Source organism: Onychomys torridus, chromosome 2 (genome assembly GCF_903995425.1).
Source record: "Onychomys torridus chromosome 2, mOncTor1.1, whole genome shotgun sequence".
Taxonomy (NCBI): Eukaryota; Metazoa; Chordata; class Mammalia; order Rodentia; family Cricetidae; genus Onychomys; species Onychomys torridus.
This window is the reverse complement of record NC_050444.1, coordinates 130306733-130376761: the sequence shown is the minus strand read 5'-3', so window position 1 is coordinate 130376761 and position 70029 is coordinate 130306733. Positions and strand designations below refer to the sequence as shown.

Sequence of the window (70029 nt, the reverse complement as noted above, 5' to 3'; positions counted from 1 at the left end):
ACTAGGACCTCTCCCCAGTACCTTAGCTGTCTGAACATAAAGGGAGGGATATAATGGGGATGGTTTTCTCTGAACTGAGGTCTTTTGTCAACCTGATGTCCCTTGCTTAACTATCTGAGGTTTGTGAAGGTAGAAATAGGGGCCTATTTAGAAGTCTCTATCAAAATATCGGAAGGTATCATAAAAGGATCAGTAATACGACTATACTTGTTCATTTCTCCAAATTCTTTGCTTTGGTTTGAGTTAAACTATTTCCCAAAGAAGTCACTGATGCACCCAGGTTCTGACACACACACACTATCCACCCCCCATGTGTGTTTAGGTCAGAGGAAACCTCAAATTCTTTAGAAGCTATACATACATACATACATACATACATACATACATACATACACACACACACACACACACACACACACACACACACTCACATACACACTTTTATTTTTAAGACTGTAGCTGTTGATTATAATTACCCAGGTAACCATCAACAAGCTTGGGGTGGTCATCAGTAGGTAGAGCTAAGAGCTCCTTGCGGGGTGGGGGTGGGGTGTTTCTGCCTGAAGCCTCTGTGTCAGCCTGTCCCAGACCATGATTCTAAGACTTCTGTGTTGAATAAAAGCAATTGCCTGGCCAGCAGCAACTGCTAGTCCTCCCGGCCCTGGCTCCTGCTCCAAGAGCCTCTGGGTAAGAGCCCAGGGACTTTGGTAAAGACATTAGCCACTGACCCTAGCCTTGTCCTCCACGTGTATTCCAGACTTTTTGCTCAGTCAAAGCCTTTTGTTGTTCCTTAACTGGGAACTCTTCCTTCTCTTCTTAGTCCCTAAAGTTTGGGCAAGGCCTCTCCTCTGGGACCCCAGATTAATGGTTACTCTCTCCTCAACTCTACCCCATCCTCGGAGAGCCTCCTACATCACTGTTACTCATTGCCTGCTGGGGCTTATTCATTACACTGCAAGTTCTCCGCTCTTGCCAAACCGATTCTGCCTCTCCAGGGCCCAGAGAGAACCATCATCCCTCTCCAGTTAATGGCCAGAACCTTTCCCACCCTTTGACATATGCAATCACACATACACACACACACACACACACACACACACACACACACACACACACACACCCCAACCTAGAAATGATGTTTGAGGAGGAATTTTGGAAAGCCTGGCTTCCTAGTCTGTGTGTGACTTCTGGGCTTTCTCATCTGATCTCCCAGTGTGTGACACCCACCACCCCCTAACTCACTACATGCACACTCAGGAGCCAAACATACCCACAATGCTGCTGCATACCCAGAACTGCAGACATAGGCTGACACGTTCCTATCTGGTGGAGATGAACTTCTGCCTAGCAGCTGTATCTCTAGATACATCCTGTGTCATCATGGTGGTGGAGGGTGAGTGAGGTGCCTGAGACCAGTGGCCTCAGGAGAGGTGATGGGGTAGGAAGCTCTACTTCATGTGTTCCTGCGATGCCCTCCTGTTTACAGTGGGTCTTCATGCCTCTAGCCAGCAAGCAGTCCCAGGGCTCCTCCACTGTCACACGCCTCCTACCTATGAGGCAGGAGTCCCATTTGGAAGGTCTCCACGGGCTTTGCAGGCTCTCATTCTAGCATATGGATGGCCCAAGGGACACAGGATTCTGCATCAGTCACAGCCCTGTGTCCATTAGACCAACCTTTGTCCTCATCCAGACACCAGAGCCTCTGCTGCCCGGGGCCTTTTGTTTGTCCTCGGTTCTTCCTGATGCTCTCATTCCTAGTCCTGAGCCAGCAGACATGTGTAGGCAGACAGTCTAGGCTCTGCCTTCCCAACAGTGACTGGGCTACCCGGACCAACAGGAGGGATGGTCGGTGGGGACTCTCCACTGATGGAGTGGAGCTGCCCTTCCTTCACCTCCAAAGGCATTGTGACTAGCTCCAGCCAGCCCACCCCCCTCTACTATCTTGTGGAGGGCCTGCAGCCCTCCTGGCCCTTGCTCCATTAGTTCCTTGACTTCTTATCCCCATTGCCCAGTTCCTTCACCCCATTTCAGCTACTCTGCACCCCCGTTGTGCCCTCCAGGACTTTATCATTCCTGGCATCACCCTGAATCAGCCCACCTTGGAGGAGCCTGACATCCTGCTCTCCACTATACCCCCACTTCCACCACTATACAAACTCTTTGACAGCACTTACTGGGTGCCCAACGATGTTCCAAGCTGTTATGGTTCCAGTATGGCTTGTCCCTCCCAAACTCATGCAGAAATCAGATTCTTAGTGGTGGGGGTTGGGATGTAGGGCCCATCGCTTTAAAAAGTGACTGGGAGTTGGGCAAGGTGGAACATTCCTTTAATCCCAGCCTGGTATATACAATGAGACCCTGTCTCAATGAGAAAAAAAAAGTGATTAGGGACTATAGGCCAGCACCAGTTTCCAGAACAGTGTAAAGTTACTGTAAGATACAGTCTTAGGCATTCTATGTAGCAATGGAAAGTGAACAGTGACATAAGCACTTTATATATATTAATTCACTTAATTCCATGACAATCCTAAGAAGTAAACATATTATCATCCCTTCTTGACAAATAAGGAAATACAGATTCAGGTTAAATTAATTATTTAAGGACATAAACCTGGTGGCAATACATGGTAGAGCCAGGTCTAAAGTCTAGGTTCTGTCTCCTAAGTCTGTACCTAAGCCAGTGCAGTTCCAGACTGCACACTGCCCTTGCTGTAACTGTAAGTCTGTACCTAAGCCAATGCAGTTCCGGACTGCACACTGCCCTCGCTGTAACTGTTCTTTGATCCCCAGAGCCCTACCTCTTTGTCATGATCCCTAAGCCTCTGACTCTTTGTGTCCACCTGTGACCCACACTTTACTTCAGTCACTCCTGTGATTTTGTCTCATCTCTTTGTCCTGCCAGTGCTGACCAGCAAAGCTCAACCCTGTCTCAGTCCGGCTTCCTACCTTCTCAAGTCTTCCCCCAACTCTGAAGCCTGAGAGATGAGAAGAAGGGCCACTGGGTCACACCAGCTCGCTGTATACCTGCCACTGCATCTTCACAACTCTCCTCTCTGGCCTGAGTTCACCTACCCACTCAGGGGACCTTACCTCCCCCTGGAACTGTCGCCTGTCCCATCTTCAATCCAACCCAATCATGGTCTTGAGGTAGCAATCTCTCCCCTTTTTGAATGCATGGTCTATACTCCACAACTCACTTCCTTCCCAAGTCACCCACTCCAGTCTGATTTCCGTCCCATCATGTTCCTGCCTGTCTCTTCACAATGTCATCAGTGACCCCTTGTCACTGAGCTTAATGAACATTGTTCAACTCTCGGTCTCTGCTTTTGAGGCCTTCTGAACCCTACTTCCTGGAAATATTGCCTTTGTGTGTAGGTTTCTCCAATGTTGCCTTTTCCCACAAAGGCCACAGCCTCAGGAGGAACATTCAGGCTTGGCCCTGGGCCCCCCTCCACCCTCAGGCTCCCACACACACATTTGCAACCCATCTTGGGGCTGTTAGAGCCTCCTGCCAAGAATCTTTCCAGTCCATCCTTCCTTCTCTTGGCCCACTACTTGATCTTGCCCATTCCCCATTCCTCCTCACTGTGAAAACCCTCCTCCACCCCCAATCGATGCTCTCCTAGCCCAGATTCCTCCAGGGTAGCCCTCTTGATTCTGCTTTGATGGGGGCTGAGCTCACCAGGTTTAGAGAACTGGTCTCCAAGTCAGCTTTGTCCTCAGCTAGCTTCCCGAGTTCTACCTTCCTGTGCAGACAGTGTGCCACTCAGTTCAGGCTCCCCTAGTCCTGGGGTCTCCTGTGTCCATGACTGGAGTCCCTGCCTCCTCTCAGTGCTCAGTGGATATAAGTGAAACAAATGGGAAGGGAGCATTGGTCGCAGAAGCCACGGAAGTCTCTCTTCTGGGCTTCACTTGTCTCAGATTTGGAGGTGCTATCTGCCAGCTTCTCTCAGCTTTCTTCTCACTTTGGGCATTGGAGAAAGTGAAGGGGGCCGAGGGTACATTCATCTGCTAAGAGCAGCAGGGACCAGGATAGGGCAGGGGAGCCAAGGCAGCCAGTCTGCGGCAGGTCTCTTGGTCTCTAACCTTTTCTCTTTTTCATTTTTGTTTTCTCAAGATCAGAGATCCCCAGTCCCTTGTCTGGTACCTTTAGCAGTCCCTCCAGAGTCCCCGCCCACTCACCAGCAACCCCCAAATTTCTGCAGCTGCACTTGCCTGAGAGGGTGCGTGGACACTCCCCTGCTGTGACCAGGGTGACGAAGGGAGTTCCGGTTGTTCGCCGGGTTGGTCAGGCTCAGGGCGCGGATTGGTGCCCCGCCTTGCAGAGCTGGATCAGCCGACGACGCAGGCAGGGGGTCCAGGAGGGTGGGTACGCCAGGACGAGATCAGTTCCTCTCTGCTGGGTCGCAGCAGCACCGGGCGGTGGGCTGGAGGCAGCGACGCGGGCTGGGACAGCAGAGCCCTGGTGTGGCTCACAGCAGCTTCTTGCTGGCCGGAGCCCCTTCCCAGCGTGGGCGGCCAGCCTTGCCCGGCTCCCACCGGCTGCCTCCAGCCTACAAGCCTGGCGCGTCCTTCTCGCCTTCGCTCCTTTGGGTTCGTGGTTTGCGAGCACCCCAGCAACTAATTCCCCGCCGCCCACACTGTCTAGGTTGCAGTTTTTCTCACCCTGCGTGGAAACGGTGCAGCTCCTTTCAGGACGCCCCTGCCTGCAGTCTTTAACACATGTGCAGCCCCGGAGGGCTTGGTGCTGGGGAGGGGGGCAGGGAGAGTCTTCCCAGAGGTGGGGTTTCTTTTCAGTACCCCTTCTCTAATTAGCGTCCTGCACGCTAGAAAAGGGTGTGGCTGCATGCCCCTATAGGCACGGGATGAAGGTCCAGGAGGATGCGCTGCGCAGAGGCAGCTTGAGGGTGGACTTCGTTGCAGAGAGGCCTGGATAGACATGGGAGTGTGGTTGGAGGACATCTCTGCCCACTGCCGCTTCATTCATCTATGAATTCATTCACAAATCCACCCAATCTGTCCACATACAGGCTTCCTTCCTTCTGAGCCTGGACCCATGAGGATCTGTTAGCGTCATCCTCTATTTGCAGATGAGTCAGGCCCGAGGTTCCCAGCTTCTTGCTCTGGCCTCTGGAGGCCTGAGCCAAGATGGGGGTCTCATTTCCACTCCCTTACCTGGAGCAGTTTCCCTCCAGATAGGCCCGGTAAGGATACAACTTCAAGGGACTGCCTAGATCATGCATCAGCCAGCTTTGCTTCACTGCTGTGTTCTCAGCACCTGACCCAACACTGAACTGCCTCAGCCATGGCCCAGGGCCTAGGTGTTGGGGCTTCTGGAAAGAACCAGTTTCCTTTGGGAGTAGATTTCTGGAAGAGCTGGGTCTCTGTCCACTCCCAAACCCACGCTGACCCAGTACTGCCTAGGAACTCCCTACCATATTACTGCTGCTGCTTGGCCCCACTTCTCTTCTCCAAGCACGGCCAGGAGACAAGGTGTGTCTCACGGGGCCACTGGGGATTGTGGGTACTATTGGAGAGCATTCACCTGCGCTGGACAATGACGGTTTCAGAAAGCCCACAGCAGGGAAAAGCAGCAAATGGAGGGGCCAGGTCCTCAGAGCTCCCACTCCCCTCAAGGCTCTGCCAGCTTCTCTAACGGATGTAGTTCTTGCTTTTTTTCATGTGATTATTTTTTGAATTTATTCCACAGTGGTCACAGGTGCTTCTCTGTGCCTGGCTCCTCAGGCATCAGGCTTATCATATTCTATTTTAGGGAGATCCTGCCTGGGAGGAGCCACCTTCTCCTCAGCCTAGCATTTATATCTCTCATTCCCATTCTCCACCTTTGGGCATCTCTTTGGAGCACAGAGGTAGGACTTCATGAGGGTGGATGGGAGGAAGGGGTTTCTCACCCATCAAGGGAGCTTGAGTGGTGATGATGCTGAGGAAAAGGAGGAGAGGAATGGCAAGGGGCAGGCAAAGGGGTTGTGGAGAGAGAGCTCACCTCTCTTTAGCTGGAGGAACCAGTCTCTAGAGCCGACCAGCATTTGTGCAATTCACCCCTTGTGGATGTTAGTCCACTGCTGGCAGGGAGCTGGGCTCTATGGCTATGCAAAGGAGAGGAGGCCTGGTTGCAGAGCGTGGCTCCCTGACTTTTTCTGGGGCACCCAGTGTGTCCTTTATCCTGGGATGTTTCTCAGCTGCCCAAGATGGGCTCTCCCATGTGGCTTGTTTTCCAACATCCACTGTGAGTCTCCTGTGTGGCTGATGCCTTGCTCTCATGCTCAATGTGGAGACACAGACCAATGCCATTCAAGTGATCAGCTATTGGGACAATGCCAGCGAAGGCTTCTGAGAGGTGACATTTGCATGAGTCCTGCAAGAAGAAGACTGTTCCCAGCTTGTCTTCTCCTCAAAACAGCAGGTGTCTACTCCTCAAAGCAGGACAAGGAGCAGGTGTCTGTGGAGATCAAACAATATTGCTGCCCCTGGAGGCGCAGGTGTGGAGGGTGGAGTAGTCTTCTGCCTGTGCATGTGCACCTGGGCCTCTCTGTCTCGCACCTTACTGTGGATGTGCCATACTGTAGCTCTCCAGGAAAGCCTAGTGGGTAGAGTTGTTTTGTTTTTTTTTTTTTCCTTCACTTTAAGCCCCTAGCATTTGCTGAGGCTCTACTGCCTGGTGCTAGGGACTAGGGAAAGAAAGCATCATTCATCATATTCATCAAGGTAGGCTTGAGAATTGTTTTTGTGAAGTCTAGGGATATAGCTGAGTGATAGAGTGTTTGCCTAGCATGTACAAGACCCTGGGTTCAGGACTTAGAATAGAAGATTAGAATTGCTGACTTTAGCTAGGCCTGACTGAGCCTAGACTATGAGAGCCTGTCAACAAACAAACAAACAAACAAACAAACACAATTGTTTTTGTGGAAAGGAATTCAAGCCTTCCTGGAGGTTCCAAGAGAGGAGATGCAGTCTTCTAGAATAGGACAAGGGGACGTGTAACTATGGGATTCTGAGCTGGCCTTTTAGAGGCAGCAAGGAGTCCTCTCCTTGCAAAGAGAAGTGGGGAGAATAGGGGATGCTGGGGGCCTGTCTGGAGCCGGGTGCTTCAAAGCCCCAAGTGGAGAAGTATAATAGCAATGGTGTCAGCATTGGGCTTAGCTGGAAAGCTACCTCGCCAGTGGCCACCTGTGCTCCTGACATAGCCAGGCCAGTCTCAGCTAGGAGCCCCATCAGTGGTTCCTGTGGTCAGCATGTCTATGGCCAGGATAAAACCATCTCTGACTGTAGTCAGGACCCTGGACCAAATTCCAACAAGAGATCAACAATGGGAGAAAGTTGAGCTGTTGTCCAGAGCGATGAGCCCTGGGGAGGGACTGAAGCCAGTGGGGTCCTGTGGGTCTTGCAACGATGCCAGCAGTGAGGGGATCTGCTATGAGGAGCCCCATTGGAAGAGAAGGTAGGTCGAGTTTCCCCTCAGATCAATTCTGGATCTTCTAGCTTGAAGGAGGGCTCTGAGAGAGGAGTATCAGGAGAGGGGAGGGTGGGACAGGAGGTAGCTCCTTAGCTCTCCTCAGTTCCCCGGCCTCCAGGCTTCAGCTTCTCCAGGGTTCTGGTCACAGTGGACAGGCTGCTACGGGCTCCTGGAAGAGACAGCAGGATGGAGATGTCTGAGTACAGATACCCCCACCCCCCGCCCCGCAACTGAGTTGTTAGGTCATAGAGCCCAAAGAGAGTGAGGGGTCAGAATGCTCCAGGACCTGGGGCAGAGCTGGGACAGATGGGGAGGTGGGGAGTCCTAGGGACCAAGTGTAAGGGGGGCAGGACTCTGGAGCTGATGCATAGCTTCAGTGCTGGTCCCACTGCTTCCTAGCTGTGATCTTGGGTGTGTCATGTAACCTCTCTGTGCCTCAGTTGCCCCATAAAAGACAAACAAATAGCGAAGTTTACTGTCGCACCTCCCTGCATGTGGTTGTGAGAATCAACCTGTTAATACATGTAAAGTGGTTGTTGGGGCAGCATCTGGAATGGGTCCTTCTGCTGAGTAAGCACTGGGGCAGGACGCATCAAAGTATGGGGCTGGTTGCCTTTGGGACATTCCTCCCTGGAGTTTCCCAGTGTGAAGAACAGGGTCAGGAAGGGAGAAGATGCCCAGTTTCAGGTATCATTGCCAAGAACCAGATTCCAGTACCAGGAGCAGTGTAGACAGTAACCAGGGCATGAGGCCCAAGGGGTAGAAGAAGGGAAAATAGGGGGCCCTGTGTCTTAGTGTCCATGCTGGGCAGGACAGGGAAACCCTGAAGAAATCTGAGAAGGGCTTAAACAATGACCCAACATCACTGCTTCCCTGGGCTGAAGACCCTTCCCTGCCTATGACCCGCAAGGCTCCTCCTGGGACCTACAGGCTGCCCAGTCGGAGAGCAGACGTGAAGGCTGACTCCAGAACTTCAGGTGCTTACCTTCCTTATTGCTGCTGTTGCTAGACCTTCCCTCCCCGTGATCTGGTCCTGAGTTAGGATGGATTCGCAGGTTTCCTGCAGGATGAGAGTACCCCCAACTCTCATTTACTGGGTCATTCCCAAATCAAGCCCAGTTTGAGCAAGGGAGTTCTTCCTGCTCTCTAGCCTCCAACAGTGCCTGTCTCTGCTCTGCTGTCTTCCATATATTCTGGGTGGTTTGGGGAGGGGCAGAAGAAATGAGTCCTTGAAGGAGGCGGTAGTGGTTTTCATTGATTGATTGATTGATTGATTGATTGATTGAGACAGGGTTTCTCTGTGTAGCCCTGGCTGTCCTGGAACTTAATGTAGACCAGACTGACCTTGAACTCAGGGATCTGCCTACCTCTGCCTCCTGAGGATTGGGATTAAAGGCGTGTACCACCATTGACCAGCCAGGGGTGATAGGTTTTTAAGGAGGGAACTAGGGATATGTGAAGCTACACAGGACTGAGGGTGTTGGGAGTCTGGAGGTAGGTTGTGGAAGTAAATGGGAACTATTAAGAGGTCATGGGACCCAAGGGGAGGCAGAGGGTCTTTATGGGGCTTGGAGATGAGAATATCATCTGGAGATCTTGGAGACTTTGGGGAGTGAAAAGACTCTTAAGGGAGACATATTCCTGAGGTTTAGCTATGTCTGCTCAGGCAGCTGGCTGGATTCTGTTACTCTGTAACCATGGTGACACTGGTATGTGTGCGCGTGCGTGCATGCACACACACACACACACACACACACACACAGCCAGGAGCAGTCTCACATGTGGGCATGTTCAGTGACACTCACAGGTTTGCACACAAAAGGTACTGCGCTGTACTTGTCAGATGGTCTGTTGGGGAGGAAAACGCTCACCTAGTGCTGGTAGGATGTGGTCCAGGTTGAACCGAGCCTTTAGAAAGGGGTAGGCGAACATGAGGAGCCCTGAGGAGGGACACAGAGAGTGCTGTGGTTAGTGTGAGGTGCAGGAGGCTAGGGGTGAGTGGTTTATGAAGTGATGTAGGAGGGCAGAGGTACAAAGGATCAAGACTGTGGGTATATAAATGGGAGTTGCGTGTGCGTGCGTGCGTGTGTGTGTGTGTGTGTGTGTGTGTGTGTGTGTGTGTGTGTGTGTATAGCTCCCCAGCACTCAGACTCAATCCTGACTAGGGATTCAGCACCTAACCTGCGAAGGGTCTGCAGACTATGTGGGCCACAGCTTTGCAGGCTCTTGGCTCTACTCTGCTTAGGTGAAGAGCAGGTTGGTTACTTTCCTTCTGGGCCAGCTGACACCAATGTCACTGCCCCCACTTCCTTCCTCTCCAGCTCTCTTCTCTCCAGGGACCTCTAGGGTGACCCTCTAGGCTCCATTGCTGCTCCTTTTCACTCAGAACTGATATTTAGGAAGCCACAGACCGGGGTCCTGCCCCGCTGTCCTCCCAGACGAAGTGTTTCTGGCACTCTGTGTTTGAAGCTATGCCTAGAGGGCTAAGCCTGGAGCTCCAGGTTCTCCTGGGACAGTGGGATGGGGTGAGAGATGGCATTCTACATCAGTGGGCCTCGTCAGGACAGACAGACAGAAAGAACTGCTGTTGACACAATGGAGGAGAGGAGAGTCTTTTGTCTGAGCTGTCCTGTTTTGTAGACCTGACTCCAACCAGGCTGATGAATCCTGCCACAATCACAAGATCCCACCAGGTAGCCGGGCAGATGTGGAATACCCAGTCTGTCCTCCCTAGTCACACCCAAAGGAGCTCCAGGCCAGCTCTCCTTCCTGCACGCTGAGGCTGCAGTATAGTACTTACAACTCTCTTCCCCCAACCAATTCTCACTGACCAGTCCTGTCTTTCCCCCCCCCCCATCTCTCATTTACCTCAGCAGACCCCTGCTTCCCAGTGAAATCTCCCCTCCAACCCCCAACCCCCACCCTGCCACTTCAGCCCAGTGCCAGCTCACCAAGCCCAGCGGCACCAAGAAAGATACCACCCACAGCAGCAGCAGCCTTGGACACGGAGACACCAATGATGATGCTGCCGGCCACCAGGCCGAGGGCCACACAGGCCAGCTGCAGGCAGTGGAAATCTCTGGTGCTGATGGGGATGTCCATGCAGGTCTACCCAGGGCTCTGCTTCCAGGCCTCCTGGGAGTCTTGGTCTTCTTGGATGAATGCCTCCTTGTTGGAGTGCCACATCCAGGGTGGAAACTTCTGGACTGTAAGTCTCTGGGCTGCTAACTCTGGGGTTTATCTGCAACCTTATCCCACAACTCTCCTAGGGGCCTCCAGCCCTAGCTTGACCTCAGCACCCCAGCTCACTCCACCTCCTGTGAAGGGCTCTGATGCTGGAGGTCACTCTTGGGGTTCGTGCCTGGCCACATTTCTACCTTGGCCAGGGTTCTAGGTAAGTGGGTCTGTTCCATGGGATCCACCTCTATCAGCTACCACCTGGGACCTATTCAAGTACTCTCACTCAAGACTTTTGTCCCAGCTCTGTGGACCCTGCTCAGTTAGTTGCCTTGGAGCCTGGGCCTATTAAAGTTTAAAGAAATGCAAGGCGGGGTTGTGGGGGGCAGGCCTAGGGAACATAGGCTTCTCAGAGGTGCAGGCTGCAAGGTGATGAGTTATTCATGAGCCTGTAATGTGAGCTTCTGTCTGGGTCCCCAAGGCCCAATGGGCTGGCAGCCCAGGTTCCACTGTTGGTTCCTGAGCAGGAAGACTGGGCTTGTGGCTTCATATGGTGCTCAAGGGATAGGGATGTGGGGAGACTCCACATTTGAGCGCTGCAGGCTGACTCTGCTGGCCTCTGCCCCTTGGCCTAGCGGTGCACCTGGAGCCCTGTTTGGAGACACAGAAGGAGGGTAGTCCTCCAAGTTCACTCTTCCCTGTCCCTCCCATGCTTCTTTTAACTACCTTGTCAGCTGCTGGCCCTAGAGAAGTCTTAGTCCAAGACTTCCCTTAGGTAGGCATTGGTACCACCCCATTTTAGCTGCCCATAGGATGAAAGGCTAAGCCCTGGGGATTCCCAGCTGGGAAAGCAGAGGTACTAAGTAGTGAATTAGGACAGGCTGGATGGAGGAACTGGGCGAGAAGTGTCATGAAGCTGAGACATGGTGGGGACCTTTTAGTGCGAGTCCTCTACCCAGCCTAGCTGACCTGGTCAGTCTGTTTGGAGAATCCACCAAAGATCCTGAGCAGTGGTAACCCAATAAAGCCTTGTTCTGATTCCTGTCCCCTTCCCAGCTCTAATTCTCGTCATTAACTGCATTTCTGGACATATGTGGATCAGGGCATTCCCAGTCTTAGAGCATGGGCCTGTTCCCTACTCTGACCTGGGTACACTCCCCAAGGCTACATTACCCTGCACAGAATCTCCAGGCCCCCTTATCATTCATTGCCTGTCTCTTAGCACCATGCCTGAGGTCTCCATGAGCCTCAAAATCCCCTGCCTCCACTGCTTCTTCCTCCTCAAGCCCTCTCTCTCTTCTGTCACCCTGCTGAGTGTATGCCTGGCTCTGTCTAGTAAACCAACCTCTCCTTGTCCCTCAAGACTTACATGGACAGTCCTTCCTGAGCATGCCTGGGCTGTCCTGCCACCCCACCCGAAGGGCTGGCTCCCTCCTCTTCTCTATTCTGCCTCTTCTGGAAGCTGTGAACTTTGCAAAATGCCATGGTCACAGAGACCCTGGATATAGGACAGAGCTCTGGGCTTGGCCCTGCACCATTATCTTGAGTCATAAGGGGGAGGGCACCAAGTAAGCTCCAACTGTAGTTGGAATCTTAAAAGTTCTTATTAATAAAATCAAACCCGAGGCCAGTTATTGGGGTGAATGCTGGAAGATCAGAGACACAGAGCAAGCCACAGCTATCTCACCTTGCTAGTTCCTCAGGTGATCCTGTTTCCTCAGGCTGGAAGCTTCTGAGTCCTCATCCCAATGGCTCTCAGCTGAACTGTGCTGCTCCAAAGCCTGAACGCTAAACCAGCCAAATGCTGAACCAGGCAAATGCTTAACTAACTCTGGTGCCTGGTTTTTCACGCCTTATATATCTTTCTTTTTCTGCCCCCACTCCCTGGGACTAAAGACTCGCTTTCTGGGATTAAAGGTGTGTGTCACCATGCCTGGCTGTTTCTAATGTGGCCTTGAACTCATAGAGATCCACCTGGCTCTGCCTCCCAAGTGCTGGGATTAAAGGCGTGCACCACCACCGCCCAACTTCTGCTATGGCTTACTCTTCCCATTTTCTAGCCACCATTTGTGGCTCTGTATCTAGTGGCAGTCTGTTCTCTGACCCCAGATATGTTTATTTCGGGGAACACACAATATTTTGGGGAACACAATACCACCATACCAACAGTCTCCTCTGTTTTAAAAATTTTATTTAATGTGCATTGGTGTTTTTGCCATGGGTGTCGGGTTCCCTGAAACTGGCATTACAAACAGTTGTGAGCTGCCACGTGGGTGCTGGAAATTGAACCCAGGTTCTCTAGAATAGCAGTCAGTGCTCTTAACCTCTGAGCCATCTCTCCAGCCCCTAACCCTTGTTGTATAGTGTGGTGAAGAGGGGCTAAGGTTCCAGCGTCATCTGGGGGGAGCCTCAGCTGTAGCACCACAAGCATAGATGGCCCTCAGACCCCATAAAGATGGTGGCCCTGCCTGAAGTCAAGCCTTCCCACTGCTCTCTCCGTGATCCCAGGAGAAGGCCTGATTTTTCCTCTTATTTGGCATCAATTTATATCCCATGTCCTTTTCACTTGTAAAGCATCTCTGATGGCTAGCTTTAGAAGGAGATGTCAAAATAAATGGCCATGAACACATGTTCCCTCAGGAATCTCAACAGCATTCACAATGCCTTGCCTCCCACTCACCCTTAAGTGCTGGCTGCACTAGGGAGTTAGTAGGACCAGTATTGGCTTCTCTCAAAGTCCAAGGCTGAGGATGGCTCTCCCTCACTGTCAGCAACACAAACCTCCTGGGGTTGGGCTGGGTTTCACCACTTGCTCTGTCTTGCATCAGGCACCTGTGAATTCCAGATTCAAGAACACCCTGATCTTTAAAACCAAATTCAAATTTAGATGTTTTGTTTGGCAATGTAGCTGCACCGAGGAGATGGCTCCATCAGTAAAGGGCTTGCTGTGCAAGCACGAGGACTTGAGTGTGATTCCCAGGACAAGCATTAAAAGCTGGGCTGGTGACATCACTTACCATTCTATTGCTGTGGAGGGTACAGGGAGTTAGATCCTTGAAGTTCACTGGCTAGCCAGTCTAGCTGAATCAGCCTCAGGTCCCCAGGAGAACCTTTGTTTCAAAAACAAAATAAAACACAAAACAAAACCCCAGGATGGATGGCCCCTGAGTAGTAACACCTGAAGTCAATCTCTAGGCTCTCCATGCATGCAAACACATGCGCACATGCATGCATATGTGCATGCATATCCACATATACACACTCAACTGCACACACACACACACACACACACACACACACACACACACACACACCCATACACATACAAATGTGGAGAGGCTCTCTTCTTCTTTCTTCAGAGTATTCTAGACAGTCCCTGAGGAAAACACATGCTGGTCCCTGAGTGATCTGCTTGGAGTTATAGATGAGTTCAAGGGAGCTGTCTGTGGGAGACAGTGAGTTGCAGCAGCCCAAGCTCCATGAGTCCTAGCCTTTCCTAGTACCAGAGTCCTTCTCATGGGAGCATGGGTTATCCTGGAGCCACAGGACTCAGAGCACAACTAAGCCATGGCACATACTAGGTCCCACCATAGCGTCTCTCTAGTCTCCCAGCCAGGCAATGGCTGAGAGGGTGTATGCCTACGGAGGTGCCTGCCTACGGTGGGTGTCTGCTGCGGAGGTGTCTGTCTACACCCTTTCTTTCTCAGAAGTGCCATGTCCAAGTGTGGGTTGAGTGTGTGGAGGGAGGGTGGTTGAACAAGCCCCAGCTTGGTTTGGTTCTATTTATTTTTCTATGAAGGGTGAGAACCCTGGAACAGAGTGTGATTAATTTACTGGTCCCCCGAGGGACAGGCAGCTTTCTTGGATGGTTCAGAAGCTGAAGTCAGGGAAGCAGCTTCCAAGGCAACTGCTACCATGGAAACAAGAACATCAGCTTTGTGGGGACCTTGCTCCTAGGGTCCCTTCAGACCTGAAACCGCTGCAGTAGTTGGCATGAGACCAATGCAAGCTGTCTGCGGAGCTGGGTCTGGTAAGGGGCAGTGGACCCAGAGGGAGACGAGCCCCAGAGGTCAAGCAGATGGACACGTGGAAACCCAAAGACTTGATTATCCCATGGCCAGAGCTGCCAGGGTCCAACTGAGCTAGTGCTGGGGCTAGACCAATGTCCTCTTGCTGGATTTGAGAAATGAGTCCTGATGTCTGAGACATTCTAGGTGGATGGGACCAGCTCTCTCCTCCCAAGATGGAAGGTCTGCCAGAGGGAGTTGATAGTACAGAGATATGAATGTCTACATTCTCTGCCAGCTCCTTGAAGCTGCCTCCCGGAAGACTATAGCCCAGTGTGATTCCTAGAGCTGGAAAGCTGGCTTTTACCATCCCAAGCTTCAATGCCTGGACAAGGCTCCACCATCCAGAGCTCCCTCAGAGCATCCATCATACCTGTCTCTGTCCAGCAGAGCCAGGACATCCAAGGCACCCCAGTGAATGAATGGTGATACAGACAGGACTAGAACCCAGGACCTCCAGCTTCTAATAGTAGACTCTTCCCTGGCACCATGGCTGCGCCCCCACCCCTGGGGATGGACCTCAGCACAGAGTGGTGGGCAGAGCAGCCTCTCAAAATAAGGATCTCAGTGGCCAGAGGCCTGACTCATTTCAAAGTCAGATCAATCTGCATACCACACAGGGGCTCTCAGAGGGTTCCCTGGGCAAGGAGGAGGGCTTCTTTCCAACCTTGGTGTTATAGCTTTATTCATTCCACCTAGGAGATATGTGAACCAATATAACCAAAGAGTGTGGACTACCTACTGGATGCGTCTGGAATGCATGACCCTTCACCTTCATTACTTCATAACTTTTACAGCTTGGTGAGCTAAACACCACTGTCCCCATGCAGAGCTGAGAAACAGACTTACAAGTAATTTGTGCAGGAAACAAAGCCATGAGTGGCTGAGCTGGGACTTGGACCAAAGTAGCAAGGCTCTAAGTCCTAAGCCTCTGTGGAAAGAATTCAAATCCCACCATTCATTCCTAGCTATAAAGCTCTGGGCCATCTGCTTTTGCTTTGCCTATTTTTCATGTCCAGTGGGATAACATAATAGTATGTATCCATAGGAGAGCTGTGCAAATGAAATGTCTGTAAACTCCTTGGAATGGACCTACCACTTAATCAGTGTACAACTGCTAGCAAAACCAAAGCTGGCATAGTATCATTTCAACAGCTGTCCAAGGGAGAGAACCTCGCTATGTGGGCCAGTGTGAGGAGGTTGACGGGAAGGCACAGCCTGAGCAAAGGCCAGAGGGATGAGAGCCTGGGGTCTTGGGCTGCAGGAAGACTGGAGATGCTGATAGAATGTGTTTGATCTGGGAAGTGCCCAAAGACACCTTCCTATTGGGGCCAATCTTGAGGGCTGACCAGGCCAGTGCTTAAGTCCACAGACAGAATTCATTTCTGAGTTCTGGATGTCCAGGGACTGGGAGCCTTTGGGCCATTCTGCAAATCTGCTTTTCCAGTTGGCCTCACTTTAGGTGGATGGAAAGAGAAGACCATCACCCATGCCACCACAGTGTGCAGACATTCATACTATGGGATAGGTGGACCTGAGCCCTGATCTCATCCAGATTCCTTCTTGACACCTTGGGAAGTTACAAAGGCCCATCTCACCTACCTCTCTAGTCTGGCTGTGGGTGAGAGTCACCATTTTTCTTTGTTATCAACTCTAGTAGGACAAGTGTAATCCTGGGCATACAGCGGGTCCTCAATAAAGGCAGTGTAATGATTTAGACCGGGGAAATACTGTCTTTCATGGGTGGGAAGGGCCATCTGTTGCATCCTTTTGAAGCCTGCTTGTGTGATGGCTATTGGCCCAACCACAACCTCTTCTTGACACACAGCCCTTAAAAGCAGTCGTTTATTGGAGAAGTGGCGTTCGATGGATTTCATTTCCTCATCTACAAACAGAAAAACAAAGGTCTCCATCTCACCTTGTGGATCAAATGTGCTATTACATTTGGGAATCCTTCCCAGAACCTCACTAAGCTCAGCCCCATCCCGGAGGCCTGCCTCCTCTTCAAGGCTGCAGTTGAAGAAGGATCACCAAGGCCGCCACAGCTGGAGTTTAAAATTATTTATTAAAACAAGCACAAGTTTTGGGAGAATTTTGGTGATTGTGGTTGACTAATGTGTGTGTCACATATGCAAATCTATTTTATGTGACTCCACAGCGTATCTGACAATGGCTGTACCTCCATGACTGGCGCAGTGGGCACAGCACTCCTTAGAGCAGGGCAGCTGGGCTGCCTGTGACCTAGCTTCTTCTCACACACAGCAGTCTAAGTGCCTTGGGTTTGTGCCCGTCTCCACAAAAGACCTGGAAGAAGGCAGCGGCAGACGAAGACACCATCTCTAAAGTGTTTGTCATAGTAAGAGCTTAAAATCAGCTGGGACTGTGGGGAAAGGGGGATTAAAATCTAAGCACATGGATCTCCTGCTTGGGGAAGTCCATGGGCTCGCAGTGGGAATTTGAAGTTCTATGACTGCTGGAAGAACATGGTTAAAAAAGCAAACACATTTTTAAAAAGAGAAATAATACTGACTCTAGCAGCAATCCCAAACATGGAAGAGGATGATAAATGAGGAATACATTTCGGTCACGGCAAAGAAAGATTATGTGCTTCTCTGTGCTACAGACTGGAAGACTGATCTGGCTCCCTGCCCTTCCTGAATTGAGGGGATGGCTTTGCTCAGCCAGGGAGAGGACAGGCAGCGAGGACGTCTGTAGGACAGAGGAAGGTGGGAGGCTTGCCAGAAGGTGACAGTGCAGGGGAGAAAGAGGCATGTGTGTCGGCAGCCTCTGTCAGCTCCTGGAAGCTGGCTCCCTGAAGGCTGCAGCCCCAGCAGCCCCCACTGCAAGCTGGATCCGGGATCTGCACACAGGGAGCACTTGGAGCCCAGCGAAGAGATGTTCATGCTGCAGGCGATTATGCAAAATGACAAGTGATTGCTTTCCTTTTCAAAGACAACCCCTTTGGAAAAAGCTTTTTCCTCTAAGGACCCAAGGGAAATGGGGGATGGGCGGGAACCCACGGAGCCTTTGTGGATGGAAAAGGCCTGCTTGGAGCTGCGGGGCAGGTCCCTCTGTTTGCTTCATGCTTTGACCTCACAGGTTTCCAAGGGGCATGGCCTGGACAGGCCTACAAGATGTGCCTGCCGTGGTTCAAAGCCCCATAGGTGTTGAACATGGGTTTGTATCGCTGCTTCGTCCAGCCTGGGCCAGGGCTCGCCTTCGTGCCAGGCGAGATTTGGAAGGAGGGGACAGCTTCATGGAGCAGAGGCCCTCAGCAAGGGCCTCAGGTTCCTCAGCCAGTTCATTCTCCTCATGCTGAGACAGCTGGCGGTTCAGGGCAATGGCCTCAGCTGCAAAGAGTGTCAGGTCCATGGTGCTGCTGTTTCTGTAGGGGCCAGGAAAGGAATGGAGAAGAGGGCAGCGGGATTGAGGTCAGGCAGGCAGGCTCGCAGATGCACCCACTCACAGCTGGGTCCTACAACCCAGGAGATTTTCGTGGGTCAGCTGCTCTCTCCAAAGCAGCTTTGCCTGGGTTTGGAACCTTGCTTGACTAAGATGAGAATGGCCATTGAGTCTCAAGGGCTGGACAGTCAGGGCAAATGGCCTCTCCTCAGAGAACCCACCTCCGGGCTCAACCATTGTCCCAGCTCTTCCCAAGCCAAGATGCTGCACTTGTCTCCTTACCCGCCCCCGCAGGCAGGGGCTCTGTGCAGGGCCTGTGCTATTTATCTCCGTGCTCCTACTAAAACCCAGCCCAGCCAGAGCCAGCATCAGGCAGATGCTCTGGGTCTGTTGACTAATCATCTAAGAGGGACCCAGGCTTTGGCACTTGGAAGCATCCTGGGGAGCACAAAAGGAGACTATTGTGCTAGGTCCTCCTAAGAGCTGCAGTGGTCCAGAGCCTCGTGGATGCTGAACGTGGGTTTGCACGAGGCTGGGTCCCTAAGGGGGTTTCTGTCCATTTTAGCTCCAGCTCTATGGGTAGAGCTTGGTAGGAATTTATCTACGGCTGCAATGGGTCCCAGCACAAGTTAACTTGAGCCTGCTGATTCTTACCTTTCCACCTCTAAAATGGGGACTGGAAAACTTAAATTTGTTGTAAAGACTCTGGATACAGCACAGTCACCTACTGTGTGGCATTTCAGTTGCTGACATGTGCACATGATTGTACCACCCAGTGTCATCTCTGATGTTTGTATGTGATGAAATTGTATTCCTCTTCTCTTTTCCGTTTTTAGTGCTGGGGACTGAAGTCAGGGCCTTGTGATGCTAAGCTCATGTGCTAACTCTGGACTACACCCTCAGCTAGAACTGCATTTCTCTCACCTGTGGCCCCTGGTTTTTGAGCTACAAATGATTGTGTGTGGAATATATTAGGACCACATTGAACATGTGGTCAGCCTTTAAGACATAGAAGCCATGATCATTCCTAACAGTATATATGACAACTTCTCCCTGCCTTATAGTGGCCCCGATTCTTTTTCTTTTACTGATGCTAGTAGTGAGACCCTCCTGAGAGAATGATCCACAGATAAGGACCATCTTTGGGGTGTAAATGGTGATTAATAGTCACATTCAAGTGGGTAGAAAACAGGGGTTTTCTTGCAAAGAGAGACTGAGATGAAGCTGAGAGAGAGATCTATGTGGAGATTGGTGAGAAATGAGAAGTGGTCAGAGAACTCTCTGGAGAGGGCATCAGAGCCTGAAGATGGGTCCATGTCCCATACATGGCTGAGGCCTTGAGGGAAAGTCAAGGCCAAGGTAAGAGGGCAGCGGGTAAGATGGAAGCATTTACCTCTGGAGGACTTGCGGCGTGGGGAGTCCCCTTTCTGGAGCTTGCTAGAATGGGAAGGACAGATTGTGGGTAATGCTGCTCCCATCTTCCAAGAGCTGCCCCCACCCAGGCCAGCAGAGGGCCAGCTTACTATGGGCACTTGGCCCAGCACAGGGATTTGGCTATGCTGGCTGCAGGACCAGACCTTCCGAGGAGAGAGTGAGCAAGAACGGTACACTCTGAAGTCACAGCTGCCTCTGCAGACAGTCCCCCTTTCCTGGTAAGTCCTAATCGTCCTCTAAGACCCAGTTCAAAGTCACTTTCCCTGCCACTCTCCCACCCTATTTCAGCAGAGAGGCCTTGCTGCTTTTTGCCCCTAGCACTTTCTACAGCATCCGTTACAAGGTCTACCTCTCTCCACTGGAGGGTTAGACAGGCCTGGGCTTCACCCATCTCTGTGCTGCTTGGCTCTGACACGCAGTGCACGAGAATTAGCTACTGAGCCACTCTGACATCACTCTGGGCTGGCAATGCTTGCCTCCTTCCGGTGGCGGGGTGACAGAGGCTGGTTAGGGTCTGGCAGACCAAGGACACAAAGACTTTTTACTGTGACTGCCCATGAAGGATTTAAAGTTGTACAGTGAGGACTCGGTTCCTGAACTCATGGAAAACACCACCATTTGCCTTTTAGACCCCTGCACCCTGACACCCAGCTGCAAAGAGAATCACATGACCCTAGTGCAGCCACATAAGCTGCAGGACCTTGCTTGCCTCAGCTAATAAAATTTTATACCGTAGACCTGGAATGGCAACCCCAGACTGCTTCCTGGGATGGGTGCCTCTGCAAACAGAGGGACCCATGTGTCAGATCCTCAGAGGGCTTTAGGGTTTGGTCTGTGGCCAAGGTTAGAGGCAAATCTTTGTCACACCACGGGTCTGAGTCAGGAGTCAGCTCCTTCTATCATACAATGGCAGAAGCTGCTGTCTCCCCTATCCCCAGCACACTGGGGCAGCCACACTGTCTGGGGTGAGAGCTTCCTTGTGATACCCTCCATAGACCAGTGAGATCTCATGCCACCCATCCTGTGGTCACTCACCCCTTGTACCCATGGGTGCTGAAGAACTTGGGCAGCGCTGAGTCTTTGCTTCGCATCTCGAACCAGGAGCTTAGAGATGAGATCTTTGGCCTCATTGGAGATATGAGCCCAGTCCTTGTCGGGAAACTCATATTTGCCTTCCTGGATGCTCTCAAATAGCTTGTTCTAGGCATAGAGAGTTCCTTCTGGGATCACATAGGCCAGGGATAGGCAGGATATGCTGCTGATGATCTGGTTACCCTGGCTCCAACTCTACTACAAGTGATGCTCATGGTTTGAGAACACCACAGACAGAGCCTCCTTCCTAAATCTCTCCCAGGTCCCACAGTGATACTCAATGACTTCAGAAGGCCAAAAAGGCTAATGCTACTCTTAGGACAGGAGAGGTAATGTGTAAATATCCTCCACAGACTATCATTCCTGGCTCCTGGCAACCTCCCCCCACCGCCAGCATGCTGCCCCTCTCCTTCCTGCTGTACACATGCGGCAGTTTCATGCCTCTATGTCTTGGTCTGTGCTTGTCCTGTCTACAGCTCTTGTCTCTTCCCCTGGACCAGACATACTAGAGTCTGTTCAGGTTTGCTGTTCTCAACAACCCTCCCCCAGAATGTCAGCTGCCTGAATGTCTATTTCGATTTTACCTTTGCCTTGCCTACCAGAAGAGGGCACCAAAACCTCTCCCAGATGGGACAGTCTCCTGTCCTAAATCTGTTTGGTACCCCACCATCATGCTGACCTCCACCTATGCCCAGTGAGGCCCTGGCAGCACTTACCTGGCATACCCTGCAAACCTCTCCCCGGTCCCAGCCACAGTCAGCCCCACAGTGGCCTACAAAGGGGGGGTAGCCACTCAGCATGATGTAGAGGACCACACCCAGGCTCCATAGGTCACAGCGCTTGTCATAGAAAGTGGCCTCGTCCCTAAAGACCTCCACCACCTCAGGTGCCATATACTCTGCAGAGCCGCACTGTAGGGTAAGGGCATGGGAAGGGGAGATGGCAAAGAGAGAGGGTGAGTTCATGGGGGAGCAGGAGGCAAATGTAAAACGTAATTCAAGCAAGAGGATCAAGAGATGGAGTCACAGACAGAAGTCCTTGCGAAAGCTGCAGGACTCATTGGTACCCCAAAGACACAAGAGAAACCAGCTGAGGTGTCACCCCCTGTGGCTCACATGGCCAACTCCAAGTTACTGTCTTGTGTTCTTGTGTCTAGGAGCCCCAGGAGGGCTTCCCTACTTTATATCTCTATAAAGCAGACCCTGTATGTATACACTTAAATGCCAAGGATGTCACAGGAGGGGAATCTGTGGAGATTTGTTTCTATCCTGCAGAGAGTTTTTAAAAGTGACCCTTGCCTGGCTCTCCACTAGCTTACAGGAAGGAAATCTCAGGGTTTAAAATTCAGAAGCGTTGAATCTTGAAGAGCTCTGATGAAATGAGCAGCCTCCCTGCCCTTTAGGAAGATAAGGCCCAGGACGGACAGCGGCATAGCCATGGCAGTCTCGGGCCAGGACCCTCCCAGGCCATGCACAGAAGTTCACTGGTGAGACAATTAAACACATGCCTCTTGCTCCCCCTCATCATTTCAGGCTCACTTACCCTACCCACCTCTCTACCCTACCACCGATTTGGTTAGAAGATGGTGAGTGCTCTCAAGAACAGATAATATTTTCTGTTACTGGCAGTTAGAGTTAATGAATTCCAGAACAAGCGAGTGCTATATATTGGATGCCAACATAGAAACATCGCTAATAATGTTGCTTAGAATAAGAAACAATATAAGCATATTTAAAGGCAAGTCTTTTTTAAAAAGGCTATTAGGAACATTCACTGATGAAGCATGCAAATCTCCAAAGAATCATCCTAATTACAGCATATTAAGGATGTGGGGGAGATGGCTTCTGGAGAAGGAGCTCCCAGTGCTACCATTTGAAATATGAGATGTGAAGGGGGAGAAGCAACAGGACAAGTGATCCTCTGTGCATGTGGCCTGGGACCTCAGTTTCCCCACAGAGTGAATTATTGTGTACTTTCCTGGGTGGGATGATTGCTCCTATCCTCTACCACAAGGGGAGAAGCAGGGATAGGGGTTTACAGGCTCTCCACAGTTTTCATGCAATAGGGCGGGCTGTGCAGTGTCTGTTTTTATTTGGGACAAGAGATAGGATGCAGTCTGTATTTGTGGAGACAATGGACTCTTCTTTGGCAGAGGGGACCCACCCCAAATGAAAGCTCCAATGGCAGTTTCATTAGCAACTGGGTGGGCACTGATTTGAGAGCCAAAGGACCATTTAAGCCTGAGAAGCGCTACCTAGGGTTTCCTTTCCTATCCCTCCATTCTGGGTGTCACAGATTCAGATGCTCCACCACACAGTAGCAGGGACACATGCTAGGCATACGTACTGGAGTCGTCAGCTCTGGTGTGGTTATGGGTGTGCAGGAGTTGTTCAGTTTCACCCCACTGCCCAAGTCAAAGTCACAGATTTTCACTGGAGACACCTGCAAAGGAAGACAGAACCCAGGCATTGTCATAAGAAGCTGGAGGTTGTGGGGATGGCAGCATGACTAACAGGGGCTGGCTGTCAACAGCAGCTGCTCTATCTGCCAGGCCATATCACTGTCCTTGGTTAGCTAGGCACCTGAGGATGGACTCCAAGCTCTCCTCTTCCTAAAGGAGAAGGAGCTGAACTAGATGGTGTTAAGATTGCTGTGACCTTATTATGATTCCCTCCTCCCTTTTTTCATCATAGCTTCCTTCCCTTCCTCCCCTGCCCCCTGAAACAGGCTCTCTCTACAGTCTGACTGTCCTGAACTCACTATGTAGACCAGGCTGACCTCAAACTCACAGAGACTGCCTGTGTCTGTTTCCTGAGTTTTGGGATTAAAGGTCTGTATCACACCTCCTTGTTTTAGCAATTTTTTTTTTTTCCACGACAGGGTTTCTCTGTGTAGCTTTGGAGCCTGTCCTGGAACTTACTCTGTAGACCAGACTGGTCTTGAACTCATAGAGATCCGTCTGCCTCTGCCTCCTGAGTGCTGGGATTAAAGGCCTGTGCCACCACTGCCTGGCTGTTTTAGCAATTCTTAAATTACAACCTAGTGGCATCAATTATATACACCATTACCACCATCAGTTTCCAAAATTCTTCCATCCTTCTAAGTGGGAACTAAACTCTGGCAATTACTGCCTGTTTTTGAGCCCTCCAGCCTACTTCTGTCTTGATTAATTGGTCTGTTTTAGGTATTTCATGTAACTGGAACATACATATTTGTATATGTACTCCTTCCACTTAGCATAAATGTTTTCACTGTTGTTTTGGGCAGTGCTGGAAATGGAACCCTAGGCTTTGTGCATGCTAGGTTAGTACTCCCCAACTGCTGCATCTCCAGTCCTGGCATAAATGTTTTTAAGACTGACGTATGTTAAAGCACGTATCAGAACTTCATTCTGTTTTAAGGCTAACTAAGTAATAACCCTTTGTATGTAGAGATCAATTTTGTTTATCTATTCTATTGATGGACCCAGGGTTGTTTCCACAGTGGCTACTATGAATAATATTGTAATATAGGTTAGCATACAAATGCCTGTTCCAGTTTCTCTTTTCAATTTTGAGCACATACCTTGGAGAATCACTGAGCCATACAGTGTTTCTATGCTTAGCCTTTGGAGGATCTGCCAAACCGTTTCCCATATTTCACAGTACCAGCAATGTATGAAGATTCCAACTTACCCACCATCACTAATCATTTTCTATTAAAAAACATAGCCAATTTAGAAGGTGTACAGTAGTGCCCGTCACTTTGGTCTGCAGTTCACTAACAACTAAGGATGCAGAACATCTTTTCATGTGCTTGCTCGCCATCTGCAAATGCTCTTGGAGTAAAGTCTACTTCCTCAAGTCCTTTGACATTTCAATTGAGCTGCCACTCTGTTGTAGAGTTTTAGGAGGCCTTTATGTACTTTGGATGTTAAACCTTTATCAGATAACTGACTTTCAAATATTTTCTCCCATTACTCAAGTTATCTTTTCTGTTTCTTGATAATGCCTTTTCACATTTAGCCTCTCTTAACATTTAGGTTTTTTTTAACCATAAAAAGGAGCAAGAAACATGTACTATAGGGAACAAAAGAAACAGAGAAGCTGAAAACACCTTGTAAGTCAGAGGCAGTAAAGGAAGTTCTGAGCATCCATGGGCTCTTGGGCCAGGTTACCTTAGTGTTTGTCCAGGCTTTTCCATTTGCCATGGAATGATTTTGTGTAAGTTTTTTTTTTTTTTTTAAAAACCTCTCTGAGAGTCAGTTTCTTCATCCATAAAATGAAGATACCACTTATTTCTATCTTAAGATGTTTTGTAAATACTAGATAAGCATAGATGCCTGGTACAATGTGAATATTTGAAATGTCAACTGTAATTATTATTAATGATCATAATAATGATACATTATGAAGGTGTGTGCCAGAACCACTGAAAGGAAGTCACAGTCACCACAAAAATCTTTTTTTTTTTCCTGAAACAGATTCTATGTAGGCCTGGCTGTCCTGAAACTCACTATGTAGATCAGGCTGGCCTGGAACACATGGAGATCCACCTGCCCCTACCCCTTCAGTGCTAGGATTAAAGGTGTGAATCACCACAGCCAGCAGAAGTCACAAAAGTTTACTTGAGCTAATACATTGGCATCCCCACAAAGAACTGTGTGTGGTGAACTGACTCAGACATTCACTTCCAGCCATCCCTTAGCCATGAGCTAAAGCTTCTGCACCCAGACGAGCTGCTCTTGCATAAGTAGCGTGCACACACATGAAGCTGTGGATGTGGACTACTGGTACTATCAACCTCTTCTAACACAGAATGTGTTAAATCCATAGACTCTTATGGAAAAGCAAACATTTCTATCTACTAGTAGATGGGCTAAGGTAATGTTTACATAAGGTGCACTGTTCAACATAAGCATTGATGTTTTACTATTAATGAGTACCTTTGGAGATAGAAATAGAAACAAACTCTTATCAAGAAGAGTTCCTAACTATTAACTCTAATAGTGGACACTTAATACCACTCCATAATTAGCATTTATGGGCAGAGACATAGGCACATAAAAGAACATTTTTTTAGTTGTCTCTGACTCATAAAACTACTCTGAAGCACTGGGATAGGAAATATTAATGTTGTGCAAGGCTCACATGTTTTATGAGCTCTCAGGCTGAAGCCAATTATACAGATGATAAAATAAAAAAGGCACAAAGACTAACTACCTGGAATTTTTCTTGGTGTGTGTATGGGTCATTTCAGACAGGCTCTCATTCTGTAACTAAGGCTGGCTTTGAAATCATGGTGACTCTCCTGTTTCAGCCTCCTGAATGCTGGGATTACAGGTGTGAGCTGCCACATCTAGCAGGAATGTGGGAACATTCCAAGTTAGGTACAACATTGTCATGTGTTCCTAATAATAAGCTGAACCTGGTCCTTGGTCAGGGGAACTTCTAACTCCCTGCATTGAGTCAGGGAGGCACTCCTGATCAACATGAACTGTAATACCCCAAAACAGGCCCTAAGTACCTTTTCTGGAGATTCACACAGTATATTTTCTGGCTTCAGATCACGGTGAGCAATGCCTAGAGTGACGAACAGCGAAGAAGGGGTTAACACATGCACATAATTATCAAACATTCCACACACAATTAATTTTTTCCAAATGCTGTTGTTCGCAGATTAATTCCCAATTATGGTACATTAAAAAATCAACGAGCTGCAGGAGGCAGCAGTAACCAGAGACACAAACAGAAAGCACAGTTGATTCTGCAAGTTCTTTTGAAGTGGAGGCTTTAGAAGTCTGGCAGGGATCAGAAGGCTGAATGAATCCCAGCCAGCCTGCTTTCAGCACTGTGGAGACAACAGCCAGTTCTTACTGTGCCACCTGACATGAAGCAGAGCAAACAGCCCTGCAGATGGCAAGGCTTGGGACAGCGATGCAGAAATAATTAGTGCCTTGTTTGAGAGTATCTTGGGGACCTGGATGGCTCTACCTCATTTCTTCTTGTGCAACTGATTTTAGAAAAAGATTCCTCCAGTGTGACTCCTAGAATGCTCAGAGGACCAAGTGTTAGCCTGCAATTCTCCCAAGGCTTCTTGAAGTTCCTTCTCACCTGCTGGGCATGGCATGTCTGTTGTAGCTGCCCTGTCTGCAGCAAAGCTTTGACAGAGCATGCTGCTCTTTAGCGATAGACACCCCAGTGTTTGGGCCAGACCTCCTGCAGAGGCCTGGCAAATAGTGGCTGACCTATGATGGGGTTAAATTTTGCTGAAGAAGGCACCTGGGGGAAAACCACCTTCTAACCATAGAAAGAGACAGAGTTAACAAATGAGGCCATGGTGTTTCTGGCAGAGAACACAGAATTCTTCCCTCCTATCTGCCATCGTGCACATAGCACACACAGCACTGAGACACAGGCCTGGAAGACCGAACAAGAGTCAGACAGCTGCTGCTTACACAGAGCAAGGAGAAAGCAAACCTGCCACATTCAAACTCCCTGGATGATCATCTTCTCAGGCAGCCTTCCAATTCCCTATAACAGGCCAGGCCCAGGCTTCTGAAGTCACTTCACTAGAGAAGAAACAGCTGAGCTCCATCCAGCAAGCTAAGTAACTTCATCAGTCACCTAATTGAATGAGAACCCAGAGCAACTCAGCCCGGCCTGCACAAATTGAGTCAGGCTACCGCTCACCATACTAAAAGTGAAGGATATTTTCCATTATGGCAAGTGCTCCCACAGAAGATCACAAGCTGCATATGGAGCCTTACTCTCCAAACAGGTGTCCATGGCCCATCTGTGCCTCAGCCTGAGAACTCAGGGAGCCGGACTGTAATAATGGGTCTGCTTGAGTGAACGCACCAGCCATCCAGCTGCTCTGGTTCATTTCCCAGAGGTTAAGCTGCAGTATGTCCAGTATTTAAAAGTAGGGAACTTGTTTCGGGGCTGACCCATTCTTGCCCAATTCATCTTTCCGGCATGAAGTTATTTAGAAAACAGCCAAGTCCAGCTGGAAATCGTTTTTCATCCCTTCAACTTCTAGTCACACGGGCAGTAGGCCAGCTAGATGGTAACAAGCACTTCAGGACTCCTAAGACACCACCGGCCTCTGTTCCCTTTAGTGCATTCTTGTAAATAAATAAATAAATAAAAAATAAAACTGCCTTTACCCCTCCTCCAAGGTATGCTCCTGTGAAAAGCGTGACCCAGTTTTGCAATCTACAGAGGCAGCTTGGGGAGCAGTTGTAAATCTTTGTCAGGCAGGTGTTACCTGCATGCATCCCAGCTTTCAGAAACGGAACCCCTTCCATTCATCATGCTGCACAAAGTACAGACACCCCCTTCCAGGGATTTTCAGCCCCGGTGCAAAGTCAGGGCTCCAGCATGGACACCAGCAGTTTGCAGATCACTTTCAGCCACTGAGGGACCAGGAGGAGTCACTGAGCCTGAACCTCTGCTCACCTGCCACACCTGGATATGATATAGGTCTGACACAGGGTGGAAGGCATCTACGGCATGCCTACAGCTGGGTCTGAGCACTCACTGCCCAGCTGTGCAGGGAGTAGAGCTAACTCTAACTATTTGGGCCACCTCCATTCCCCTGCCCAAACCAGGCAGAATGCTTTACTTCAAGGAAAGTAATTTTAGAAATAAAAACTCTTTATGTCTAGTGGGAGAAGGTAGAGGAAGTAACATTTAACAAAGGACTACTCTGTGTCAGGGGCCATACACACACACACACACACACACACACACACACACACACACACACATACACGACACTGCTATAAGCCTTTATTATGTATGAATTTGTGTATGTAGCTGTGTGCATCTTTTGTTTGTATTGTGTATATATGCATACACATGACAAGAACTGTGCATAGTGACCCCATCACTATACATTGGTATAGTTCCTGACATGTGTGCACACATATGCGCAGAAGATACACACAATTACATAAGGGAATTCATCTAACACATAACAAGTATAATGTGTTGACTACCATGGAGGACACAGTCATCTCTCCTAATCCTTACCATAACACCACAGGGTGAGTGCTACCATTGAAGGAACACAAGAGGGTTACAGGAGGGTAACTCAGTTTTCTACAGCGTTAAAAAATGTATGTAGTAGTCTAACAGACTTACAGACATGTAAAACGATTTAATTCGCTGCACGAGTTTTTAAACTATCAGATACACAAGATTAACTATACCCTACCAGGCCAATGTGAAAGGGAAACACAGGTGATATGCTTTAAAAGATGAAGAGGAATGATGTTAAAATGCTCACATGGGAACGGGCCATTCATTTATGAGTTTTACATTATTTGTAAAGAAAAGGGGGTGGGCGGCTGGAGAGATGGCTTCATGGTTAAGAGTATTAATCATTCTTTCAGAGGACCCAAGTGTGGATCCCAGCACCCACAGCAAGTCCAGCTCCAGGGAGATCTGATGCCTTTGGCCTCCTTGGGCACCAGTGATTACTTGCATGCACTATCACACGGAAACACATATGCATAGCTAAAAAAAAAAAATCAAATGAATTAAAAAAAACATCACCTACATAGAGCAACAGCGCACAAACCCACGCATGCTTTGGGCAGTGAACTCCAGTCTTCTTCTCCCTTCTTTTTCCTGGACCTCTGTCCTGCCACTCTACCACCATCCTCCACCCCCGACGGTGAAGCCTAGGAGTCATGTCACCTCCCTTCCTAAGTGAACAAGTTAGAATCTTGAGGGGCCAGCTCTGCTACCTCTTAGACAGGTTCCCTGTCAGGACTGTGACCTCTACCTTGGTACCTAGAGGCTGGCCAGCCCAACCTGCCCACCCAAGGCAAAGGCTTAGATCACCTTTAGTGTGCAGGAAGTCCAGGGCAGTGGCAACATCCCGCACCACTCTGCTGGCTTCTAGCTCATTGAAGTGCTTCTGCTTCTGGATGTGTGCTAGGATGGAGCCTGGGGAGCAGAGGGACAAGAAAGAATGGCTTTGGAGGCTCTGGTAAACATGACTTCTTACAGTGCAAGTCTGGGGTAGGGACACAGGGCTTACTCACTGCTTATGTCTAGCACCAACTGCGGTGCTTGGCACAGCAGGACCAGCACAATTCTGCTGAATCAGATTGCTACCTTCTATGCCTATCTATGAGGAGTTCAGAGGCAGAAAATGAATTATATACATGGCAAAAAGATACTAATGCTACTGGGGCTGATCTGGCTTCTGAAACCAAAAGGAATTAAAAGTGAACACACACACGGCTGTGGGGGCTTAGAGACATTTCCTCTTCTTCATCTGAACTCAGATCCAGACGAGAACACAGACCTTCCAGTTGAAATTCCCACCCTCACTGTATAAGTAAAACACTGCGGGTAGGGGATATGAGAAGACAGGATTGCTTTTCCTCCTAAAATTCTCCTTTACATGTCATTATTAATTTTGTTGGCAATGATTAACATTTATTGAGTATTTACTATGTGCCAAGAACTGTTCCATCTTCTTTAAATACATTATCTCAACACAAATGCACAAAATAGATAGAACTTCTTGCCATTTTATGAATGGGCAACTTCATGTCAAAATTGGTCAAGCAAGGGTTGGGGATTTAGCTCAGTGGTAGAGCGCTTGCCTAGCAAGCGCAAGGCCCTGGGTTCGATCCTCAGCTCAAAAAAAAAAAAAAAGTCTTTAAAAAAATGGTCAAGCAATTTGCCTAAGCTAACATACTGGCAAGTTGTGGAGCTCCGGCTTTAGCCTAGTAAATCCAGCTTGTACATATTTCCTTTCAGTAAGACTGTGCTCCAAATGTTGGGGGATAAGGAGTCTTGAGCCCACCCATAACCCTTTGAACCCCATAGTCTGGCTTCACCACTAGAGCTACACTTTAAGCGATATGGCTGGAGAGGACCCCAGTTGTGCTCAATATTCTTTAGGCAGGGAATACTATTCAACATACATCTCAGGTGTCCCTAAGCACAGTCAGTTGTTTTAGTAACAGCCAGCCAGCCCTTATTGAACTCTTTGTGCCTATCAGCACGGTGCTTACATATTCCACAAGCACTATCTCATTCAGTCTTCACAGTGGCCCCACGAGGTAGGTGCTACCAATAGCTCTATTGTACAGATGAGAATACCATTTGGAGAAGGCTAACTGATGTGTCACGGAGACTGGTAAGTGTGACTTAAGTTTAGCTTGTTAGTTTCTAAAAGCCCCTCCATGGAGTCTTCGACTCAGCTCTGCACACTCCTGTAACTTCACTGTGTGAATGTGGCCTAGGGCTGGGTGAGCGAAGGGGAGGGAATGTGCTGGTTTTGCTTTTACTAGGTCAGAAGAGCAACTTAAATGTACATTCCAGTGACAGCAGTGGGGTGGCAGACAGGTATCTTCCTTCTTCCTGAAGGGTGGCATGTTCTTGTCTTCCACTGTATCCTGAGTCTGGGTTCCAAACAATGGGGCCCTCTTCTCCTCTGTTTAGCCTTTCTAGACTTCACAATGTAAGCCAAAGCTTCCACTTCATAATTAATTTAGTTAAACAGTAAACGCGTCAAAACAGGGGATTGATAAATTGATCACTAACAGTATCTATATATGACTCCTATTATAATGAAAAGGCATTTATAGACTGCCCACACAGGTGACATTCTAAGCTCTGCAAAATGCTAATTATCCTCCTTCCCTCCGGCCTCCCTTCTCCCAAACCAAGGGCAGTTTTTAAGTCCTTCATCCTTTTTATTAGCTTGACTCATTTTAGAAGTCTCTGGGATTCATGATGGATGATCACCACCCTGGGTCTTAATCCAAAGTCCAAACACATACTCAAAGAGATATACCTCCTTGCAATTTCTCAAAGACCAAGTAAAACCGTGTGTCATCTTCAAAGAATTCAATCAGCTCCAAAATGTTCCTTAAATAGAGAAAAGGGGAGGGGGAGCATTATATGCTAGAGTCCACTAATAAATATCCAATACAGTGGCTGTAGTGGGCAGAAATCAACTTGAAATCAGAATGCTTATTAAAGGCTCATGTTTGAGAAGCAGCCATCAGTGTTAGCAAGATTCAGGTCACCTTATCTTTCCATAATGTTCAGTCTCTGGTGCTTTCACCAAGTCTGTGCTGTCAAACCCCAACCCTAAAACCCACTAGGTAGAGTTATAAAAAGTCCTGGTCACATTAAACTGAATAAAATCTGCAGCCGACTGGAAGCAATTGCGGCTAATAACACTGAATAGTAGGTGTGTGTCCTGGAGGCAAGCAGCAAATAATTACTTGCCCTCCCTCTTGCCCATAAATCACGGGGCAGTATTTACATTGCCTGGAGAAGATGGAAACATCTGTCAAATAGACTTGGGGCCTAACGTGGGCACCGCCAGACCCTAACTGCTAAGCGCTGCTTAATGAAACCGCCGTGTTCCTGGCCACGGTAGCACTTGTGGCCTTCCCCGGTGAGCACTCTCTGTCTGCCCGAGGATTGCAGCGCTCGGCCAACAAGGTCGTCTTGTAGCTCAGTGGGGAAGCCACCAGCCTGGATAGTGGAGGTGTTGGGGGCTTTTTTCTTTGGAAGAACGAAATAAACCCAGTCAAGTCTCTAATGCTGAACTAAGAAGCTGCAGGGCTGGAAATAAAAATCTGTCCCTCGTAAAAAAATGCTGACCACTTGGGGAGATACCGGGCTTTTACTGGTGTGAAGGCGTCCAAATAAGATGGCCAAAATGGCCTAATTTGAAAGAAGATTGTAGAGGCAGTGCCTGGAGTTAAATCAACAGCGGCCCCCATCGTCCAAGCTTAATGACAAAGCCATCAATACCAGGCCACTGGCTCCCTGCTGACCCTGCCAAGGAAGGGGGGGGGCACAAATCTTGGAGGTGACCCTGATTTAAAGCCACAGTGGGAGGGCCACTCATTTGGAGCTGTGTAACACAGGGCTAAAGGTTACTGTGGCCCAGTTGTCATCAAGCAAAGAGTGCTGGTCCGGCTTCGGCACGGTAATGGCATCTAACACTGGGAACAGGAAACAGCAGTGAGCAGTCTTCAACATGGTGTCTGCATTAAAGCAGCCCTAAAGACCGCTACCAGGCACTACGCTGCTGGCCCATCTTCCATAGGCACTGGACGAAAATGAAACCCCATTTCTTTCTCAAATAGACACTGACTGGGGGTGCTCATTTTCTTACCTATGGACTACTGTCATTTACAGTATTTCAGCTGAGAAAAGATAACTTATTGGCGTTACCACTCTCCCTTCTGCCCCCTTGAAAGATGGAAGGAGTTATGTGCAATTGTGGAGAAGCAGTTCCAATGACACGCTGGAGTTGGGATGGTAAGAAGTAATCCCTCCTTAGCCAAGCATACCCCAGAGAATTAGTCACCTCCATAACTCACCTGTTTCCTTGACACTGATACAGCGTCTCCACTTCACGGAATACTCGACTCCGACTGTGTCCTGCTTGCTTTTCAATGATCTGTGGGAAGAATGAAACCTGTCATGTCCACTACCTGACCTCAAGACAGATCCCCAGCCAGAGCCCCTGGGAGGAGGCGAGGCGAGACACAACCCAAATCTACTCTCCAGCAGAGTCTGGAGTGGGCTTCAGTGACATGGGGAAGCAGGACACAAACCCTAGGGCTTCCATGTTGTTGACTGTGGCCATGTACACTATCACGGCAGCTTACAAAGCTGCTGCTCTGGGGCTGGAGAGATGGCTCAGTGGTTAAGAACATTGGCTGCTCTTCCAGAGGACCCAGGTTCAATAACCAGCAACCACATGGCAGCTCACAACTGTAACTCCAGTTCCAGGGCATCTGACACCCTCACACAGACAAATGTGCACATACAATAAAAATAAATAATATATGAAGCTGCTGGCTCTCGGCTATACATGGAGGGCTGGAGCAACCAGTGAGACAGCGATTTCCCAAAGGGCAGGTATGACCGTGTTGAGATGGAGGAAGGCAAGGATGAGGGAGGAAGGGTGGAGAGGAAGTAAAGACTCTCTACCCAGATGCCACTCTGCAACCCTCCAGACAGAAGAAAAATACTTCCTCTTCTGCTAATCTTACTCTCTGGCAGGCTCTGTGTAAGTAATTCAGACATTCCGTGTTGGTCAACCCTGACAACCATGTAAAAAAGGTAAGGAAAGTGTATGTCTTCTGTCCACTCCCAGTATTCTCTCCAGACCACACTTGCACCACGCCTAGACAGCATCCTTCAGCACCAAGAGGGCTTTACTTCTCCTCCCATAGTGTGGGCAGCTCCTGCTACATGGCTACACCTCCACTTGGAGCTGCTTGGCAAGTGTTGACTGCAGGAAGACATGAGCCCACTCAGCAGTGGTTTGTGTGTGGGGGTCTAGCTGACTCCGAGGCGCCCTCTGGAGCCATCCAGAGCCCTGGAGCATTGTAAACAGAGCCTGCAGGCAGAGCTAGTTCTGCTTCTCAGCTCAGAAGGGAACATTCTGCCCCTTCCTTCTAGCCGCTTGGCACAACACTTCAAAAGATTCTACTACGATGTAGCACAAACATGTGTATCCAACTGTAACTTGGAGGTTAGTCACACTTGTTAGGAAAATACTCTGGACCAATCTTTTGAACTATCAGCAAGGTGCAGTGCTGGGGAACAGAAACTATGTTACTCTGAGCTATATAGCTGTGTTCATCAAGCAGGGATGGTCAAAGTCAGAGACAACTTTCCAGCAGGCAGGCTTTCCAGCAAGAGCTGACTTCTCTCTGAGGAGATAATCAATGGGTTCTGACCACCAGCCAGGGAGCAGAACATGGATAATTACCTTGAGTTAGAGGCAGTGTGGATCAGATTGCTGGGACATTCCATCCCAGCTCCTGTCACTGGGTGGATGCTTACAGGAAAAGCAGTAGAAAGCCATTTCTTGGGGAGTCATGCTGGGAGATCTAGCTTGTCTTAGGTTGCCTAAAGCTTCCAGAGGGACACAGATCAGAGGGACATGTTTTCCTCCTATGACTCATCCTGGAAGAAACAGACCTATTGTTTGTCCATCCATCCGTTTGTCCATCCATCCATCCATCCATCCATCCATCCATCCATCCATCCATCCATCCATCCATCACCCACTCATCTGTTCATTCATCCACCTAACCATTCATTCATCTGTCTGCTTTTTGAGACACAGTCTCTCTCTCTCTATAGTGCTGGCTGGCCTGGAGTTTACTGATGTAGATTAGGATGGCCTGGAACTCATAGAGACTTGCCTGTCTTGGCTTCCCAAGTGCTGAGACTAAAGGGTGTGTGCCACCACAGTGGGCTCCATTCAATTTAACATTTATGTATGTGTGTGTATGCTTTAATCACTTTAGGCATATTACAAATTCTTTTTAACTTATAGTAATTTGTTTACAGAAAGGAATGGAAGTAGCTCTTTAGTTATATTTGGAACAATACCCCAGCCAGAAGGTTTAGCAGAGATGATCCACAGTTGGGACTGAGGAGAGTTGGTTGGAAGAGATGTTTCTACAGATCCAGTTCAGCAAGGTTGCCCTAAGGAGGCAGTGCTTTTAGACTTGATTGCTCAGCCGGCTGATTTGAATAAGCTTAACTGACCTGCCTCCAGCTTCAGTAAGCCTTTCTGTAGAACTCAGGGTCCTCAGACAGTAGGTCTCAGAATCACTGGGGCACATTTGCAAAGATGCAGCTCCAGGCTCTCTCCTACACTGAGAAACCTGTCTCTTTGTGCTCTTAGCTCACTGGCTGATGCCTGTCCACTGCAGCTTAAATCTGCTCTCTATCAGGGTTTTCAAACTGTCCTGAGGCTCACACTTACCAGGATGGGGACATGTACAGTGCTGGGCCAGGCCTCATTTCTGATGAGTCAGGGCCAGATCATGAGCATTTCTCACTCTCTCCAGGGGACACTGGTGCTGTTGGCCCAGGGACCCTACTTTGAGAACCGCAGCTCTCCTCTATTCCTTCAGTAGCCAAAGGGTTTGAAAGCGACACATGCCAGATTCATGAGCTAATTAAAGGTAGCACTGAGGCGAAGTCCACATCTCCCGGCCCAAAGCCGAGTGCTCAGTCACTTTGGATCTTAGGCCTCACCCTCCTGATATTGGTCATTGCTTGTACTTTGTGGTTTCTCAAGTATGTTCACCGGTTCATTTTTACCCTGACCTTCACAATCATTTCGCCAGATTTTGAGGGCGGGAACTAACTATCTAAATTTATTCAGATATAGAAACCAGAGCTTAAGGAGGGGCAGTGAGTTTCCTGAAGTCAAGTAAGTTTGTTAAAAATGATTCAGGCAGAGTTTCTACTTCCAAAGCTGATACTGCTTATTACAGTAATCAGAAACAGCCTACTATGTGCCAGACATGGATGTAGGTACATTACACATATTAATTTATTTGATCCCCATAATCCTATGTAAGTTCTATTATTTACACTCGTTTTACAGAAGAGGAAACTGGAGGACAGAAGGCCGAGTAACTTGTTCAAGGTTACAAAGCAATTAAGTAGAGAAGCCCAGATTTGAGTTCAGTGAATACAGGTACGCACCCCCCTCCATTCTCTTCTTTCTGAGCTACCATGTTGCCTAATACACAATTTATTTGGTTTGGGACAAGCTAGGAAAGACACTTTTGCAAAGTAGAGGTGGAGACCCATGGGACACTCACTTTGACAGCATATTCTTTGCCAGTCTGCAGGCTCACAGCACCCTGGACTTTGGCATAGGCTCCCTCTCCCAGCAACTCAGAGGTCAGCTTGTACACATCTAGAGGTGAAACAGGCGAGAAGAACACCAGGTGAGTCACCCCACTGCAAGCCATGGTGGGAAAAGTTACTGTCACTTGGCTTCTTTGGTCTGCTCACCCAGGCAGAAGAGGCCATGGGAACTCTGCAGCCTCAGTGACAAGAACCTCCTAGCTTTCCCAGACAGCTCCCGACTCTCAACAAGACTCAGCAGAACCCTGTTCCTCATTTTAGAGGTCAGAGGGGTTTCGGTTCAGAACCTACTCTCTGGGCATCTACTGAGTTAGGCAATATAACAGAGTGAGGAACAGAATCCAGTCTCTCCCCTCCAAGGGTTGAGTCCAGTATGGAAGACAAACCTACCCAGCAGCCCAGAGTAACCCAGGTCCTGGTGAGTACCACAGGGACAGCATGGCAAGAGGGAGGAGTGGGGGAGGAGCAAGCAGGGGAAGTGAATGGGGAAACCCACTGGGCGATCCAGGGATCCTTGAAGAAGGGTATTATTTGAATGAACAGCATCATTCATTTACTCATTTGCTGAATACCTACTATGTGCCAAGCTCTGTGCCAGCCTTGAGGGATGTGAAGGGAATAATAACAACTATTTTATACATACAAAAGTGGAGGTCACCAGAGGAGCCTCAGAGGTTTCTGAAAGTCACCACAGGAAACCAAGAGACAGAGCAGGATGCAAACAATGCCTTGAGGTTCCAGGTCAGAATGGTCATACAGAGCAGTGACAGACCCAGGCTGGACAAGTGTTCAGAACACCAAAGTTCTCTGAGCCCCTTCCAAGGAAACTGTGGCTCTACCACAACCCTTGCTGAGCCAACCTCATCCTCCCTTGCTCCTTCCCTGGGTATCTTGAGGCAACCTAGTCTTTAAACCCACTGCCCAGGCAGAAGACTTAATCAATGTCAGGAGATTTTATCACTCTTAGTCATGAGATGTCTGTGCTTGCATTAACTAACCCTGAGTACAGGAAACCCTTCTGTGTTCAATAAACAAACAAAAGACCTGCTGATCTGTAAACCCTTCTAAAGTCCCAGGTACTTTACTCTCCCCCACTGCCCAACACACACAGACACACACACACACAGACACACACACACACAGACACACACACACAGACACACACACACACAGACACACACACACAGACACACACACAGACACACACACAGACACACACACACACACACACACAGACACACACACAGACACACACACAGACACACACACTGACACACACACACAGACAGACATATACACACACAGACACACACACACAGACAGACATACACACACACAGACACACACACACACAGACACACACACACATAGACACACACACACCAGGTATGGTGGTGCATGCCTTTAATCCCAGCATCTAGGAGGCAAAGCAGAGAGATCTCCATGAGTTCAAGACTAGCGTAGTCTACACAGTGAGTTCTAGGACAGTCAGGGCTATATAGGGAGACCTTATCTCAGATTAAAAAAAAAAAAAAAAAAAAAGAACAAACCATAAACCTCTACACTAAGTACTTTCTTGGTTCCATTACAGTCTGGTCTTGCAACTGTCTATATGAATGGATGCTACACTGTTCACTATTACTTGTAGGTGATTTAAATGGCATGCTTTTCTTCCAGAACATCCTTCAGTACTGGTCCTTTACACATACCAGGATGTTAGTTGAATGGAGTAAAGTATTTCTGATTCATGCCATGTTTGTTATCAGAACATTCTACAAAACTATAAATTTGCTGGTATGTGTGCGAGGCTACGAAGAGGGCCCAGGAGGAGAAGCTACTTGAAGTCTTACAGTGAAAAACCATATAAAGGGGATAGGCTACCCCTAAAAGTGGCTACTCATTCTTTGACCACTTTGTAGAAACACCCAGGGATTCACAGATTCTCATCGAATGCCCAGAGATAACCCTGGCAGCCCCCAGCCTAGTGCCTTGAGCTTGGTCATCCAAAACGTCTGATGATACAACATCATGTCCCCTGGATGCAATGAAGTCTCAAAAGGAGCCAAGCACACGCAACACAAGTTGCTGCAGGCTCTGGGAGGCCAGTTTCCCACTGGGAGAAGACTGCAGTGTCACTGCAGCTTGGCCTGGGTGTTTTCACTTCCTCTTTCCTGGTTCTTCTGCCGCCCAGCCTTCCAGGAACCACAAGGCGGTGGCTCATATATCGAAGAGGGGCTGACACATGGGAGGCTCTCAGCTCTGGCAGATTGGTTTTTCTGCCACTGAGGTGATGCTCACACCACTCAGAGGAGGCCAGTGCGTCGCCTGAGAGATTTGCCTATCCTTTCTCCCTCTTGACCGCTTCTCTCTCACCCCTGTGTTATTACTCACAAGGACAGGCTGGCTCTAAGGTGAGGTGGCCCGGAATCTGGTCCCGTGGATATCAGAGATGCCTCCCCCCTCCTGCAGCACTCAGGCCTAGACCAACCTTCAAACTTTCCTGGCAGAGAGTCTGTGGCCCGGGTCTTGCGTTTCTTCTTTCTCCTCTTGTCACTGTCCACGATGGTAAGGGGCTCACTGCTGCCCATCTCTGGGAGACAAGAGGGAACGGGAGGTAAATTGCACTGTACCGATCAAGCAGTGAGCTCACCCAGAAGGAGAAAAGAGTGAGACCCAGGAGTTTTATACTGATGGTTTTAAATTCTGTGAGGGATATTGATTTGTTTTGACCCAGGAGGCAAAACTAAAGGCAAAACCATTATAGGAGATCATTAACTGTGGGAAGGGACTCAGACAGGCAGCTAGATTAGGAGAGGGGACCAGAAGTCTGCATTTGCCAAGCTCATTAGCACATGGATTTAGATCTGCCACCAGCTAAACCTGAGTTCCCAAACAGAACAAGCACTCTACAAGCAGGGCCCAGCTGTGATCATCAGAAAGGGAGGGTCCCTGGGGCTAGGAGGTAGGTAGGAATAGAACCTGATGGTAAAACCAGAAGCTAGGCAATATTTCCATGGATATGCACTGGGGCTGTGAAAGGCCTGCTATAGAGTCAGCCTTATCCCCAAAGATAACAAGATGGGTAGGGGGGATGGGGTGAGAATAGCCCCCAATTTCTTCACTCCAGGAGCACAGATGAGTGCCACATCACTCTCTCCTTCCCTGGTCCTTCTTTGAAAGAATGCAGGGAGGCCTGCAGCTGACAAGTCTAAGACAGGCTGCTGGATGAGGTCACTTATTGTAAAAACATCATTATCTCTCCCTGGCAGGCACCTGGCTCCCATGCTGGCAGACACAGACACGGGACATATTGGGCAGGAAGGGTCAGGACAGAATGAGGCAGCAGGAGACTGGGATGGGAAGGAGAAAAGGAGGAACAATGAGAGCCGACCGCAGTTTTGTTTCTAGGCCACTCTAGTAGGGGCCTTCCCCTGTTAAAGATAAATTACTTATAGAACATGTCATGCCCCTGATCCAGAGTGGAGCCTTAATACTCTTTGCCTGCAGTTAGAAATAATAAGATTTCTCTGAAGTCTCTGGGTCTAAATCCCCACCAGGGTGATTAAACCTCTACATCCTTCTAAAATAGAGGCACCCGAGAGCTGATGGGCAGAGGATGTGAAGGACTTTTACACCAAACTTCAATAAACATAGGCTCTGAGGGTTGGTTTTTCCTGAGACATTTAAAATGGAATCTGGCTCTTTGCTCACTGAGGGGAAGGCCCACTCCCTCCTCCAAGGATCTGATGGAAGATTGCTTAGTGCCACTGCCCAAATACATGCTGTGTATAGAGGCAGGCACTTGGCAGCTGTTAGCAGGAAGCATGCAGAATGGCACTTTCAACACCACAATCCAGAAAGCACAGCTAAGCAGCCCAGCATCTGACGGCTCTACTTAGATGCATCCATTTTAGGGAACTGATAACAGCAGGTTTTCAATTATACTCCAGAACAGAGAAGAAAAAGCACACAGATAAAAAGAATCCACAGAGTATCTAAAAATACTACTCCTGCCAACAGCTTCAAGCACAAGTTCTACCTGGGGACAATGCCATATGACTCTCAAAGGATTAAATACTGCCACTGAAGTAGCCACACTCATAAGGTAAATTATGAGCAAAAATGCTATCCAGATGCATTTACAGGACATGATGAGAAATCCTTCAGAAATAAAGCACAAGGCCATTCATCTTTGAAGGTTTAGAGGAGGGGGACAGGGTGGGGTGGGATTGGACACGACTGGACTATTGTCCCTCTGGTGTGCAAGCTAGTGTCAATGATTGTCCCAACTATTTTCTCACCAGTGCTGCAAACCCAGAGTGGAGTGAACAGATTGTGGTTCCAGCTCCTTCACCCTCCCCTGGCCACACTCCGATTAGTGGCCTGTGGACAAACCAAACAGCCAACAGGCAGGCCGAGTGGAGAATAGCAGGAGTGCTGGAGGCATTGTGACGCACAGGGGACTCTCAGACATACTTACAGCTCTAGATGGAAAACCCTGTTAGCAGCAATTTATACATGCTCTTTACCACAGCAGGACCGTGGAGCCCCTGGTGGAAGCAGCACACCCCTGGGCAGAGCCACACATTCAATATTAGATTTTATGGCTTCACACACAAAGACAGAATACCTGGTCTATTCTGCATGGATCTCAATGGGAGAAGGTACGCCAGAGGGGCAAATGGTTAAGGTTTTTCTTGCAAACAGAACTTGTTGAGGGAGAGTTGTTTTTTTGAAACTAGGAAGGAAACATGTATGAAAACAGTGAAATGAAAGAAGCATGCATAACTTACCCTGTTTTCACAGCAAGAGGTAATGGGTGGGAGAGGTTGCTGGGAATGAGGTGGGCTGCACTCTAGTTTTATTGCAGAGTATGTCTCAGCCACTGGACAAATGCATCCTCAGGAAAGCCCCACAATCACACTGCACCTCAACCTCCCCATTCCCCGGTGTAGGAATTCTTCCTGGCCATGAAAGTCAGCTCAAAAGTCCTAACCCCATGCAGCTCCCCAATAACTCCAGATGAGTTACAGTGTGTGCAATCAATCACTCTGGAAGTCAGGCATGAGGCAAATGGGGGAGTACTGTGTAGAACTAGTGGCTGGTATTCCAGACTCTGTCCCCAAGTCTCCAAGAGAAGCTCCACTAGGACACTGATCTTCTTTGGCTTTGATCATTCCCTGTGTTCCTATTGTCTCCTATGCACCTCTGTCTCTTCTATAAGTCACAGTACAGTGTCAGGTGAATATCATCCATCACAAATTGCACTGAAATGGAAATCGTATATGGCACATATGGTGCATGGCACACAGGCCCCTTGGGTGCCCAGTGCATACTCTGAAAGAAATGTGGGCACGCATGTGCCTTGCAGATGATTCAGGGAAAGGGTAGTCTAGGCTATGAACCCCATCAACTCTATCACATCCCCTCTCCTAAAAGGTCTCAGACACAAAAGTTCCTTAACTTATTTTCTAAAAGCCTGGTCCTTTTTCAGACTAGGTAATATAAGGGCAAGCAGTTCTTTTCAGGTTCCAGCAAGCAAGTCTGGAGGCTCCCAACACGTCTACTGCCTCCAGCCCTCACTGTCACATCAGCAGTGCTTGGGGACCCCATCTGTGTATTCTGGTGGAGGCAAATGTGGAATGAGGGGAGGCACTGTAGACAGGGAAGGCACAGGGGCCTGGGTCAGGAGAACAAAGGAGACATTCTGGTGCTGGCATTACCAGACAACCTCAAGGTCAGGCAACTCTGCCTCTTATGAGCCTGGTTCCTTCATCCTGAGAATTGGTTTAAAAACATACCTCCCCATCTGCCTGCTAGGTTGTTCTAAGATCCCAATGACACAGTTAATACAAATGTGCTTCAACTGGCTTGCCCCAGAGATCAGACCAGTGAATACCCTAACTGTCGTCACAGAGCTTTTCTCCAATGACTGATGGACGCAGATGCAGAGATCCACAGCCAGTCACTAGACAGAGCTCTAGGAGTCCAAAGAGAGAGAAAAGGGATTCTATGAGCAAGTACATCAGGATCATGATGGGGAAACCTGCAGAGACAACCAAACCAAACTAGAGGGAACTCATGAAAGTTGGATCAATGGCTGTGGAGCCTGCATGGGACTGGACTAGGCCCTCTGCATGGTAATACAGTTGAGAAGCTTGATCTGCTTGGGGGTCCCCCTGGCGGTAGAATCAGAATCCATCCCTGGTGTGTGAAGGGGCTTTTTGGAGCCCACTACCTATGATGGGACACCTCGGGCAGCCTTGAGGCAAGGGGAAGGGCTTGGACTTGCCTCTACTGGATGTGCCTCCCCATGGGAGGCCTTCCCTTCTTGTGGGTGGGAATAGGAGGGGGGTTGGGAGGGGGAGGCTGGGGGAGTAAGGGGAGGGTGAGGGGGGGTCTTTGACTTGTGTGTAAAACGAAGGAAATATTTTCTTAATAAAAAAAAAGGGGGGAAATAAAAAGAGAATACAGACTTTAATAGTCAAAAAACAAAACAAATGTGCTTCAAAAAATGTATTAAATGTGCATAGTTATGTATGCACACATATGAACACACACAGAATGGAAGTCTAGGCAGAAATGCAAGAACCTGTTACTATTACAATTTAAAGTGTGCCAACAAACAGTTCAGAGCCATGCTGTGTAGTTTATATGCTTCTTTTAAAAAAAAGTCTGTACCATTTTTAATTTATAGACATTTATGTGATGGGGTGGTTTTTATTTTCTTCTTCATTCTTTTTAGGATTTTCCAAGTTATATGTGACTGAAATTTATCATTTTATCCCATTTTGTCTGAATCAAATTGTACTTTAAACAAAATAAATGGGCTTGACTGGTGCATGGAGCTCAGAGTTGGGGGGCTGCAAGGAGCTTAATGTTAGAGCTTGTAGCATGTTCAAGGCCTTAGTTTTGATCTTCAACACTGGGAAACTTTTACTGAAAACACTTTGTAATTTAGAGGCTGATTACAGTTTTTCAAATTGTGTCTAGATTTCTCTGTATTAAAATCCAATGTTTAGCTGGGTGTGGAAGCAAAAGCCTTTAATCCAGCACTCAGGAGGCAGAGGCAGGCGGATCTCTGTGAGTTCAATGTCAGTCTGGTCTACAAATCAAGAGTCAAGGCAGGGCCACACAGTGAGTCCCCATTTAAACAATGGTGGAAAGCAACTGAAGAAGATGCTTGGTGTCAACCTCCTGCCTCCACACCTCTGTGCACAAATGTATATCTGCACTTACATACATACACACATGTATACATCCATATGAACAGATTATATTAGAAGCATAGCAGTATAGGTTTTAAGGATACAGATCTAAGACTCGGCCTGGCACCTTCACTCATGGAGCAACTGGGAGAGGCCAAGGAATCCTGGGGGTGGGGGCACAACCCACAGCAATAACAGGTCCTAGCCAATGCTCTCCCTAGATAACCTCAAGGTCTACTTTCCAAAGTGACTGCCATTTCTTGATAGAGCCTGATGAGTCAGCCCCACTGTGCCTCAGACACGCACTCTTAGATAGAGTCTATACACAGATCGCCAGCTTTCATGTCTCATGTAGGACACCAGAGGGTCATATGGTTCACTCAGCTCTGCACATAACTCTTACTCCCTGCTCCAACTCTGGAGCTCTTTGAGGATCCCAATCTGCCTGAGTACTTCCCTCATTCCGAAGGGCTTTCTAGAAAAGGAAGAACAGTGGAGAGCAGGTTGAAGGGCATAATCAGTGACAAATTCAGCGGCTTTCTCAGGGTCAGCTGAGGAGAATGGACAATGGGAGGAAACTGGGGGCCTGGGAGTAGCTTAGTAAGAGTGCTTGTCTACTGCGCACAGAACCCTGGGTCCCATCCTCATCAGCAACCATAACAAAACCACAGGCAAAAACAGAAATGGAGGAACTGAAGGAAGTTCGGCACCCTCTTAAGGGAGGGGTTGAGTAAGCCATGTGAGACAAGGGAGCCCAGGAGACTGGGGTCATCTGTGCCTCTGTAGCAACAGAAGTTACGGTGCACACTACCATAGCATTTACAGTGCACACTCCCATGTGGTCCGCATGTGCCAGGCAATGTCTGAAGTCCTCTACAGCTACTATACTCTACAGACTCACTGATGTAATCGTCACAATTATGAGGAAAGCATAATTATTGCCTATATTTTACAAACGAAGAAACAGATACAAATTGGTAAAAGTGCTATGTCATGCTCATCTAGTGAGTAAGCAAGCTGCAGTGCTAGAATGAAAGCCTAGACTCTGGCTCAAGAATGTAAGCTTCTAACCTGCGATGATGCTGTTCTCAAACACTAATGCTGGAAGGCAAAGGTGGGAGCTGGTGACAACCAGGCACCAGTGCAACTGCTTATAAATCTTAGTACAGTGCTTCTTTACTGATGTGCTGTGCTGGATAATTTTATGTCAACTGGACACAAACTAGAGTCATCTGAAAGGAGGCAACCTCAATTGAGAAAATGCTTCCATAAGATCTGGCCGTAGGGCATTTTCTTAATTAGTATTTAATGAGGGAGAGCCTAGCCCATTGTAGGTGGGGCTATCCCTGGGCTGGTGGTCCTGAGTTCTGTAAAAAAGCAGGCTGAGCAAGCCAGTAAGCAGCACCTGTCCATGGCTTCTGCATCAGATCCTGCCTCCAGATTCCTGCCCTGTTTGAGTTCCTGCCCTGACTTCCTTCAGTGATGGACTGTTACCTGGAAGTGTAAGCTGAAATAAACCCTTTCCTCCACAACTTGCTTTTGCCCATGGTGTTTCATCACAGCAACAGAAATTCTAACTAAGACAAGTGCTATGAGATTCTGGTCTCTCAGCAGGCCTCCAGACCCTCAGCTCACTGTTTACATACGTGTTTCTTGCATGTGCTCTGATGTCGAAAAGGTTGGGAAGCTCTCTTCTAGTTCACCTAAACATAAAGGCCTAATAGTCACATCCTCACTACTATATTAACTTTAACCTTCCAGAAGTCTCTTCTTGCCCTGAGATGCCATAGTATTTTGTGTTTTGTCATTTTATAGAAATCGAACTACAAACTAATGTCTAAGCACATTATTTACGGCAGTCCAGCATGAAGTATAAGGTGACAATCTTCTCCCATCTGACCTGGGAGTTTGCAGATATGGTTTCTGATAATGCCACTAGGTATAAAGGGAAAAGGCAAAGGCATATTTAAGCAGAAGCTGGTCAAATATAACAAGACAGTAAATGTCAGGAGCCATGTATGAAATTAGCTCCTTCAGAGGACAGTCTGTGAGATTCCACAGAGCTGGAGGTTCTTTTAATTTCAGGACCTCTGTGTTGGTTTGAAAGAAAATGGCCTCCAAAGGAAGTGGCACTATTAGGAGGTGTGGCCTTGTTGGAGTAGGTGTGGCCTTGTTGAAGGAAGTGTGTCAGTGTGGGAGTAGGCTTTGAGGTCTCCTATGCTCAAGCTACATCTGGCGTCATAGTTCACTTCCTGTTGCCTGCAGATCAAGATGTAGGACTCTCAGCTCCTTCTCCAGCACCATGTCTGCTTGCATGCTACTATGTCCTATGATAAAGGACTGAACTTCTGAAACTGTAAGCCACTCCAATTAAATGCTTTTCTCTATAAGAGTTACCATGGTCATGGTGTCTCTTCACAGCAATAGAAACCCTAACTAAGACAACTTCCACATATAGAAAGGCTGGGCCATGTAGTTCAACACAGCTGCAGTGAAAATGGCATCAGGGAGATGCTTTGTAGACTGTGATACTCAGATGCCCAGAGGAAACACTCAGCCTCATCTTCTCCCTCTGCTCTGATCCTGGGGTCACAAGGAGCTCTCATAGCCACATTGCAATTCCTGGTGGAAGGAACGACAGCAGAAGGATATGGAAGCAGAAACAGGAAGTGTGAGTTTACAGACTATGAAACAAAGCGGTAGCAAAGGGCAGGGCTTGGGTAGGAAGCATACTATAAAGGCCGAGAAAAGCAAGCTAAGCTAGCCATCTAAGCTCATATGACACAGTCCACAAGGCCCTCCAACACTGGTCCCTGTATTCTTCCCACCCTTAATAACCATCCATGATTCTTCCACAGAAAATGACAACAGCTGCTTCTTGCTCAGCTTACAATTAACAGTGCTTACAAGTGCCATTCCTTGGTATGTCATTGTTGTGCTTTGCTATGCAAAAGACGGGCCCTGTAAGTGCATCTTCTATACAGCATACAGAACACTAGAAGATGGTCCTCAGGTGAGACTGAGAAAAATTAACATCTGCTGCTGCTTCACCAAGGACATTCTTAAGCGAAAATGGCTAAGTAGCTGGCATGGAGGAACACAGCTGTGAGCATGGCTCCATGCCACTGCCCTGACTTGTACTGAGGCATCAGCAGCTTCCTCACTGTCACTGTGCAACAACAAATAATACCTGGTTACTACTTTGAAGACTTTTGATCTTGCAGATCCCCTGGAAGGGTTTCTGTGTGGCACACTTGTGAACCTCTGTTCTAGGCAATGAGGAGGGAGGGAAGAGGACAATGGCCTTCCAGCTGGCTGTGACATACAGTGCAAACAGCAGGCGCTGAGAGACAAGGTGAGGAAGGCCTGCACCAGAGGCAGGGCAGCAGGGATCGGAGGGAAGGGCATGTTACAGAGCCAAGGAGGAAGCCGCAGAGGCAGACATGGTCCTGTCAAATGATGGGAGAAAGTGGAGGAGTCACTGTCCTTGACGGTTATGATCATCCTTGAAAGAGAGGCCAATGTTTGATTCTTCTCTAACCCCATGGCTTAGCCACAGAGGAGGGCCTCAATGTAGGTGTATTAATATGTGCTTTGCAACCAGCAGTGCCATCAAGAAGGGGAGAACTTGATGGGGGGGGTGTTAAGGGGGCAGGGGAAGCTCTGGGAATGGGGAGCAGGGTAAGATGGCAGGGTCACCAGGGAGCTTCAGATGAAGACAGGTGACACACAGCTGTTGAGTATTATGAAAAAGCACAGGACAGGCTAAAACAACCTTACTCCACCCTCATGTGTCCCAAATCAGTCACTGAGGCTTGCCTGATACCTGCCAGCATGATGAGGCCTCCAGCTAGAGCAGAACACAGAACACACCACAGTCTCAGTATCTGTGCCATGTGTGAGATATAAAAAACAAACCAACAGAATTTCCAACATTTCCTTGGCGAGAACGAGACTCCATGGGCACACACATTTCACTTTTTACACCTTCAGCTCTACTCGGATCATCGTGCTATGACATGGTAGCTTTACTTATAGTCAAAAGGAAATAAACATGTTTTACTTACGGTTCCATTTTCCTTCTGTCCGTCTGCCATTTTGTTCCAGAAGAAATGTGATCCTGTTTACTATGTAACTGTCACAGGAAGTTACGGGGACCTGAGATGGCTAAGCCAAGCCACCCAAGCAAATACTGAAAACCATCAGCTGCTCAGATGAGCCTGAACTCATCCTTTTCTCTGGAAATAGGAGAGAAGCTTAATTCAAAGTAATGTGGAAAAGGTAAATGGGGACTGGCATGATGGCTCAGTGGACAGAGGGGCCTGTCTCCAAGTCTGATGACTTGAGTCTGATCCCTGGGACCCACTTGGCAGGAGAAGAGAACTGACATCTGAAAGCTGTCCCGTGACCTGTACACACAGCATGACAGCCACAGCCGATCTCCAATGAACACAAAATAATTAAAGCTGTGGCTGTCAATAAAAGGGAGGAGAGGAACAGCTCACCCAATCTTACCCACAAAATCTTCGACTCAGCAGCCAGGCTCATGAAATCCCAGAGGAATCCCAAGGTTGGCGTCTTCCAGACACAGGGAGCTATCCACTGGCCTCTGCCTGGCCAATGTCCTTCAGTTTGCCACCTGTCTCTGCTTCATCCCATCCAGCATGGATATCTTCAAGAAGCAGAAGGAGGGAGGGTGTGAGACTTAACGGCTTCAAGAGGATCAGGGGAGACACTGATCAACCCAAGCATCCTGCTCTGTGGGTTACACAGGAGTCACAGATGTCCCCGGGCTTCAAAACCGATGGGTGACTGAAAATACTTATGCCAAACACTAGAAGATTTATCAAGGGTCTGAATAAAGAAATTCCAGACTTACTCCCATTGTGGATTCCAGACACTAAAAGCTGTAACTTGCCAGGGTGACAGAGCTGGACCCTTCTCTTGGCTCCGAGAGTCTCACACGGAGGGTTCAAGCTGACACTCCCAGCTACTTGCTGTGAGAGACGCTTGAGTGCTGGCCCTGGCCCCTAGCAGCCAGGCCCAAGTCTCAGGCAAGAGGTAATAGTGCCAACACGATAAAGCAGACCCTGAGGGCAGCAGGTGGCGAGAATGGAGACAGTTTCGTGCCAAAAACAATCACTGCTGATTCCCAATGTGATGACTTCATTTTCTGTAGACCAGTGCTATATTTAACCCCTTGGCTTTACTTATCATGTGCCAAAGTTGCTCAACTTCTTCTCAGTGAAACACACTCACACTTCTCCTTTTCTCTGGGGAAAAAAAGCACTGAAAATGTGCTTAAGTCTGAATTCTGAGCTTCTGTGCCAAAATTTCAAAGGTTTCTAACTGGAAACTGGATGCATTTCAAAGTTACCTCAAATCACATTTCCCAAGCTGGACTTGTCCCCAGCCCCTACCATGGCTTCTTTCCTCCTGATTTCTCTTCTTCTCTATCCGATTACATCATCCTGCCAGTCAGCTAGCCATAAAGCCATTAAATCATTTCTCCCCCATCTATGTAAGTTCCAAATGCTCACATTCCAGGTTTTCCCTCAGCCTTGCCTATAGCTCCTTACAAAGGAATTCCTATTTATCTTTCAAAGCCCATAGCAAATTTGCAGAGAATCCTATCAACTTTAGAAGCAGTCTGGACTTCCTTTTCTATTCTCTCCAGCATCTCATCTAGCTCACAGCATTCCATTACAACACAAAATACACATCGTGATTCTCCCATCAGGCTACAGGCTCCTCAAAGGCAAGATGTAGATATTTCCAGTTAGCTATTCCTAGCATTTAATACAGCATCTGGCACAAAAGGGCTCTAGTGAATCTGAATGAATTACTTCATCCACAAAGTATCCTGTTCATTGCTTATGAGAAACTTCAGCACATTGGACAGCCCTATCTATTGTGCTTTTGTTCCCAAGGGAATCTCCAGTCTCAATGAAACTATTTCTAGAGCCCAAGGAAGTTTGGCTGCTATGCTTTCCTGTTCCCACCACTGCCCTTCCAGGGTCAACCTTGAACATCTATGAACTTCAGCTTGCTGCCTGTGGTGTTATTAGAGGCTAGCAATGATTGTTCCGTAAAGGGCCAGATAGTAAATATTTTACACTTTGTTGCTTCAGCTTCTCAGTTTAGCCTTTGTTAAGAAGGTGCAGCCACATATTGTATGTAAATGAATGATTATGACATATGCCAACCAAACTTTAATTATGGAAACCACAGTTTGAATTTCACATATGTTTCATGTCTCACAAAATGTTCATCCCCTCTTGATTCTCCATTTCCAAGCACTTAAAACTGCAAGAAAGCACTCTCAGCTTACAGTCTCTACAAAAATGGGTGGCAAACCATAGTTTGCCAACAACTAGTCTACTGTTAAAAAAAAAGCAATATTCAGAATTCCATTACAGACTTTGTATTACCCAACCATTTGGAGTCACTCTAGGGCTGAGGAAATAAAAGCATATGGGCTTTCAAACATTAGATTCTAGATTCAGCTTCTGGCCCTGACATCTACTAGCAAGGCAGAACTGGACATACTCCTTAACTCCTTTTCACCATCATCACCTACAAAGCAGGGGCAATAACATATGTTGTGAGAATTAAAGCAGAGTGTGCATATCAATCTTAATGCCTGGCATTTAAGAGGCACTCCATAACTCCCATTATTACACCTTGTGAGACAGCCTCCCCATGTCAACCATGGCTCTGGAAAACAACCTAGACACTCTGAATACTACATCTGGACAGCAAGAGAGAACATGGTGTCAGCAAAGGCCAAAAGCAGAGAAGAGTTTTAGATATATACACACGGGAATCTAAGGGCCCAATTAGCCTGATTGTTCTGCCACTATATTTGGGCCACTTTCCTTTTTCACCAAGAACTTGAGACTCACAGAATGCAAAGGATCCAAACACTTGACTTCCAAGACAGAGAGCATGTGGAGGACACAGAAAAGGTTAAGGTTTATGGCATTTCCACTCCCAATCCCAAAAGCCAGACCTGTGCTTGCCATGTCTTTGATGGATGTCTAATAGGTGCCGCTGCCTCTGCTGGGGTGACTTGGGTCTCCCTTGCACTGCCCAGATCAGCTTTCCTACATTGTGCTTCCATTCTTTTCCAGAAGACTTAACCTGCAGTCTGGCCAAAGGGCTGCTTCCACCTGATTGCCCTAAATCATTTCCAGTTTTCCACAACTGCACATCACAGGGTTGCTTCTACCTGATCGTCCTAAACCATTTCCAATTTCCCACGACTGTGTACAACTCACCAGGATATATATCTGTGATGTTTTATCACAGTCTTCCCTTAGTCTGAGGCAGAGACAGAGTGGACTAACCTGAGTCAGGTCTGGGTCCCTCTACCTAGCACAGGGCTGTTGCTTAATGACTCAATGAGAGTTCCGAGCATTCTCCCCTTAAACTTTCTAACTGGACTCTTATTAGCAGACTGAGCACAGTCTGGGTAGCCGCTAGGAAGAGGGAAAACCTCAGAGAAAGAAAAGAAGCATAACCAATGTGATCCAAGCAATGGAAATAGGTTTTGCGGATGAGGTGAAAGCGGCCAGGCGGTGTAGCGAAGATGAGGCCTAACTGGATTCCGGCTTTAAGTACAGAAAAGGTTCTCAGGAGAAAATCTTGATCTCATCCACCCTTTATAATCAGAAAGAACTTTTCCATATTCATGGAAAACAGAACAATAAGAACTGGCTTAAGCTAAGGAGGGGTTTAAGCTGGGAGGAGCTAAATTAGACACCACTTTCTGGAGACACCATACTGTTGTTCTTTTTGGCAAGTGAACTGAAGGGGCCTTGCTCGGTGCTTTTGCTGAAGGTTGTGCAAAAGGAAATGAACACCTGCTCTGGTCCTGTTTACTGTGGAGAGAAGTGTGGAAAACATGAGTCAGGTGAGATTCTTTTCTATCAAGCCGCTGGCTTTTTTGTTGACTGTTTCCCACCAAGTACTTTAAGTGCCGTCATGCTCTGGAACCTGGATAGAATCACCTAGCATTTCTAAGTTTCTTGATGGGGCAATGAAAAGAGAAAACAGCAATGTCCGAGTAAGAGAGTAGGAGAATGGTCCTAATAAACACACTTCCTGTGAAATTAGTGCCAGACTGGGTATTAATGCAATTACTAATATTGTTACTATTACTCACTAAGCATCTATTACCTGCTGGTCACTGAGCTGCTTAATATCATTTTAGTTCTTACAGCGGCCCCACGAGGTAGGGAATATCTGTACCTCATTTTCCAGATGAAGAAATCTGAAACTAGGCAGAGGTAAATAACTTGTCCCAAGTGACACAGCTAGCCAGTGGCAGAGGCAGAACTCAAACCAGACAGTCTGATTTAAAGTTCACACCCAACTTACTGCTTCCCCACATGGATGAGAGGCTGGAGTTTAAACCCCTCTTTCTGAGTTCAGGTTCATCCTCTCTGCTTTATATTTAGACAGCCTCAGTCAGGGAGAGAAAAGCAACACATGGCATTAGCAAGAGAGAAGACCTGTCAAGTGAGCCCAGGCCCTTTATCCTGGGGGAATAAGGATGAGAAATACAACAGGGGATGAGTAATACCTGGACCAAAGGCCAAGACTCCTGGCTCCAGCTCTTTCCATTACAGATACCGTCAATTTTACCTCAGGATCTGTACCTGAAATCCAAGGGTGCCACAGCCCCTGTAAGCTCATTCTAAGATCATAGGGGCTAAGAACAGAGATGCACTGGTTGACAGCACTGTGGCAGAAGCTATAGGCTCACATAGCCTGCACAAGCAGACTGACACCAGGCATCTCAGGTACTTTACAGCTGAAGCCTCCTCACTTATGGCCCTATTCTGGAAGCTTCTTTGTTCCAGTTAGCCTCTGTCCCACAGCCACAATCAACAGAGGCCTCATCATGGCATCTAGAGCCCTACAGCATAAGGGAAAGAAGAGGAGCCTTTGAACCCAACCCTCCTAGGTTGGTCTGAACCAGGCTGTCAGCTTACTAGCTTTACCTGACCTCGGCGAAGCTACTTTAATCTTTCTGAGGTCTGGTTTCCTAGTCTTTAAATTGGGGATAAATGTCCCTCTATTATAGAGGTTGTGAGGATTAAGTAAATTATAGCATGTAAAACCCCTTCTCCTCCTCAGTGTGCCTGTGCCCTTATGTGTGTGTGCCCTTTCCAGGCATTTCTGCCTCCTGACAGGGCTCCTGCTACCCTTTCTCCCAGGAATGAACTCCATGTTCCAGCTTAACTTCTCTCCCTCCAGGAATCTGGTCATGTAGAGATTGATTTCTCCTCCTCCCAAACTCCCACTTGGCTTACATCCCTTACTTCATTTGCCCAAGTCAGTCTGGTTTCAGTTATTTATGCACTGATCCATCTTCTAAACTACACATGAGGGAGAAGGCTTCGAAGAGACAATTACTTATAGGAGAGCAAAACAAAAACAAAAACAAAAACAAACAAAAAAAAAACCACAACAAAAACCATGTTGCTACCTTTGGTGCGTGTATTTCTCAATACTAGAGGCTCGTTCACTGCATAAGCCTCGTATGTGTTGCTGAATTGAATCTTTCCAGGTCACACTGGGAATCTTTATTGAAAGATCCAGGACTGAGTTTTCCCTAAAACTATGCATTTTACTGCCTGACAATAAACAGACAATTTTTGTGCTCCTGGGGATCAAAGTTGGAGCCCAGTGAACACTAGGCCACGGATCTACCATGGAGCTACAGTACCAGCCCAACAGGCAATTTTGTAAGTGTATTCATATTCTCAAACAAACATCCACTAGTGCTCATGTGGACTTGCTTCATTCCTTTGTCCAGCCTTCTGGCACATTATGGACTCCTCTTGGGACATCTCTTCAGTGTTCAGGGAGACTGCTGGGAGGATGGCTTTCACTCCCAGAGGAAGAGGGCTCCAGGATCTGCTCTCCAGAGAACTGCTCACTCCATTGGGTAGGTGACTGCCACTGCAACCATACTAAAACCCAGAACTATAGGATTAGAAAACAATGGGAATGATTCCTATCTGGTTTCTTAGTCTATGAAATAGTTTAATGTACTTAAAAACTATAGATAGCTCAGTCTGTAGTAAGTACTTGGTAAGTGTTGGCTTTATCAACCATGTAGATCTACTTGGGAGGCCTTATAGGCAGGGTAATCACTTGAGCTTAACAATCAGAGGCCAGTCTGGGCATCACAAAGAGATGCCAATCTCAAAGAATTAAAATTAATTAATTAAAGTTTTTTTTTTTTCTTTTATTTAGTAGAGAGCCAGAAAGATGGCTCAGCAGTTAAGGGCAAGTGCTGCTCTTGTAAAGGACCTAAGTTCAGTCCCCAACATCCATGCTGAGTTGCTCAAAATAACCTGTAACACCAGCTCCAGAGACTCTAACACCCTCTTCTGGTCTCTCTGGGCACCTGCACTTATGTGCACATGTACATAATACAAATAAGGTCAGAGGTGGTGATGGCAGTTCTAATCTCAGCATGTGGGAAGCAGAGGTAGGTGGATCTCTCTGACTGTAATGCCAGCTTGTGTACATACTGAGTTCCAGGCCAGTCAGAGATACATACTGACATATTGCCTCAAATTAATTAATTAGTTCACTAGAGTAGAATTGGAAAAAACAATTGTCTGGACATTTCACTTCCAGAACTCTCTATCCTTAACTGAGTCCTTGTGTAATCTTGGTCCAGTTTTTCCCTATCTATAAGATGAAGGTAGTGGAACCAGATGGTTCCTTGTTCCTTCTGTCTTCAAAAATGCACACACACACACACACACACACACACACACACACACACACACACGATCAATAAAGGACTTTTTGTTCCATATGCTGGGGCCATTGGCAAGGAAAAATGTGAATTTGTAGCTGCTGGTCCCACATGGAAGGGACTGCTGTTTACCAAGGCCAAGGGCAGAACAATTGATTAGTCAGCCACCTGTGAGCTTTCCCTACATGAGCTATATCACAGACTACACAGGTCCCTGGACACGGTACAACTTCTTTCATAACTAAACTCAACAATAGCAAGACCAGGGCCTGAAATCAATAATAGCAATGAAGAATCTTGATTCATGAATAGTTCCTGCACCTTTGTGCCTCTGATGCCTGTAAGTAGGGCATCATCCATCTAAACCAGGGCTCTCCTTAGCCATGAAGGAAAACACAAAGTCTCCTTCTAAACCTGACAGCTTGTAAAACAAGGACCAAAGCAAGTAAATAAAAAAAAGCCACTGACTCATTTAACCACAAGCATTTACAGAGACCTACTATGTGCCAGTCCTGGGCCTTGAAGAGGAGGTATGACACAGACATGGCTCCTTGCTACCAACTGTAGTCAGGGTACATATGAGTAATGCACCCCAAGAGTTCTTTGCTAAGAACTGTATTGGAAGTTTGGTCTCTGCTACAGGAGGCTGGAATGGGAGTGTCTAATCCAGCAGGAGGACGAGAAGCTTCATCAAGGTCACAAGATGTGGTGTGAGCACCCATGAAGCTACTAAAAAGGAAATCATAAGAGCACCCACGAAGCTACAACAGGTGCCATATTACTGAATTACTATAGACCACATAATAGAGACCATGCTCTTCCTAGCTAGGCATGTGCTGCAATTTGCCAGCTTGTTCTCAGACCTTCTCTCCCCACGGTTTGGCTGCCTGTTGCCAGGCCCTCTGACTGCCAAATCTGCTAAAGCGCTGCAGCAATGACACTCCTACACAAGCCAAAGCCCAGCTACTAACTCTCGATTATAAAAAGAGAAGAGGGTGTGAGAAGATTCGGGGAGTGGGCTCCAAGGTTCTCAAGTAGTTCACATTGATACAGAATCCTGACCCTGTGTCTAGTCTTCATATCACTCCAAGCCCAGGGCCCTTTAGAAGGCTTGAAGCGAAGGACAGTGCGTTGAAGCTCTTTGGCTTGACTGGCCCAAGGAGACACTATATGTCAACTACTCAGCTGGTGCTTGGCATGTAGCCTGTGGTCAACAAGTTTATCTCCCTCTTCAAACTGCAAGGTCAAGTTCAGTGTGTAAATCCCACAGAGGCTCCAAGGCTCCAGTTACATTGGCTTTTCCCCCAGGGCCTCCCTGAAATGTGCCAGACCAAAATACTCTCTTTCCTAGAAATCACAACAGTTATGTATCAGTACCCATTGCATGTAGGCAATTTACATATAATCATACTTAACCCTCAAAATGGCATTATTATATCCATTTTAATAGAGAAAAGGCTCTGAGAGAGAAAATGAGTTGTCCTAGGATATGCAGCTAGGAGATGGGAAAGCAAGGCTGACCCAAAAGCCAAGCACTCCCATGCTCATTCCTCGCTTCTAATCGTCCACAGTCCTACAGCTATAGAAGAGAGCCTGCATCCTACCCACAGTTCTACATCTCTCTGCTGGACAAATGTGGCAGGAGCTTTTAAATATTGTATTGCAAAATAACTGGAAAGAGTTAATTTACCACAACTAAGTACACACATTTGATAACGTACTCATGCCAGCGGACTGTATGAGCCTTGAGCCCTCCTACAGCCTTGAGCAGATCCTTATTTGGTCTGAGGCTCAAATCCCATACAGGCTGAGCTCCGACCGGGTACGCACCAGGTCCCGACCTGTCACAGTCCAAGCCCATCCCCAGACACAGGCTGAGAACCCGGAATGGGGTTTTACACGCTGCTGTCTCGGCAGGGAAGCAGCTCGGAGGACAGTCCTAAAAGGATGTCCCCTTCGGCTGTCCCTCCTCAGAGGAATCGGGTCGTGACCTCGAACTGCTCAGAAGGCCCTGACTGCCCCTCCCCGGTGCACCGCCGCACTCCAGACCCCGGCCCCGTTCTGCCCGGAGGGACTCCTCGCTGTCTCACTTTTACCTTAGCTGACCACCGCGGGAGCGGCCGCGCGCACCCCCGCCTGCAGGTCTCTGCCGAGAACGCGGAAGAGGCGGAGCTAGACTCGAGGGGGCGGGCCCGGGCGGAAAGGGGAGGGAGGGGGCGGGGTCACGCCTGCGCCCTGAGGGCCACACGTGGCTAGAGTCGCGAGCCGAATACACCGCGCAGGCGCGGCGTGTCAGAGCCATGGTAGGTCACTGTTTTCCAAGCTGGAGAGAAAGATTCACAGGTGCAAATAGTTACTTCTGCGAGCCAGGACCGAGGCTTCTCTAAACTCAGGGCAGCTCTGTTAAAATTTCTTCCTTTTTAAGTTTCATTTTGAGACAAGGCCTTGCTGTATACCCCAGGCTGGCCTCGAACTCGTGTGTTTTCTCTTGACTCAGTCTCCAGAGTTCTGTGATTACAGACGCGCACACCACCAGACGCAACTATAAAATTTCTGTAAAGGTACGTGTATACGGAATTTCATGAGAGTATGAGTAAACATTACTTCCGGTAATTGAAACTTTTTTGTTTTGTTTTGTTTTTGTTTTCCAGCCGGTCTCACTATGTAGCCTTGGCTTTCCCAAAACTCACTGGTGTAGACTTTACTAGCCTTGAACTCACAAAGATCCACCTGCCTTTGCCTCTGCCTCCCGAGTGCTGGGATTAAAGACGTGTACCACTACACCAGCTAAAACAAACTTTCTTATTCTACTGTGTGTGTGTATGTGTGTACACTAATTAGATTAATCCCTCAGCCAGCCTCCCCTGTTCGGCTGTAGTTCAGGTTCTGATGCAGTTTTTGTTTGTATGGGGGAAGTAAACACCCCTATCCCATTCAGTATTGTTGTGAGCAAGGCACTTAAAGAGCTTCTCAGCTTTCCCATCAGTCACCTCGAAAACATCTGTTCCCTCCTCTCTTCTGGTCTGTGTGTTCAACTCTATGATGGAAGGAAGTGGGAGTTTCATCCCTTCTTAATTTGAGTCTTACCCAAAGGACATCCCAACCTATTCTGTCTTCCAACCTTCCAGGCCCACCAAGCTTCATGTCTTCACAGGCCTTTCTAGCCTCTTCCCCAATGCTTAATAGCCAACTAGTCATGAGTTGCTCAGACATAGATTGCCATCCAGATTCTCAAAGTTACTACTCTCCCATGCACATGGCAACCAAGGTTAATTAACATTGGATAAAGGCTCTGGGGGGATTCCAGGAAGGAGGGCAAACCATGTGGAACCCAGACCTTCTTTTGGCCTATGCCACTACATTCTGCAGCTCCATACAGTGGCAGCAGGGAACATAGAAGGGGCTGCAGTGTTCATGAAAGTCACAGGTTATGCAGCATCGTTTGCTCAGTGGGAGATGTTCTGCCCCAGGGTGGTAAGCTGCTTTTGCTAGGTTTTGCCTGTTTGGGCGAGAGAGGATCTTTTCTGTCATTACTGAGGTCGAAGCTCTTCTTCGCTTTATCCTCTAAGCAACCCTTTCAATCTCTCAAAACAAGTAGAGTGTGTGTGTGTGTGTGTGTGTGTGTGTGTGCGCGCATGTGCACATATGTGCTTCCTAATGTATTTCTAACACCTCAGTTTTGAGATAAATCCAACTCTTACTTCCATAATGTACATGGACCTGCTGGCAGTTGGACTGTCCAATGATTGAAGAAATAGTGTTTTGTAATAGGTTTGAAAACATCACTCTTTTAGAATGCTGGACCTTGGGCATTAGAAGGAGCAGCAAAATGGAGGACCTTATAGATTCTACAGCAGTAAAAGAGGGGAGAGATACAAGGGGGCTAGGAAGAAGGCCAGACAGCTGGCTAAAGAGAGACTTGATTGTAAGTCAAGCACTTGAGGCTGTACCAGAGACATAATAAGTATTAGCTAAGTTATTATCATCTACCTTCACAGGCTGAGAATGAAGGAGCTTAGAAATCATTCAGATCTTCACTCCCACCTCCTTTTTTTTTAATTATTCATTTTTATGTGCTTTGACATTTTTGCCTGTGCATATAGTTTGAGCAAGGGTGCTGGATCACAGACAGTTGTGAGCTGCCATGTGGTTTCTAGGAATTGAACTCAGGTCCTCTGGAAGAGCAGCCAGTGCTCTTAACCACTGAGCCATCTCTCCAGCCCCCCCACCTCCTTTTTAAAAAAATTATTTATACCAGGTCTTGTGGTCAATACCTTAATCGTAGCACCCAGGAGATAGAGAAAGGTGGATCCCTGAGTTTAAGGCCAGGCTAGTGTACAGAGTGAGTTCCAGTTTAGCCAGCATGACATAATGAGACCTTGTCTCAAAACAACAACAAAAAATATTACTACTGTGTGTGTGTGATGTATGTGTGGTTATGCATGCTACAGTGGTGTCTCTCCTTTCACCTTTACTTGGGTCCTGAGAATTGAACTCAGGTCATTGAGCATGCATTGTTGGGCGGCAAGTGCCTTCATCCACTCAGCCATCTTGTTAGTTCACCACTTCTGACCATAAAATAGGTAAGAAGTGGTTTAGAGAGGGAAGGTACTTGCTGTGAGACCTTGCGGGCTGGCTGGGGCTAGAGCTCAGGCCTCCGCCTCCCAGGCAGTCCCTCCCGGCTCCTGTGCAGGTGTAGGAGAGGCTCTAGGTGGCCTGGCTTGATGCTTCACAATCAAGCTGCTGAGTGGCTTGTGGTGTGGGAGCAGGGAGTTCTGTCTCCTGGGGAATAAGATCTGGAGTGAAACCTGGCACACCTCCCCTACTTTGAGTCCTGAGAGAGGCTTCCTTTCCTGTGATTGGGGTTGTGGATGAATTTCCCACTGCACTTTTAGCCATTGGTTCCTCCAAACCTCCCAGTTATGAATGGAGATAGCCAGTGCCAAGTGCCTTAACAAGATTTCCCCCATCAGACCAGGTCCCTTAAAGGCAAGGGCCTGCCTTGCCCTCTCCTCTCCTCCTCAAGGCTCCTAACTTAGATCATCTAGAATTAGGAGCCCTGAGAGAACTTGGGTGTCCTCACATTGGAGAGCTAGGTCGGTCATGACTGTGCCCATATAGTCAGGAGCTGAGGAAAGAATGTCTTTTTAATCCCATTCTGGTGGTCTCTCCTACAATCTGCCAAGACCCAGGTGGCACCCAGACCACAGCTTCCCACCAGTGGTTGCTTTGTGTCTTTATTTTACCAAAAATAGCAAAATCTTCCCTTTTTCACAAAAATATATTTCCCTCCCCCCATCATCCCTTTTCACAGCCTAGATTTCAGAGTATCTTCTGCAGCCCACTGTGGAGGAACTTCCCACTTTCCCCAGTTCTGAACCACTGCCAAAGCTGCAGGACAGCATGCTTCCCTTGGGGACTTTTCTGGAGCCAGCAGAGAGAGACGTTCCAGGTCCTGCTGGTCTGTAGGGCCCCAGCTGTCTCCCTGGGGGGCAGGCAGTCCCTGGGCCATGATGACGGGCCTGGTTTTGGAGGTCTGTCTCAGCAGTCAGCTCGAGCCAGCCCAGGGGTGGTGGGGCTCTCTGGCATCAGGCTAGAAATCCTTGCTCAAAGCAGGAACAGTTGTGTCCTGGAGTGTCTGACAAACCCCATTCCACATGCATCTCAGTGTCACAATCAGCAGGCCCTAGAGTAGAAGTCAAGAGCTTTTATGCCAGCTTTATAAAAGCCTCCGGGTTTCAGTTTCCTCCTTTGCACACCGAGAGACGGACAAGAATTCTTATGTGATTTCTTGTTCTCCATCCTGGCCTCTCAGGATACAGGCTCTGGAAGGGCAGAAGCCTATTTCTGCCATGGTTTCCCTACTTTGAGTTTGTGCACAGGGCTCAGCGTGGAGGTACTGATTAATGGCTACTGAAAGAGCATCCTAGTCTCTCTGGGTAGGTGTGCTTGGAGATCCAAGTAGCTGAGATGTCTTGGGATGGTTGGGTAGAGGCAGGTATTTTTAGGATGGGAAGGTCTCCACTAGCTACATGATCCTCAGTGTCCTGAGATAGGAAAAAAGACTCCAGATTCCCCAGTTCAAGTTCCAGTGGCTCTTGGGTCTAGAGACCTATTTTGTGCTAGCCTTCACTCAGTTCAGTAGATTCTGGGTATGAGAAGTATCTTGAGTTCCAGTTCAAGATCCAGGGGATCTTTGTGGACATGAGGGATCAATCTCAACCCTCAAGAGGCTTACTGGGTTTTGTTTGTTTGTTTTTTGAGACAGGGTTTTTCTGCGTAGCCCTGGCTGTCCTGGAACTCACTCTGTAGACCAGGCTGGCCTCCAACTCAGAGATCTTCCTGCCCCTGCCTCATGAATGCTGGAATTAAAGGTATGTGCCACCACCTCTAGCTTAGAGGCTTACTGTTATCAGGCCCCCCAGGAAGCAGATGAGTGAAATAATTTATGGACATCCTTGGCTGAGCAAACCAGCCTACATGGTGGTAGGTCAGGGGTTTAAGGAACTCAGGGCAAAGCTGCACTTTCTAACCTCCCCACAACTGCCTGGGACTCATGTTGATAGAAAATGGTAGTCTAGAAGATTCAGAGTTACAAGTCTAACTACATGCACATTTTGTACACTTGTGCACGTGGTCAGAGTTGAATTGGGTCACTATGCTGTCATTACTTCTATAGGGGTCATGGACTTATGGTCAGCCTATCCATCCATCCATCCATCCATCCATCCATCCATCCATCCATCCATCCAACAGGAGGGCCGACTATGTGCCAGAAAGGACCTGGATCTCTCAGACAAATCCCACAATGAAAACACCCACACGCACCCCCTAACACACACACCTACCTGTTTACACAGATATAGCCACTCACTCTCATAATTTTCGTGCCATCACTTCAGCCACATCCATATTCCCAAAATGGATTTGAGACCCACCATGGTAGGAGCAGAAATTTGGTAGCCTACCCTACTCTTGGACTTAATGTGAGGGGCTAACCTCCTCCTTTTCTTCTGTTGCCCACTTGAAGCCCTCCCTTCTCCATGCAATCGGGGACACACAGGCAGACTTCAGAGAAGTCCAGAGCTGTTTGGTCTCTAGAGGGGTCCTATAAGGCCTTCAGATTGCTCTACCAACAGGCTCCTAAGGGTCCCCTTTCCCAGCTACACTGGTCGATGGTCCAGTTGATTGGCAACAACATCCAGATCTGGACTCAGTGACAGATCCGTTCTGTCATCTCCCTCTGTAGAGACACAAAGTAAGGAAGGGTTAGTTTGCGTTCAGCCTGCTGGGCAATCCTTGCCTAATCATGGGGTTTATGGGCCTAACTCTTCCCCCACTACAGCTGTAAACCATGGCAGCAGATCTGGGTTTGTAGATTGATACCTCATGAATTCTCTATGAGAGTACAGAATCCACTGTTAAATGAGTTGTCTCCCCTTACTTATCCACCTGACTATGGGAGTTTTAGTAGAATATTATTATTACTATTTTTCGGAGCTGAGGACTGAACCCAGGGACTTGCGCTTGCTAGGTAAGTGCTCTACCACTGAGCTAAATCCCCAACCCCGTAGAACATTATTTTAAGGTGTATTACTTTTGTTTATGCTGCATTTGTTTAACTCTGTGTTACTATGCCTGTCAAAAACACCTGACAGTCTAATAAAGAACTGAATGGCCAATAGCAAAGCAGGAGAAAAGATAGGCCAATAGCAAGGCAAGCAGAGAGGATATATAGAAAGAGAAATCTGGGAGAAGAAGATCTACGAGCCAGAGAAGGAGAAGGACGCCAGGGGCCAGCCACCCAGCTACACAGCAAGCCATGGAGTAAGAAACAAAGGTATACAGGCATAGAAAAGGAAAAGCCCGAAGCAAAAGATAAATGGGATGATTTAAGTTAAGAAAAGCTGGCAAGAAACTAAGCCAAGGTAAGGCTGGGCATTTATAATTAAGTATAAGCCTCAGTGTGTGATTTATTTGGGAGCTGGGTGGAGGGCCCCCCAAAAGAGCAAAAACAAACAACAGGAGTTTCATATGGAGCCTTTGGATCTGAACTTCCAGGGAAGAGCCTAGGTAGTGAAGGGTAAGGGAGACTTGGCCTTACCAGTGGTTCTAGTTCCCTCTGGTCTACCAGGCTGAACTCTTGGATGAAGTAGTAGAAGTGTTTATAGCAGGTGTTGACATGTGCCTCTGCCCCCATGCTGAGGATGCTGTCAAAGTGGTGGATGTAGACATGGACAAAGACGCGGAACAGTCGGGTCAGGATCTTGGTGCAGACCTGCTGGAAGTTCTTGGGGAAGGGAACGCCTGAGGGTGGAGAGGGGTAGAAGGGGGGATCAAAATCCTAGGGACAAAATTCTGCCCTCCCCACAGGCACTCTCCACCTCTCAGCACCGGACCACAGAGGGAGGCAGAGGAAGAGCTTGGTCTTCTCCTATAAATTTCTTTCTTGGGTGGTAGGTAGTGCTGGGATCGAACCCAGAAATTCGTTTGCATCATTGAGCTCCAGCACCAGTCCCCATCCATCCTTTTCAATGAAGCACCGATCTGAAAGTGCCTTTCCTGTGCTGTAACACAGATCACTCCCACATTTCCCACTGCCTGAAGCAGGGCTTTTCAAGCTTGTCACTAGCCAGTCTGCCTCAGACCACAGTGAAAATTGTGGCCTAACTATTCCCCAGAAACCTGTGCAGCTGCAGAGACATGCACGTCACTTTCTCCTGCACAGGCCAATGCAGAGGTTGTGGGCCAGTTTTTAAGAACATGGGCCTTCAGAGTTCTAATATCCCCGCATGGCATGGAGCAAAGCCTTTAGGAGCCAATCCAGATTGCCCACTCCAGCCACACCCCCAGTTCCTCTGCTTACTACCTCACAGCTGGCTCATACCCCACCTCCTATGCTAACACTTCAAGAACTACTTTCGATATCACTCATTCCTTCAGATATCCAACAACAGAGAACTTTCCCTCTGTGAGCCCAGCCCTGAGCTGGGCCCTTTGTACCTCTGTCCTCTGCTCTTTCCAACTGTGCTGATGGGTCTGATAGTCATTCTAGATATGATAAAATGCAGGTGATGTGTAAAGGGGAAGTTGCTTGCCTGAGGACATGTAATTACTAATTAGTACGGACTGGAAGCAGGATATAAATCCTCTTTGCAGAGCAGTACCTCTCAGAGATAAATGATACAGATTCTGCCTGGCCAGGAAGGGCAGAGATCCTGGTGGCTTACACCCTCTTTTCTGCCATGACAAAATCATCCAGTCATCCAGTTAAAAGTTTACTCAGGGCTCACAAACCCAGGGATGTAGGCTAGAGGAGAATAAAAAGCAGGAACAGATTGAGCCCTAGTCCATGCACCTCCACAGACCCTCTTCCTTCCCACTGCTCTTTGGAGCTCGTGCCCTGCCTCTCTGAGTCCCCACAACTCCTATCCGACCTATCTAGACTATGGCATCCAGGCCCCATGACACCCGAGTTCCAGTTCTGATCCCTTTTCTAGTCAATGTGCTTTCCCACTGCTGGCCTCAGTTTCCTTCTGTGTCAAATGATGGGACCTGTTGGACACAACAGTGCAGGAAATAGCAGCAACAGTTGGGGAGGAGCCATGGGCTTGAATCGTGACTCAATGCCCAGATTCCCTCAGCATTCAGACTTCTTCCCTCTGGGCTTGACCATCTGCCCCACTCATTTGAATCCCCAAAGCCCAGATGGGTGCTGGGACCCAGGCTGTAGGTGGGGCTGCTGTGATGAACACAGTGTCTCCTGGGTGGGGAACCTGGGCCAGGGTGACATCATTCATCCCCACCCCCACCCCCAGGCCCAGCTGAGATAAGAAAAGGCCCCATGGCCCGGACCTGACTATGGAGTACCAGCCTGAGGAAAAGGTACCTTTTGGGCCGATCCAGCTTCCAATCCTTCCCTTTCTGGGGCCAGGATTCAGAGGGATTTCTCAGGAGGCTGGAAGCCAGATCAGCCCAAGCACGAGATAGTACGTTATTTGTTCTGGAAAGTGGAGAAACAGTGTTGGTGGTCTTGTTGGGAGAGTTCCTAGTGGGGTCTGTGCGCACACTGCTTTTCCCATGGTTCTCATGGCCTTGCCTGACCATGCATGATCTGTATCTTTTATCTCTGAGAGAGAGGTACTGCTATATAAAGAGGGTTTGAATCCTGCCTCCATGTGGAGGACATGAGGAGCCCCAAATGGGAGTCAGGCTATCCTTGGTAAACGTTTGATTGTAACCAAGATCCTGCCTCCACCAGTTTCCTCTTCTACGACATGGGAATGACCCTCCCTGGCCAGGCTAACTCTCCAGCCAGCCAGTGCTCACCAACACGTGTAGGAAAGACATCCTCATCATTGATGAGACCCTCGATCCAGTCCATGAGCAATGCCATATAGCGGGGTGCCGAGAGCTTGGCGGGCCTTCGGTACTGGCGCTCATCCTGCCAGCGGTACTCATAACGAGGCCCACCAGCCATGACTGGGCAGCTGGTCTCACTGCAGTGCTCAGCCATGGTGCCATAGATGAGGTTGATGCGGTTGAAGAAGTCCACCACATGCACAGCGATCCAATCATCGATGCTCTCGCCAGGTGGCAGCCTCACCACACTTCGAAGGTCCAGGCCAGACTTGAGTGAAGCTTGTGCCTTCTTATAAAGCTCAAAGCGCTGTGTGCCAGGTTCAAAGCGCTTCCGGGGCCGGAAAGTCTTGTCCTTAGCAAACACCTGCTTCAGGCACAGTGCCATGGCCAGGCTTAGTAGAGCTGGATGTCTAGGCCCAGGGACCTGAAGATGCCCTGCCAGGGACAAGGGCAGGAGAAGTAGGTGGTCAGGGCCTTATAAAATGGGCTTTGACTTCCCCATACATCATTTTCCTATTAACTGTCAGCCTTGGGGCAAGTTCTTTACCTCATTGAAACACTTATCCCTAGCAGTGTCTAATATTTGTGGACTACTTCAGCCCCCCACCCCACCCCCTTAGCAGTCCCACATGCCTTTTATTTTGTTTAGTTTCCTCCCTGCTCTCTTTGAATCTTGCAGGTGTAGCCTGGTCTACAAACCAGTACTTAGAGGACTTACTGTTGGCCATTTCAGAAGTGACAGAGGCTTTTGCAGGCCCACCAAGGAACAGGGACCCCAGATAAGACGTTCTCTGGAAGCCCCATAGGCCAGCTGTGTAGTGTGAGGGAGCCTGGCTGCATTGTGCTAGGGGTGATGGGGGTGGGCCCTGGCCTTTGATTTCCTCTGGGATATCCCGAAGTCCATCCGGCCACTGGGGATTCCCAGAGAGCAGAAGGGACTTTTCTACCAAAAATGTCCTTTCCTTTTTCTCTACATTGAAAGAGGAAAGGGCCCTCACAGGACCAGCTGGTGGCCTTAAGTGTGGCCGCAGGCACTGCAGGAAGGGAGGGTAGCAGGGCTAGAAGAGTGTTACTTCCTCCGACAAATACGAGCTCTCCTTCCCTCCAAACCAACCTCCTTCAGTCCCAAACCTGAATAAGCCTCTGGCCTTCCCCTTGCACCTGACACTCCATAGATCACCAAAATGCCTACTGTGTGCCTGGCACTGGAAGCAGAGGGAGAGCAGCCAGAGCCATCCTGCTGGCCATTCTGGGTGTCTGCTTTGCCTCTTAGAATGGAAGGATTCCAGACACAGAACAGATTTCAGGGGGCATCCATCAGAGCCCCCCAAGTCCTGGGATCCAGCCCCTGCTTCAAAACTGGCTTGCTTACATCGCCATGGATTTAGTCCTTGTAAACCCTTGAACATCCTGATATAGTCAGGTTTCTGAGCACCTCAGGCATTTCATCCCCCCCCCCCCACCACCACCAATGTCTCTAAGCTATTGGGGAATGCAGATCCAGGCAACTGCCAAGTCTGAAACAGCCGCAAACTGAGCACAGACCCTGACCATAGATCCGGACCACTAGGCTATATAAGCTAAGCTGTGAGCTTGGGCTCCATGCCGACTCCAATTTGTCCTCAGCTCAGGTTAGTCTGAACCCTGAGCCTAGCTCCACACTGAATGAGGCTTGAGACAGCGGCAGACAAAGCAGTTTCCTTTCTCACATTTCTGATAACTACTGGGAAAGGACTGAGGAAGAGAGGGTGGGAATAAGGTGGTTAGTGTAACCAAAGGCATGGAGCACACAGAGACGGTGCTTCTGGCAACAGATCAAACTTACAGAAGTGTTTGGAACGGTTCTTCTTTCTCATCACAGCAGGCAGGCAGAATGGAACACTCAGGAAAAACGAGAGCAGTGTGGAGGGCAGAGAGAGCTCCTGACCTCTTGAGAGAAGCTTGAAGACGTGGAAGGTCCTCTCATGTATTCTTGCCTCTCCTCCCCCCCACCCCCAGCTTCTTCCTAAAGAAAAGCCAGGCTGGGGCCTGAACTTCCTGAATGAAGAGCTCTGTATACTTCAGTTGCTGTCTCCCTAGTAAGCTCTGCCTGAAGCAGGGCTTCCAAAATCACTCATGCAATCAGTGGGGTTTCTGGGTCCTCCACCTTGGTATGGCCACTCTGTTACTGACTGTTATAGACTCTCACTTTGCCAACTCCACACCCTAACTTCTCAGGCCTGCCTCCCACCAGCAGCCACCCTGGACTTCTTGATCCCTGAGCATGTCCTTACTCTCCTGCCTGTGTCTTTTTGTTGGTTGATTCCTGATTTCTAACTCCATCCAACCAAATGCTCCCTCCTCCAGTGGCCTCCTCAACCTTGTGTGGCAACTGCTCTTTGACTGTTTCTCTCTAGATTAAGTCAGGTCTGGCCTAACACTGGTGGCCAGGCTTTAGGAAAGCTTAGACTCAGGAGTCTTTGAGTTGGCCAGGGAGACGGTTCAGCGGTAAAGAGCCCGTAGTGCAAGCATGGGAACCAGTTTTGATCCCCAGAACCCATGAGAAACCTGACGAGGCCTTGCAGCCTCCTGTAACCCTAGCACTCAGGAGGTAGAGGCAGGGGATCCCTGGAAACCCCAGGTTCAGAAAGACTTTGCCTTGGGCTGGTGAGACGTCTCAGTGGATAAACTTGCTCGCCTGCGTTTGATTCCATGGGACCCACATGGTAGGAGAGAACTCACACAAACTGTCTCTAACCTCCACATGTACACTGTGGTACATACATGAGCGTGTGTATATATGTGTATAGGCATACACATAAATAAATGTAATTAATTTTTTAAATAGACCTTGCCTCAGTAAATGAAGCCAAGAGTGAGTGAGAAAGACAACTCATGTCAGCTTTGGGCCTCCCCATACCTGCATGCCCACCTTCACTTACCCATAATACCAGACACACACACACACAAATAGGAATACACGTCTTCAAGTTGAAACAGCCCTGAGAAATCAAGTGGCCCAACCTACATGAATAGATGGGGAAACTGAAGCCACGGAAGAGGATTTGAGGAGCGTGACTTTGCATAGCGAGTTATAAGAAGTCGGGGTTTGGAATAAAGAGGAACTCAGCCTATGACAGGGTACAAAGTACCCTTTTCCTGCTCGGTCTATCAACTGGCCTGGTGTAGATAAGGGGGAGGAAGGGAGTAGGGAGGCCCCACCGCCTTGCTGTAGAACTTTAAGGCCCAGGACTTCCTCGAAAGAGTAAACTTGGAGGTTGAGTACAGGAGGTAAGCTAAGAAGGCAGGTCCCCTCCTCACTGTCTGTTACTGCGGTCTTTCCCCAGCCTCATGCCATCACTGAGATTGTTTCTCACAGCGCCTCTGTTCCCCTTCCCCGTAGACCCTCCACTTTAATTACTGGGTGGGTGGCCAGTGGTTTGCTCACTCTGTGACTGAGCATCTAATCTTCCCAGATAAAGACACAGACTGACTGACCCAGCCTGTTTCTAATATCTAGCCCCCTGCCAGGGACACACCTGCCCCTCCCTGGGGCCTGGTTCAGAAACAGCCAGAAGATGGCTCCAGTTTGAACTCAGAATCTAGCCTGGTATGCCCTGCAGGACAAGATCTAAAATAAAAGTAAGAGCGTAAGACACAGCGCTTGTCCAGCCAGACCCGCCCCCACCTCCTTCGAGCCCCTAAGAACCTCCCCTTATCTCCAGCTGTTAGGGCCAAACAGGTCCTAGGACCCAGAGGAGCCAGCCTGACATTTCCGCTCCTGAAGACACGCCCCCTCACCAGCCACCGCCACCGCCACCCCCACCCCGGGCGCTGAGCCTCGGACCCGGGGCTGAGGACGGTGACCAGCCTGCTTTCGGGCTGGGGTCGCTTCCAGAAAGTGCCAGGTGAGGACCAAGAAGAACTGAAAGTGGAAGCAAGACCGGGCCGCGAGGGGCGCGGGGACGCGGCGCTCACTCACGCGCTCCGCCTGGGTGGACAGCTCCGCGGTCTCTGTCGGCGCGGCCACACCGCAGCGCGCTGGGTTGTCGTCCTGCGGGTGATCCCGCCGGGCCGGTCTCCGTGCCTGTCCGCCTGCCTGCCCCGGGCTGCGGCCGCCGTCCCGCCGCCCGTCCGCGAGGAGACGCCAGCTCCGCCCCGGGCTCAGCCACGCCGTAGCCACGGGGCGGGGAGGGGCGGGGAAAGGGACTCCCCCGTCCCAGGACACACACTCTTCTCTCCAGCCTTTCCGGGAAGTGGGAAGTCCGACGGGGCTCGCAGCCTTAACATCTGGATCTTCCTCAAGGAGGCAGCCTCCGATTCCTAGGCTGTAGAATGGGAGCAAGTCCAGCTTCTCTGGGAAGCAGAAAGAAGACTGGTTTGAAAGGTTCCGTAGCCCTCCAGCGGTCACCTGTGCTTCATCTGTCTCTGAACTCAATAGGGTTCGCTTTCCAGAGTAGACAGCGTTGTGGTTAATCTTCATTGTTAGCTTCACCGGCTTCAGAACTGCCAAGGAGACACATCTCTGGGGGTGTGACCTCCTGCAACTGCTGCCACAGCGTAGAGCCGCTCGCTCTTCCTGCTGTACTTTCCCGCCATGCTGGTCTGCACTCTCAAAGTGTGAGCTGAAATAAAACGCTTCTCCCGAGTAGTCACAGCATGAAAAGCAACTAACACACAAGTCACCCGGGAGGAAGTGAATGGCGAACAAGTGTGACTGGGGAACCACTAGAGCCACAAGTGGTTTCAGACTTTGGCACAAATGCTCCCTTGGGATTCTCTGGGTCTGGGCCTGGGCCTGCTTTCTCAATTGCATGAGAACACACTTAGATCCTCAAGAATTTTAGGTCAGTACTGAGGATCCATTCTTTGACCCAGGGCTTATTTCTTTTTCCATCATAAAATCCTCTACTGTTTTGTGCCCAAGTCTTAATCTGCCCCAAATTTCCTATAAATAAACACATATTGATGGGATTCCTATTTGCTACTATTAATTTGTATTTTGCATTTTGTTGAGTGTGACAGTGCGCTGAGAGCAAGATGATGGATCAGTTTCTGATCTCAAGTGCTGATAGGTTAGCAGTTGGGTCACAACATATACAGGTAACAGGGTCAGAGCTTAGTCATTCAGAAGTGCAAATGAGAGAGCAGTGCATTGATGGTCAAACATAAGACAAGAGTGGGGATATATATCCACAGGAAACACACAGGGCACCCTGAGTGTTTTCAGGAGAGTTTAGCAGTGGTGCTGCATATAGGTGTAGTTAGTGGTAGAAAAGCCATGTAGAGACTATATTACCAATGAGGTAGCAAGGGCTGCAGGTAGCTGTCAGCAACCGTAGGCTGAGGTGCACTGGGAATGGGAGATATGAGAAGGCCTAAGGTAGAG

At 48.5% G+C, this 70029-nt stretch overlaps 4 protein-coding genes across 8 annotated transcripts in view; all 4 read right to left on the bottom strand.

The window, feature by feature from the left end:
* Tmem275 (transmembrane protein 275) overlaps positions 1-2343 on the bottom strand; it is a 6877-nt gene extending 4534 nt beyond the window's left edge. The window contains exon 1 of the mRNA XM_036179263.1: positions 2175-2343. The gene's annotated coding sequence lies outside the window, so the exon portion shown is untranslated. The remainder of the gene's footprint in view (positions 1-2174) is intronic.
* Positions 2344-7563: 5220 nt separating this feature from the next.
* Kncn (kinocilin) lies at positions 7564-10576 on the bottom strand. The gene is made up of 4 exons (XM_036178600.1): positions 10426-10576; positions 9346-9414; positions 8460-8534; positions 7564-7643 (listed from the first exon to the last, which is right to left on the bottom strand). Exons 1-4 carry the CDS (start codon positions 10574-10576, stop codon positions 7564-7566), a joined length of 375 nt encoding a protein of 124 aa, XP_036034493.1.
* A 6188-nt stretch (positions 10577-16764) lies between these two features.
* Positions 16765-56484, bottom strand: Mknk1 (MAPK interacting serine/threonine kinase 1). 5 transcript variants are annotated; one of them, XM_036178226.1, is made up of 12 exons: positions 56396-56484; positions 38797-38898; positions 36260-36357; positions 32999-33078; positions 31450-31523; positions 29478-29582; positions 26152-26207; positions 22993-23088; positions 21363-21557; positions 20590-20754; positions 19514-19557; positions 16765-18103 (listed from the first exon to the last, which is right to left on the bottom strand). In XM_036178226.1, exons 2-12 carry the CDS (start codon positions 38894-38896, stop codon positions 17869-17871), a joined length of 1248 nt encoding a protein of 415 aa, XP_036034119.1. In that variant the 5' UTR covers positions 38897-38898; positions 56396-56484; the 3' UTR covers positions 16765-17868. The 5 variants fall into 5 exon arrangements, with proteins under 5 accessions (XP_036034119.1, XP_036034117.1, XP_036034120.1 ...); XM_036178224.1 differs by lacking the exon at positions 56396-56484 and adding an exon at positions 48022-48165; XM_036178227.1 differs by lacking the exon at positions 56396-56484 and adding an exon at positions 48032-48165.
* A 4158-nt stretch (positions 56485-60642) lies between these two features.
* Positions 60643-68895, bottom strand: Mob3c (MOB kinase activator 3C). Its single transcript, XM_036180106.1, has 4 exons — positions 68623-68895; positions 64629-65096; positions 62404-62606; positions 60643-61542 (listed from the first exon to the last, which is right to left on the bottom strand). Exons 2-4 carry the CDS (start codon positions 65044-65046, stop codon positions 61513-61515), a joined length of 651 nt encoding a protein of 216 aa, XP_036035999.1. The 5' UTR covers positions 65047-65096; positions 68623-68895; the 3' UTR covers positions 60643-61512.
* Between the last annotated feature and the right edge of the window lie 1134 nt (positions 68896-70029).

Excerpts from the sequence above, each read along its gene's own strand:
- Kncn (XM_036178600.1), bottom strand. The coding sequence starts at position 10,576 with ATGGACATCCCCATCAGCACCAGAGATTTCCACTGCCTGCAGCTGGCC. Across the intron at positions 9,415-10,425 it reads TCTTGGTGCCGCTGGGCTTG|GGCTCCTCATGTTCGCCTAC; the intron begins GTGAGCTGGCAC and ends GTCCCTCCTCAG. Across the intron at positions 7,644-8,459 it reads CAACAGCAGCAATAAGGAAG|GAGCCCGTAGCAGCCTGTCC; the intron begins GTAAGCACCTGA and ends TGTCTCTTCCAG.
- Mknk1 (XM_036178224.1), bottom strand. The coding sequence starts at position 48,064 with ATGAGCCTGGCTGCTGAGTCGAAGATTTTGTGGGTAAGATTGG. Across the intron at positions 29,583-31,449 it reads CTTTGAGAAATTGCAAGGAG|GCTCCATCCTAGCACACATC; the intron begins GTATATCTCTTT and ends TCTGCTCCCCAG. Across the intron at positions 26,208-29,477 it reads GGACTTCCTGCACACTAAAG|GCATTGCTCACCGTGATCTG; the intron begins GTGATCTAAGCC and ends TCGTCACTCTAG.
- Mob3c (XM_036180106.1), bottom strand. The coding sequence starts at position 65,046 with ATGGCACTGTGCCTGAAGCAGGTGTTTGCTAAGGACAAGACTTTCCGG. Across the intron at positions 62,607-64,628 it reads TGTCTTTCCTACACGTGTTG|GCGTTCCCTTCCCCAAGAAC; the intron begins GTGAGCACTGGC and ends CTCCACCCTCAG. Across the intron at positions 61,543-62,403 it reads AGAGGGAACTAGAACCACTG|AGGGAGATGACAGAACGGAT; the intron begins GTAAGGCCAAGT and ends GTGTCTCTACAG.